The 71,694-nt window shown below is 43.7% G+C and overlaps 6 protein-coding genes across 6 annotated transcripts; 5 read left to right on the top strand and 1 right to left on the bottom strand.

Moving 5' to 3' along the window:
• The first annotated feature begins 27,981 nt into the window (after positions 1 to 27,981).
• LOC111597611 (cilia- and flagella-associated protein 45) lies at positions 27,982 to 29,601 on the top strand. Its single transcript, XM_023312409.2, has one exon. The coding sequence runs from the start codon at positions 27,982 to 27,984 to the stop codon at positions 29,599 to 29,601; it is 1,620 nt and encodes a 539-aa protein (XP_023168177.2).
• Positions 29,602 to 32,743: 3,142 nt separating this feature from the next.
• On the bottom strand, positions 32,744 to 35,402 carry LOC111597612 (putative phosphatidate phosphatase). The gene has a single exon (XM_023312410.2). It carries the CDS (start codon positions 34,616 to 34,618, stop codon positions 33,575 to 33,577), a length of 1,044 nt encoding a protein of 347 aa, XP_023168178.2. The 5' UTR covers positions 34,619 to 35,402; the 3' UTR covers positions 32,744 to 33,574.
• A 3,838-nt stretch (positions 35,403 to 39,240) lies between these two features.
• Positions 39,241 to 40,724, top strand: LOC111597613 (putative phosphatidate phosphatase). The gene has a single exon (XM_023312411.2). It carries the CDS (start codon positions 39,640 to 39,642, stop codon positions 40,663 to 40,665), a length of 1,026 nt encoding a protein of 341 aa, XP_023168179.2. The 5' UTR covers positions 39,241 to 39,639; the 3' UTR covers positions 40,666 to 40,724.
• Positions 40,725 to 41,420: 696 nt separating this feature from the next.
• Positions 41,421 to 42,676, top strand: LOC111597615 (putative phosphatidate phosphatase). The gene has a single exon (XM_023312414.2). The coding sequence runs from the start codon at positions 41,585 to 41,587 to the stop codon at positions 42,506 to 42,508; it is 924 nt and encodes a 307-aa protein (XP_023168182.1). The 5' UTR covers positions 41,421 to 41,584; the 3' UTR covers positions 42,509 to 42,676.
• A 1,774-nt stretch (positions 42,677 to 44,450) lies between these two features.
• LOC111597614 (putative phosphatidate phosphatase) lies at positions 44,451 to 46,047 on the top strand. The gene has a single exon (XM_023312413.2). The coding sequence runs from the start codon at positions 44,935 to 44,937 to the stop codon at positions 45,946 to 45,948; it is 1,014 nt and encodes a 337-aa protein (XP_023168181.2). The 5' UTR covers positions 44,451 to 44,934; the 3' UTR covers positions 45,949 to 46,047.
• A 2,511-nt stretch (positions 46,048 to 48,558) lies between these two features.
• LOC111597543 (putative phosphatidate phosphatase) lies at positions 48,559 to 65,095 on the top strand. Its single transcript, XM_030223812.1, has 2 exons — positions 48,559 to 49,490; positions 64,334 to 65,095. The coding sequence occupies exons 1-2, from the start codon at positions 48,639 to 48,641 to the stop codon at positions 64,406 to 64,408; spliced, it is 927 nt and encodes a 308-aa protein (XP_030079672.1). The 5' UTR covers positions 48,559 to 48,638; the 3' UTR covers positions 64,409 to 65,095.
• Positions 65,096 to 71,694: the final 6,599 nt, after the last annotated feature.

Raw genomic sequence — 71,694 nt, 5'->3', positions numbered from 1 at the left:
TTCAATTGCCAGGGTCGCCACCCCATGCGCATACCATTCCCAACTACCCATAACCGTTATGCGCATAATGGTCTAATTACTGCCTGTGTTCCCTGCTCTTTGTTAGAGTACAAATAAATCTGCTGTATTTTGTTGAAATTACCTATGGCTCCTCATCCTTGCTTGGTCTGATTAACATTTTAATATGCATTATCAAAACTTGCCAATCCCTTCATTTAACTGACACATACAGAAATATATATGTACATAAAATTTATGAGAACCGCGACATCTCAAACAGAAAGAAACAGTTCATAAGCATTTCCAACTCACAAGTCTTTTTCTAGAAAACAAAATATTTAAACTATAAAAAAAACTAACAAAGGCCTGGCTGGGCTAATTTTGGAATACTTGAAGTGTCAGCCCAAGGAAATCAATCAACAATTGACAACAGTTGACGAAACAGAGAACATAATAAAAGACAGCAACAACAACAAAGGCAACAATGCGGGGGCTGCCTCAATGTGCATTAGCGTTTAGGCAACTGCATGGGCATGGGCATGGGCATGGGCTTGGGCCTAAGCACTGCATCCCAGATAATGTTAATGTTAATGTTAATGTTAATCTTAATGCACAAAATTGTTGAGTAGATGACGCGGCGACAAACAAAACCCAATTTGGGAAGCGCCCCGGGGCTGGCTAGAGGAAAGCAGCTCCGGTTCAGGCAGCATCGTTAATCATAATCGAGGGGCCGAAAGGGTTTCGGTTTTTCCTCGATCAAACTAATTGTAAGGGAAATGCATTGAGGAAAATGTTGACGTCTTTGCCAAACAATTATTACTGAACGAACGGCTGCAGACTGCAGAGTCTGGCTGGGATCGACCTAGTGCTCTTCAAGTCTCTGCGCTAAGTGCCATTGGCTTCAGCGGGGACAGCACTGGAGAGCACAGCTGCTAAAACCATGCAGCGATTTTCCGATTTTCAATTTTCCACACAATTTGAAATGCATTCGACATGCCGCTGGATGTCTGCGCGGGTGGAGCAAGTGACTTAATTTCCTTTATTGCCGCCACTTAAATTGTTAATTGCAGCCGTGTGTTTAGTGGTCGGAGCGGGCAAACAATTCAACTGCGCATATTGCATTTCACATATGTAAATTAGTTTTTATTTCAGGAACATTTCAGTAGATAATGAAAGGCAATTTCCAAATCCAACAAACGAACGAACTCTAAATTAGTCTTTGAGCGGCAACCTGATATGTTTGTGTCTATAAGTTTGTTGCGGCACGTCAATTGGACAACAAAGAGGAAGAAGGTTTCAAAATAATACTGTGAAGGGTTTTGCAAAGATAAATCTTTCTCTTTGGTATAAATAATCTTTTACAGCTTAAATACTGAAGTCTAGAAAACAACTTTTTCTGCTGTTAAATAGATTTTTTATATAGAAAGATTAATAAACATCGCCTTGTTTAGCAAGCGGATCTCTAGAAGCCGTCTGTATAATTCCTCTGTAAATACTGATTTTCTCACAAATTAACCTATTTGTATGCCGTCTATTGTATCTTCAAACATCTCCTCTGAGCTACTCTATTCTCTCGACATATCTGCGAAGTTAATATATTCAATCAGTTTACTTTTTCATACCGAACGATCGATCAATGTGTCAACAAGGGCATTGTCATCTGCTAGCCAAACAATATGTACTTTTTGTATATATATATATATATATATATGTATATACAGAGGGAGAGAGAGAGAGTGACAAAGAGATGCAAGTGCAGTATGAGATATAAGCAAATTGAGGCTTGACCTCATTGAATATCGACTGCCACAAGAAATAGTAAGCGCAGGAGAGTCTTGAGTTTTTGATGTATGCCAGCTGTATTTGCTCCACTGTGCAGTTGCATAAAAATGTAAGAAAACAAAAAGTTCTGCCAAGGACTGTGACATAAAAAACCGCCGTCAGATGGAGGAGAGAGCGAAGAGTTGTTTGCTCTAAGGATAAGGCCTGCCCAACATATGTGCACTCTGAGTAGTTGGGACTCGAGACTGCGAGGGGCGGCAACAATGCAGTAGGATTTGAAGTGCGACGGGCCACAGCGGGCAACAGCGGGCACACAGGAAACTCGCATGCAAAAAGTGCACTTGAAAACTGCTCTTTAGTCGGGTCGGAGGTTAGGTTTATGTGGCATATAAATACAAGTATTTTTAAGCGCACATTTGGGAACTGCGTCCCGCCGCATATTTACACAACTGCAATAATATTTGTGTCGCCAGGCCACATTTTTAGCTTGACGACGGCCAAAAGACCAAGACGCTTGGGAGCAAGCGTTTTGCCTTTGCTCCCGAACGGACGAACTATTGAAATTGCCGTATGAGCTGCAAGCATTTCATCCCAACTTGCTCTATCTCCCGCTTTTTGTCAGGCACCGCAGCGAAAGTGATTTATGACTAAAAGAAATGCGGCGAGACTTTGTCTCCTATGCCGCAGTTGTTGTCTTTGTTTGTCTGCCTGCCCAGCTACTTAGCGCTGACTTTCCAGCACCAGCTCAGCTCCACGCCAGCCCAGTTCCAGCTCCCAATGGTGCATTTGAGTCTTGGCTCCTGATCCGAGTGTTGTTTGTGCCAAATGTGCAATAAATTAGTGTTTTGATTTTGTGCATTGCCGCAGAAGTTGGCGCCGTCGCCCTTCGCCTCTTCTATTCGCTAGCTCCCATCGAGATGTATGTCCTAAAACTTTTATCGTTTGCTGAGTTTTTAAGTTGCATTTCCTATTCATAGACAGAGCGCCAAACTTTTCCCAGTAAAACAGAGAAATAGAAAGAGCAAGATAAGGAGAAAGAGAGAGTGGAGTGTCTGAGACGCAGCTCTCATGCCGTCGTCCAACTTTCATGCTATGCAGTGGCATACGGAATCGCTTATTAAAGATCTGGCGAGCTGTGATCCCAGGAAAATCAGCAATAAACATTAGAAATTACGAGTTTAGTTCTCGGTGCGTTTACCATGCTCAATTTGAGCATTCTCCAAATGGCCATTGAGTATGGCCCGCTAACAGGCGTATCGATGCGAGGATCACATTCACGCAACTTGCTGAGGATTTGAAAGACCTCGCCAAGAGTCGAAGCGTTGGACTTGACTTGGTGGACACACCACGAAGTGTACATACCTGAAATGAGAAGAGAGAAAATTTCTGTTACAGTAAAAATCAAATATTTCATATAACAAATTCTGCTTCTTAAATATATTAATATCAATTTCTCTTTGCAAGATGAAGCAATGCATTGGGTATAGAAGAGACATAAGTTCCTCTGTCATTAACTACCAATCGCAGGCAGTTTCCTGCAATTGGGGTCATTTGGTTTTTTAAGTACTTTGCTGAGGAACGAATCGCAGAAAGCATTGATGTGACATGGCTGCCACAAGCTGCTGCACAGTCAGTCGACCTCCAGCAACCTCAGAGTCATCCTCGGCGCTCTATCGGGTACACACGACTGCGCATATTTAATTGCTCATTGCGCGTGATTCGCAGCTGCAGCTGGGCCAAGCCAAAGGGTAGAGAAGCCTCAACACTCCAGCTAGTCGACTACGGCACTTTGACAGTTGGCACAAATTGCCAAGAGCCGAGGCAACTTTCTTTCTTGCGATTGGAATTCTGTGAGTGTGAGTGCGCCTGCGCAGCGTCCTCTGTGTGATTGTCTTAGATTCTGTTTGTCGCCTACGCGGTGCATGCCTCATTTGCATTACTCTGGCGTCATGCAACATTTGTGTTGCTGCCAGTCGTTTATGTCCGTCTTCGATCGTTTGCTGCTGTGGCATGTTGTCGTTGTCATAAGCTGCGGCAGCTGTCAGTTGGTGTTTGTCGTTTGTCGTTTGTCTTTTGTCGCTTTGTGTTTGGCTTCCGTGCAGATGACTTCGGCTCATTCCATAGTGGGCCAAGTGAAGGAACTGCGCAGGTTATGGACTAGTTGTCATTTGCATATTGTAAGTTACTTTCTCATTCGTCTTAACGTGTCAATTCACTGGGAGTCGAAGTTCAGCTTTTCCTCTCGAGTCTCGAGTCGAAGTTCGATAAAATCATAATTGTTGCGTAAACATTTGGTCAGCTATAATTGCTTTAACAAAAATATTGTATTATATCTCTGCACGCAGTCGGACGCTGTAAAGCCGTCATTTACATAATTTTCTTACAAATCACGCACACGAAACGCGCTCGGTGGATCAACAAGGGTCGCTGCAGAGCTGACCAAAACAAAGGGAAATCCAGTTATTGATTCAGCCACAACACTGCCTTGGCCTTTCTGCCACATCATTGTGCAACATTATTTGAAGCCATCATGAGAGAACTTTTGTTTAGTTTACCTTTATGTTTCTCTCTTTTGGCATATCATCGCTGAAATCAGCTGAAAATGCATTTATGGGAGTCTGCAGCCATCAGCTGCGAGTTGATCTCCAAAATGGGGCAACAGCATCATTAAGCCTCCAGACTCCAGTGGAGCTGCGTATGTAAATTAGGCTTTGAGATTAGATTGAAGTAGCAAAGAGTTGAGATGCAATACTTGAGATGTCAATTGGTAGATAGACTTGGTGAGATATATAGACTCTGTTCCCAGCCAGAATAAAGTCTGTGCAGAGTGATTCAGTCAGCCTTTCGCTACCCATACATAAGCATTTAATAGTATTCATATATTGCTCTGTCTGCCGCGCTGCCCATTATTATCTGAAGCATTAACTGTTATGGCCTGGCCATCCACATTACCCTATCTAGTACAAATCCCAACAGTCATTGCCCATTAACATAACTTCATGAGGGACGATGGCATTGCCTACGTCCTCTCATCGTCGTCCACTCAAACGGCAGTCAACAAGTTCTAATAGGCGCACACAGGCACAGGCACAGGCACACGCACAGACGCCTCCCACACGTGGCGAGCTTACCTGACCCATCGTCCACAACCCACGCTCTTTTCCTGGCACTCCACAAAGCCCCTTCCTGGCCATCTACCCTTCGCCCCACGCGCTGCAACTGTGCATATTGCATTTATGCAATACGTGCCTTGTTATTGTTCTGTCTGTCTGGCTGGCTGACTGGTTTCTGCTCTCTGGGCTCTAGCTGCAGTCCAGCTACAACAGATCGAACAACAACAAGAGCCACACACCCACTGTCCGGTGGGCAGTGGAGCGCGCTTGCATATAATTTATATGCATTTGACAGTTTTGACTGATTTATCGATGCAGGAGCATGGCATACATAATGCGTGCAGCCAACTTTTCCAGTGAAATCAGGACTAGTCATGTACGCACACAGCCACACATTCAGCTTTACATATACGTTAATTTTGCATAAAACTTACGTGTTGTAGATACCTTTTTCAGATCCTAAATCAAGGATTGCAGCCGAGCGCTTGCTGTGAATCAATTTGCCGATTTGCCTCTTGTATAATAAATTACAAATAGCTTGCTCTATGCATCGATATGTTTTCTATATAGAATATAAGCCAGATCTTTTGGCTTCAATTGCCAAATATTACTTTTAGATATGCTTGAAATATCCGACCTTTTTAATCACTATCGATATTTTGTTGCGACAGTTTTGACTGCAATTTGCATAACTTGATTCGAAATTTGTTTTCAAAACTAAAATTATCAAATTAAATATCTGTTTATATCAAATTGTTGTTTCATTAAATCAAATTCAATTTCATTAGAATGTTCTAGAATGTTAGTCGAAGTCTCTAGTTGCTAGAGCAGCTGGAAAGTAATTAGTATTCAAGTAAAATATATTCTTCATCGAATAACTAAATATCCATGTATTTAAAGGGTAAATAGATGGCTACACATAACTACTACGAGCTGAGACAACGGATCACTTGAATGACAACATTCTTGAATTGCAACACAGATTAGTCTATAAAGATAAAGCCTTACTTCGAAGAGATGTTCTATTATTTCAATCAGGTAATCGTTAGATTTGAGCACTCTGCACTCGATGTACATCGAAAGGCAACCCAAGGCACCGGCATACAGCGGCATGCGTTAGTTTATGATGCAGTCTATGCTACCTGGTCTCAATGCTGTCAAATTGCAGAAATGCAACTGCAGCCAAGAGCAAAAACAATAGTCAAAAGAAAGTGAGTCGTGGTCGCTAGGAGCTGCAGAGATCGGTGCGAGGGACGTTGACGAGACAGAGCTCGACTTGGCTGGCTCGGTGGTCAGTGGCCCACACGAAAGCGTGTTTAAACAGATTTGATTATGTATATACAGACGTCTAATGTTGGCTGTGAATACTTTTTGGATCTGTGCTTCACTTCCATTTTCCATTTTCACTGCGGCTGTGATTGCCTTTGCCACGTTCTTGTTTTTATTTTTGTTGCTGCTTTTGTTTTTGTTTTTGTTTTTGCTCTGAAACGAGTTGCTTTACCGCAGTAATAAACAATCAAAACAAACACAAAGGCGACGTTTTATTGAGTACGGTTGGTTTGTCGTCTTTCACTACATGGCCAGACCGTGACTGGGCTGGGCTGGGCTGGACTGGACTGTGAGCGTGGGTGCGTGCTGGCTCTATTTATGGCGTCTGCTAAAACTTAGCAGCCGTAAGCCAAAATCCATTTCGGCGTCGTCGTCCTAATGGCAAAATGCCAAATATTAAAAATATCTAACGAAAAGAAACTTTGCGTGCATTTTTATTGAATTTCGATAATGAGAAATGAATGCAAACTGGCGACAGAGACTCTGATGGCGACTCCCAACGACTCATAACTCATGGCTGCAGCAGGAGCAGAGCCACGACAGAGCTGACTTCCATATTGCAAAAGTTTTTCAAGTTCATATTCCTCGTTGCGGGTGCGTAAGATGATTTACCTGCTGCTTGGCTGTCGAAACTTTTTGGCTTGCAAAGTTCAACGCTTAATCTCATTATACGGTGACTTTTGTTTTTGGACGTGTTCGCCACAGATATATAGCTCCGAGGCGCAGTGTAGGTGTTTGGATTGGGTATTATTATTTTGTGCACTGCGCAGTTGTCGCGCTCAAAACTTGAGACCATAAAGTTGTCTTGGCAGCCTGGCCGCAATCCAATTGCCGAAGTCCAAACGATTGGAAGTCTGCTGTCTGCGGCACTCGTTAGCCGGCAGAAGGTGCCATCCGCAAAGAAATGCTATGCATATGAAGCTAACACAGACTTCTCCGATTGGGAACGGGCATAGCCAGAAGCTTTGCGAAACCTTGACGCCTCGACTAATCTTATTACTGACTGAAGCTCTGCTTGCTCTTTCCCTAAGCTTTTTCTCATGCTCATTTGATCTCGACTTGCACACATAACTTTCGTTTTTATCTATTTCCTGGTTATCTAACTTCAAATATAATTTCCGCTAGCTCTGCAGATTACACAATTTATCACCTTAAAAGGTCGATCGATTTTAGAGAAATAGAAACACTTTTGTCTGCTAGTCTGTAGACTGTTGACTGCTCACTCAAAGATACCATAGCCCGTTGACTCTCGCACCTCGATCGGGTAAGTCCCACTGTCTGTTATGTCAGCTCCTAGTCAAGTCAAGCCACCCGACCAAGTTGTCAAACAGGGCATCGGCAGCCGCTATACGACAACAAACACGCACATAAAAGTGAAGAAAAGCTGTCAGCATTTCAGTAATACCCTGAGATTCACAGTCAGCCTCAGCTTTGTCCATGCAAATCCCTCGATTGACGCTTTGACTGCCAGAGGTGCAACAGCGCACTCAGCCATGTCAGTTCATTATAAAGACTTTGGTGTCATTTGTGGAAATTTGATGAGGCTTTGAAGCAGTTAATACTCAGCGCTGACTGTTGGAGAGACATAAAAACGATCATTTCGGCCGAACGCAGTGAGCGCAGCTTTACGATTGGAATTAAAAAATTATTCAGCGAAATCCATTGGAAATATTACAAAAGCAGCTTTTGTTGGATCTGTCTACTTGTGGCGTCTAATAAGCCATAAAATGGTGCTCTCTTTGAACGGGCTTTTGTCGATGAACGTAAATATTTGGATGTAGTTTTTTACCATTTCGTCTTTTAAGAGGAAAAGTCGTAAATTGAAGCTCTTTTGATGTGGTTATCATTGCCGTTTTTGTGGTAAATTTCAAGTCACTGAGTCATTCAATACTTTTTTAAAGAGCTCAATTTGCTGCGTATCGAATGGTTAATTATGTGACAAGGTATTCGTCTGCTCTCATTGGCCTTAAACTATCTTGTTTGTTCTATCTCCAATAACTTTGAGTAGTTTCACTGTGGATTGGGGACAAGTGTGCTCGAGTGTCCGCAGCAATATGCCCTGCCAGCCCACATGTGCCACATGCCATGGTAGTCTGCGGCTGTGTAAAGTTTTGGGGGGTAGCTGCAAGTTGGAGACGGCTGGGGGAAGCCTCAAATGCAATATTCAGCCTAAGCTGCCTGCTGCTCTGCTGTGCTGCACTTCACTTTGATTTATCAATAAAAGGCAAAGTTTATTTATGAATTTCCGATTTCAATTCAATGGCCCAGGCAGAGGCTCGCAGATACACACGAGGAAGACTCCACCACCCATACGACTTAAATTGTATGAATTACTTCGACAAGATACAAAAAGCAACGTTGTCCGCAGCAGCCCTCTGCGGGGCACTGGCTGCTGGCCCATTGGAAAAGAGGATCCACCGCATTGTGCTCTGGTTTGCCAACACTCGCTGCCCATTGCGCAATTGCAACTCAGACAAGGCGGGCGAGGAGCTGCAGGGAATGCATTGCTGCAACAGGTAGTGGATATTGGTAGCTCTCGCAGCGCTCGGGATGCAATGCCCTGCGGATACCCACTGCCTGCACTTGCCAATCGACGGGGGCATCTTCATTTTTTTCGTGCCACGACTTGTGCGGCGTCAATAATCATGATCAATAAATTCAGAGGCTGCTGCTGATGTTCGACTGCAATTTTTTGTGGTTTGCTTTGTGTTCTCTGCTCTGCTCGTGATCAGTTTGACCGCCGGCTCAGCGCTATGGGAAGATTTCGGAGCACATCAACAGAATTTCTCTGTTTCTCTTCATTTTGGTTGTCGTGTTGAGGCGACATTAGTTTTTATTTCTCTGGCACTCGCAGATTATCATTTCACTTTACTCTTATCTTCTACGTTTTTGAGGTTTTCAATTTGATTACTTGCCAAGTTATTATTAATAATTTAATAATTCAACAGCGCAAATTGGGTCAAAGACATTCAAGGTTGAGGATTTCACATGAAAGCAGTGCGCAATGAGAGAGCAGCTTTCAGATAGTTCTTTCCCAGAAGACAACGGCCAGTTCCGTTATGAACAACAGGAAATTGTTCATGAAAATGGAGGAAAGGCTATTTATAAACGCACTGCGATCTCAACAAACACTTACAGTAGAGATCTGTGAGACGAGCTGTGACTGGTGCCGGCGAGAGCTGAGTCGGGGCGGATCGAAATCGCCTGCGCCCATTCACCTTCAGCTAAAATAGCATGAGCTGTGAGGTGGCATAGGGGAAACTGAAGGTGGGCAGCCAACCACATGGGCAAGCAGCGTGTCTCTGAAGTATTCCAGCACTGTCCGAGGCCAGGCAATGTAGAGGCAGTAGACAAGGTTAAGCTATAAAGAATTCATTGTCTGCAGTTCAAAGATCGCAAATTGAAAAATTTATATACAAGTTGTACATCCAAGCGAGAAATTGAGAGAGAAAGAGCAGAACGGCAGAGTGAGAGAGGCAGAGAGAGAAGCAAACCGAGTAGGAAGTGCATGAGAATATTATTAATAAATTAAAGGCCGCAGATAAAGTCAAAGACTAACCACAAGTTTACACAAGTATTCCCGAAACAGGCTAAGACGCACGATGCATGTTGCACTTGATGAGATCTTTATTGGCGGTGAATCTGCACTTTAGTCATGCAACATGAAAAACATAAACCACATGCCTCAAACCAGCGACTCTTTCTGCTGTGGACGTTGCAGTCAAGTCTGAGCCAGTCTCCAGCCCGCAGTTGATTGCCAGACGGACATGGACATGGACTGTGATTAGATGGCTAGCATATAGGAAATGCATCGTGTGTGTAGCTGACCAAGGGATTAATGAACTTTTAACACTAAAAGACAACAGTAATTTATGCGAAATACTTACGAAGAATATGATCGTAAAAGTGGGTTCAGCTCAAGTTGCAACCTCTTCGAGTGCAGCGATCAATGTGCGGTGATTGCCAAAAACTGCGACTTCAAATGGCTTCCAAAAAACGCAGAGACAATAAAAATACAATTTTTTTGGAAACAGAATCCCTAACTTGGTTGCCAAAAGTCTAGACGGCCGACCCAGAGGACAGCTCCAGTCCAGACAATGGCACAAACAATGCCAGATACATGAGTAAACAAATGCCGAGCAAGGGATGGCCACAAAAACCAACTGAAATTGGTTGAGGTGCGCGCAAATATACCTGAGGGACTTGCCGAGCTTTCGGCTGACAGATCTTGTTCTAGAAGCGGTATGCAAATCGCATTGTTCTAGAAGTGAAGGTGAAATGAGTACAAGGCGACGAAACATTCCGCGACATGATTAAACATAAATTAACCGGCTTGTCCCAACAGCTTAAGATCATCAGCTTCGGCATTGGATTGGGTGGCTCAACGAAGGACTTCGGACTCCAAGCAGACCATTCAATGTTGTCCGCCTTAACGGAATTAACGCATGTCGCAATAATTTATATGAAAACAGCGAACAGCGAACAGCGAACAGAAAACCAAAACAAAACTACAATAAGCGATGACAGAAATCGAAAACGACGATGAGGATGGACCCACGAGGCGACTCACGGGCTAGGGGCGAGTAGTGGCGGGAGGACTCTGTTGGAGGCGTTGTCTTTCGATTTCATTTGTGGCTCTTGCTGTTGTGGATATTTAAATGGATTTCTGTTGTAGTTTTTCAGTTGTCTACAAGTCGAGCTTATGTTAACAGCGGCAATCAAGAGCTATTAAAAGCCTCGATATGTGTTATACATAACTCTGGAGGTAACTGCTAAATGAAGGTTATCGGGCCATAGATTTCAATGCGTGTGGCAGAGACAGAATCTGCCATTCCAATATACACTTGCCCAGCTCCCTCTGCCCCTCACGCCGCTAGGCACAAAAATAAACAAACCGACAAACGATAATGAGACATTTTATATTACAGCGACAAGTTGGAGTGGGGCTGCGGTGCCCCGCTCTCGGTATGAGTAATGAACCATTGAGAGCATTAAAAATAAAAACCAGAGCAGCGCCGGCCCGAGCCACGAGGGGACTCAGCCAAGGGCAGGCAGAGATTGTGGTTTCAATATCTCAAAGTACAAGTTAGGCATATAAATTTCCTTATTTTTATAACGCTCGCCGCTATGTCTTTTGGCATTGCCCAAGAGACCGCCGTGATTTTGTGTTTTTTATTAACTCTTTATGGATTCGCAAGAGGATCTCCTCGTGGCCGACGCCGACGCCGATGCTGGCGATTAAAACAATTTTACGACTTAATGAGCCACTCCAGCGAGGCATGTGGGTGCCACATTGCCCACTGGCTACATCTTGGCTCCAGCTGCAGTCCCAGGCACAGACTCAGCGCCAAGACAATAAAACGATGATAATGATGATGTGGCGCATAGAGGTGACAAAATTGCTGTACTGACAACTCCGGTACTCCGGTCATTTTGCATTTAGGCCCACTCAGACTGGTCTGGCGAAAGCTGGAGCTAAGAGCTGGAGCTGGAGCTGGAGCTGGAGATAAATGATAGCATCTTAGTAAAATAAAAATGTTTATGAGTGCCAGGAGCATTAGAGATTAGAGCGCGACTGGCAAGCGACTTTAATGTCTTTTGCCAGGCAATTGGCAAAAAGGCAAACAGATTCAAGTTACCAAAAGATTTCGGTCAACTCGACCTGGCAACTTAATATGATTTCTTTGCTCCCGCTTGACTTGTGGCGGACTTAAGCAAAATCACCTGCTTTTGTGCGGAAGTCAATTATAAAACATACTAAAGCTAGCTAGAACCAATTGGAAAATCCGTGTATATATCTGTCCATATTATATTGAAATTTTGATTTTGGGGCCGTGGGGACTCTGGTATTATATAGTGCTAGCAGCGTGGCAAATCAGGAAATACTATATCTGGGTTGTCAGGAACGCAGGCGTTGAAAGCATAATGTAAAGTAAGACAGCTCTACTCGAGAGTGCCCGACTAGAAGCTACCCTGCCTTGTGTATTGGAGCTAGCAGCGTTTGGCTCGAGAATGAGTATTATGCAGTTTCTAGCATCCGACTGCAATGATCTAACCTGTTTATATTTACATATATATAAGACAAGGTAATAAAGAGCACTCAGCTCTAAACGAACAAAAATCCAAATCGAAATAAATAGGGTAGACCCCTAAGCAGCTAAGCTATATTTATTTAAGCCAAATCATATCAATAAATATCAATCATTGCTATTTATTTATTTATTTTCATGACTTGGAATTTGATTCAATTTGTGAACCACAAAAAGATATTTTTTAAAAAACACTTTTGAAACATGAAGCCGCAATTGGAGAGTCCAATACTTATGATGGTTGAATTATATTAAAAAATTATTTAATTAATATTTTCATCTGCTAACAAATATTTGTATCAGATGAAATCGTTTGACATTTTGAAGTCGGCTCAAGCCCGGATTGCAGCTACGATATTCACAGACTAAAATAATGACAAATAACTTGAATTGGCCACATCTGGAAAGTAGTTCTTTTATACGCTATAAGCACGTATCTAATGTGACTAACTTTCGCTTCCAGTTTTAATTGTGTTTAGTTAAAAGTCTCTTTAAAGTAGGAATTTGACAATGTTGTCTGCATTTATTCGTAGACCTAAACGGCGTGGGCGTGATAGAAGCACTTACTGCCTCTGCCCACAACTATGGATGTAGTTGTTGGCGTAGCTGGCGCTGTAAGATGGTAGATGGAAAGAGAAGATGGAAGATGGAAGATGTGAGCTACGCGCTGTCAGATGCGAGCTGCTAGCTGTGGGGTATTGTAGTTGGTTGCGCTTGGTGCAAGTTTAGTTGCTTCAATCAAGTCAACGAAAATTTTCTCAAACTCAATTTAAATCAAATGCTTGGCGTCGCACACTCAACTACACACTCACACACACTCTCGCACTCTCGCACACACATGGGAGCGTAAAAAGCTTTCCAAAAGATGCCATGTTGGCTGTTTTTGGCTCTTTTGGCTGTTTCGTTTCGGTTGCTTCTCGGCTGTGCCGCCGCAGCAGTTTTCACTGTCTTTGAAGACTTTGATTGTCAATTTGCGATTGTCTCGAAATTGAAGCAAGCGACAGCAACAGCTCGACAACAGCTCCAGCCATTCCAACAACTGCAGCAGCAACAAGAACAAAACGACATTGGCAACATACAGCCAACAGTTCGTTGGTTCTGCCTCTGACTGTGAGTTCTGTCAGTTGGCTCGTCTATTTTTGAGGCGCTTTTATTTTACCATGAAACGATTGTTGTGTGGCTTGGTAATTGCTGCAAGGGCGAACGCCCGAAATGCCCAACTTTAAAATTGGTAACGCACATCACATCGCAGCCAAAAGAACTGAGAGAGGAGCAGCGGAGCAGGCGGGCCAGAGCAGGCGGAAGCCAGCATGATAGAAACATTGAGAGAAAAGGAACGAGCTCCCATGTGTCTGTGGCAGGACCAGAAGCGGAAACAAATTTGCGAGAGTTACAACTTGAGGCTCAAGTCAGAGAAATATAAAAACGGGTTACAGTTCTCGGCTGATTGACAGTCGAGCATGGCAATTGGCACTTGCATTATCTTGGCTATGGCCCGAATCGTGCTCTGCTAGGGTCGCAGCCAAATCAGATAAAACAAGTAAGAAAGCTCTAGTCGGGGTGCCCGACTAGGAGATACCCTGATCCCAGTCCTCTGAGTTTTTTTTAAATTTTCCGTAGTTTGTATCGAATATTCAAAAAAAAAAGAAAACAAATAAAAATCAACATTGCGAGACCAGGATTCGAACCCGTATTATTTGCGCAACGTGCACAAACTCTACCAACACCGCCACTTCATAACTAAAAAAAAAAATAGAACAGTAAAAAACATTTCATCTTCACTGGTCTCGAACCCGGCCCAAGCGGCACACGAGCGGCGCCTCTACCAACGCAGCCACTGCCCTTCTTACGCGAGACGTTGCAAATTTGAACATAAGTAGCAGCAATAATTCAGCACAATTCAATCGCAATTTCAATTCTTGGAATAGAAAAGAAAACACGCATTTGAATGTATGTGTGCACACGCATAGGAAAAATGCGTGCGCGTGGCGCTGCTGACATGTGCTTTTGCAAATTGGCCAAACGTTTTGTTTAATAACTTCTGTTTTACTTAATGGATTTTAATGAAATTTTCAGCATATGATCTACATATCCTATTGGCATGGTTGAGATGCAAACGCCTTTACATAATGGCCCTAGTTCCAACTAAACTTAAATTCTAAGAATATGGGGGAATTTGGAGCCGGTATCCAAAATCCAACAAAAATCAAAATTGCATAAAATATACATAAGACTAAATACAAAATTTGGAAGCTCTAGCTCTTAAGACGTTCGAGATATTATTTATTTACTGCATTTCAATAATGTTTTTATTCGATAACAATTAAATGTGAATAGTTATCGAATATTTGAAACAAACTTGACCTGCGCGTGCTATACACGGACCTACAAAAAAAATTTCAAGTCTCTAGCTCTTATAGATGCTGAGATCCACGCGTTCACACATACGGACAGACGGACAGACGGACAGACGGACAGACGGACAGACGGACAGACAGACAGACGGACAGGGCTCAATCGACTCGGCTTGTCGTCCTGATCAAGAATATATATACTTTATGGGGTCTGCCACGCCTCCTTCTGCCTGTTACATACATTTGCACAAAACCATTATACCCTGATTTCCCATTTTTAATGGGATCAGGGTATAAAAACGATAGAGTACAATGGGAACTCGTATCCTGCAGCTACAATTTGGCGGAGCCCTTATTCAATGCACCGATTAGCGATCAATTGACAAAGTAATTTAAATAAATTAAATACAAATTTAGCTGAGCAAATTGTTTGGGAAAGCTGCAGCGAAGCAATTGATCCAGCTGAGAGGAGAGTGGCCTGGAAGGGCGCAGGTCATTGGACACTTCGTACTCAACATTCCATCAGTTCACATATGGGTAACCAATCGCACATCCGTTCGCCATTAAATTGATGGCCGAAAACCAAAATTGCATTTCAAATACAGAAAAGTAGACAGCTACTTTACTGGCCATAAAAAGGCCGAGCGCTGCTTCAGCTCCCATTCGGGGAGGCAGCCGTCGGCCGCCAGCCGCCAGCCGCCAGCCGCCAGCCACCAGCCGCATTTAATCACACATTTTCCAATGAAACTGCAGCAAATTGTTTATTTAATTTTTAATGTGTGTAGTAGAGTAAATGCGAGAATGAGGCGAACTAGAAGCAGGAGGACAGCTCCGAAGGGGCACGTTTCGCGTCTCTTTGGGATGCGCGTTGCGCACTTCGCTTTATGGCCATTAGCGTATGATTTGTCTTAACAATTAAGCGCAGGCCAACTGCGGCTAGGCACAGCCAGCAGAGACTCTTTCTGCTGCTGTTCAGTTTTTATCTGCATCTTCAAGATGCACATGCTACATGTGTGCGCTGCAGTTGCTGTTGCTGTTGCTGCTTCGCTTGCGGCTGCCAAGCAGCCACTTCAAAAGAAAAATGTACATGTGCATCTTATGGTTTGCTCGATGTGCTATGCAGACATAGCCATAGCCATAGCCATGTTTATATGTTTTATTTCCACTCGTGCTTGTTGCTGTTGCTTTGGCTGTTGCTGCTCGGGTGTCTGGTGTTTTATGAGTTCGCCTAACTGATTGATGCGCCTATTAAACGATTTCTCATTCGCTCGAGGTCTACTTACGAATATGTCTGTGGTATGCGGCGTTGTTTTGACGTTAATTGGATTGCTGGCTAGGAGCTCTGAGCTTGGCCAAAATGAATAATGCCACACGAAAAGTGTGGGGAAAATAATTGAATAATCATTTACTGATTGCTTTCAAAATGATTGTGGGTGTTGTGAGAGCGACGAGAGCGATGAGGGAAACTCAGCCACAGATTAAATGATAAGCAGAACGAGGCGACTGCTCAATGATGACGACACAAAAAGAAAGCGAGAGAATTACTCAGAAATTATCAACTCGCTTCTGTTGTTTTCATCTATTCAAGATTCACAAAATATTTACCAATCTCTCTCCTACTGCATACCTGTGTCGGTCTACCTCAGGCCGTTTTCCTCATAACTTATTTATGATTTTAATATTTTTGGCAAATACAGCGACCTGGCTGCAACCTCAGCAAATTTCATTAGCAAAAACAGTCTAGTTTCGACTAGATAGTCTGTGGCTCCGTTGTTTATTTTTCATTAAAAAATACATTTTCATACAAAACCCAAATGACATCAAAGATTCATTTTTATCATGTCGAGACGAGAATGTCTGGCTAGGTCTGAGCAGGGCCTATGTCTGTCCTGGACTGTGGTGCATTGTGTTTTTGTGCTTTCCCCTCTCTGTCACACTTCCCTTTTCTCTTTCAACTTGGCTAACGGTTTGCGTAAAAGCCGTGCGACCCACCTACAGCCCAAGACTCGCCGCGACGAACAGCTGTCCCTGTCTTCATAGTGCTTAAATATTTATAAATTTAAATTCATGAGAAAGAGCAAAGCGCCTATCGCTTTACTGGAGTATTCCGACGGCCCGACATTCGGCCAAGTGGAACCAAGTCGCGCAATTCAGCAGAAATTGAGAAATGTCAAAAGGAAATGGCGTAATTTTGTAATTTGCAGTCGAGCAAAAAGCAAATGAATTAATCTCATAACTTGTGGGGCATTCCTCGCCACGGCGCTGTGCCATATGTGACATGTGCAAGAGGAGGCTCTGGCTCTGGCCATGGCTATAGCAATGGCTATGGCTGCACAGCAGTGTGCTTGGTGGAAGCCCGTCTCCTGCTCTGGCCGCCTCATCAAGCGGGCTTTTGATTTACGTGAAAAATCGCTTATGTGGAAATGTTTTTACATTAAATAAACAAAGGGCTCCACCAACAAGCACATCAAAATACTCCTGGGCCTGAACAAGCTCTACTGAATAGCAGATTTGGGACCCTGTTACGGATACGGATTTGACTGCACAATTTATTGAACGCATTTCTGTTGCTCAACCCGCCTTTGTTCCACGCACTTGCAGAAATTATACGCACACTTACGTATATATATATATATATATATATATATATATATCCTTGTTACACATTCATTCAGAATGAAAATTTATTGCATTTTTAAGGCGACATATTCGCGTATGCATGTTAAATGGGGATTAGGCCTTAGCTGGGCGGCTGCGAAATGGCATTAAAATCAGAAATGCCAGCGCGGAATAAGCATAAAAAATGGCTCATATAGTCAGCATGTCTGTGTACAGTAAAGCCCTAGTTTTTTCTATTAAGCGAAAGTTTTTATTCTATATTGAGTATATTTCGCTCTGTATTTTGCTCTCAATCATGTATAATGTATATGGCAAAAGCTACTCAGGCTCTTCCGTTTCACCTGACGCTCAGCCGTTTTTTGGAACTCAGTTTAATTTCCGTTTCAAATTGGGCCCACACGCCAAATAAACCGCACCCAATCATCGAGTTCCCATCGCCTGTGTCCAGCTGGCCAGCTCATTCACAAGTTGCTTCTTCGCTGAGTCAGCCCGCTCCAGCAGCTTTGGTTAATAATAATAAAAATCAACAAACGCCTCCTTTATGTGAAATTAATTGCTAATTTCAGGCCAGTTCAGCAAAAAATTGTGGCTCGTGAAGCGATCGATCGATGCGGTGTCATAAACCAGGCTTTAAAGATCATAAACAAAGCGGGAGGCAACGACATGAAGTGGCTTAGGCGGCTGCAAGATTTTATGTTGCTCATTTTTGATATTAAAAATAAAAACATAAAGAAATTGAAAGACACAAATAAAAGGAATCCAAATAATCCAGAAACCATGGCACGCCAGCGTGTGGAATATTCTGGGAATATTTCCTCAAATAACAACTTGACAGTTTGCGGCTGGGCAAAATTAATTGGTATTTAAAGGCGTGTTTCGGATTCTGGGCGCTGACTTTTGTTCAGATCTTGATGTGTGCGTGCTACAATTTATGTTTGCACTCAGTTCAGATTCAAAGACCATTATTTGACAGAGGCTTGCGAAGAGATTAAACGAATTTCGCATAACATTTAGCATAGCAGATGAAGAAGGTTGGCAAGACATAGAATTGAATCGGCCCGAAGCTGAGTTTATCCTTATTTGTTAGCTTAGCTTTGACAGTTTAAAATACAGCAGAAATTCGCTTAGGCACTATATTAATAATAAGTTTAAGAATAAACATTTGATTTCACTTTTATTTGAAATGAAACTTGTATGGCTGACAAATCTTCTATGGGCAATCGGTATTTAGTTTTCTACTTCAATTTAAATTCTGTTCTTTAAGTGCTCAGAGTGAAGCTTGATAATTTCCCCAAAAGCTTCGAGAATCATAACATAACAAGGATATAATCCAATCTAGCCAACAGTATCTTTCAGTCGAGCACCCTCAGCTAAAGATGCGTCTTCGTTTCATTTAGTCTTCTTTCAGTCGTACGCAGTTTATGAGTGAGATGAATTATGTGGCTGTGCCACGCAAAATCTCAAAAGGATCATTAATAAATATTTCACTCGCTGACTGCTTAGGTCTTCAGTCAAACTCAAAGGCCTAATGCACACATACAGACAGCAGCGGAGCTTAGCATGTTTGCGCCATCCCAGGCCTGGCTATGCTAGCTCCGTCTATCGCGGTTTTTTGTGCCTCCTGGCCTTCGCCCTGTCAGTTACGAGGCTGAGCCTGGACCAGTGACGGGCTCGGCGGATCCGAAGCCCAAGAAAGTCTAAGGCCTTGCGACGCATCTCGCATCTCGCAAATAGCATGCAAAAATTCACTTCCACGCGCTGGGTAATCCGCAATTTAATGACTTATTTTCTCAGCTTGCCTTTTGGCAGTCGGCAGTCGACAGTCGACAGTCGCTGTTCGCGATTACCTGACATCTTGGAGGAGCAGCACATGTGCTGGGATCTGAGCTCTACGTCGGGGTGCCACCTTCATCTTGTATGAGATGGCAATGGCACGTAGACAAAACCCTAGAGTTAAAATGACTAAGAGCTTGCCAGCTTGGAAGATTCATCCCACTACATAAATTGTCATTTATTATTTTTAACAGCAATAAATAAATATTTTGGTCTCCTTTATACGCATGAACTCATTTGAATTTTATTGTGAAGCAACTCAGAGAATGAGCCCTTCTAAATGCGATATCTGCACTGCAGTTATCTTCAAATATTGACTCTGTTTCCAAATGAAATTAAAGACTTGCAAATGCAAAGTGCATTATCACCCTCGCCATGAACTGAATAAACTTTCGCTGCAAGGGTTGCAAGGTAGGGTAAGAGCCAAATGGCGCTGCAGTGTCGACTATTAAAATATTTTACAAATTAACCCTTTGGCCAGACGGTTGCTAGTTAATTTATGTATGTGTCTGCATAGCTTGCATTGACTGCAGCGCGCCTGCAAATATGCAACAGCAAGAGGAACAGCCAGAACGGTTTACCATTTGTCTGTTTCTCCAGTTTGGAGTGCAGCGCGCTGTTTGGCTGTTTGGCTGTTTGCTGATTAATTGCAAATTGCAAGGGTGTCTGCCTGGCAAACCACATTAAAAGGCACAAAGGTCACGAAAGGACCGATGACAGCGTTGCTGCCCAGCCCGAGCCATCGATTGCAGCTGCAGTTCGTGCGTATTCCTAGTTTATTATTTTCGCTTCTACCCGTCATTTATGCAAAGTGGCGCGCAAGGACCTGCCACAGTACACACAGAACATGCCCGCACGCCCCCAATTCTTAGCCTGCTACCCAATCTAGACCCCTGCAGCGCAGCTTTGCACCTTTGATGTGCGCGCTCCACGTCGGCAAGGACTTTGGCAGCAACAGCAGCAACGGCAGCAGTAGCAGCAGTAGCACTTTCATCATTTGGCTTTTGCCATTTGCACCCCGGCGCCACTTTTGACCACTTCAGGCAATACCAAAGGGGTTTCCACTTGACCATTTGTCGCTGTTCCTGCTACCGTTTACACTGCCGGACCTCTCTCCGTCCACTCCTGGGCACTCAACGTCCGTGCGACTCTCTGGACTCGCTTCAGGTCACTCAGTCAGGGCTTTGGCAGCTGTTAAGTGTTGTGTTTTGACTACTGTCTCTACCTGTCTCCCACTCCCTGCCTCTCTCTCTCTCTATCTCTCTCTTTCTCTGTTGCACTTTCTCTCTTTTTCTGCCTCTTTGGCTTTATTTAACTTTAGCTTTTAGCTTGTTTGTCGTCCGCCTTTTGTGCGAACAGATTGCTATTTGGTCTGCTTCTGTTGACTGATTAACCATGCGACTTTAAAAATTGACAATTACTAAAAAATGGTCTAGCATACTTCTGGTACCTTATGGGAGCACCTGCAGTGGGTCTTTCAGCGGAAGTGGTATGCGCTCCTGTCTGATATTCAGGTAACAAATGGGACCCGATTCCATTTTGTAGACTGTCAGTAACCAAACTTAGTTAAAAGCAATCTCAGTCAGGGTAAGTAGTAGGCAAATGCATTCATTAATAAATTATCGAGACACACAAAACCTCAAACTTAAACAGCAGCCACACACACACACACACACAGAGACAGAAAGCGCAATGATGCAGAGGCTGGGCGGGGAGGCTACAAACCAACGCAGCCACCGACAACATCAACAACAACAACAATTACAACAGCAGCAAGCATCAGACAGTCCTGGTACGGCAAAGCACGACGGCGATATCATTACATATACGTAAAACTTCCGCCTTAGAAATTCAATTAAACTAATAAATTTTCCATTATCCTTATCGGTGGCAGCGTTGCCGATGAAGCTGAGTTGGTGTGCGGTGCCTCTGGCATGTGGCGTTTAAAGTGGCCTGGCAGGAGACTGAGTACAAGCCAAACAATAGGACACCCGAGCGCAGACCGGGGACACATGTGTAAAAATATCAGCATCAACAAATATCGACAATTTGCATAAATTAAAACTTTAAGTCAGGCGACGACACAGGGAATACAGAATACACCACTCATTTCGACGTCCACTCTGGGCACCCAAAACTATGGGATCGAAAGGGACTTCAAGCTGGAAAAGACAAATCAACAAGAATAAAAGAATATATAGAATCACATATATAGCTTTCAAGCTATACCTGTTCATGATAAGTTAATGAGTTTATTTAGATCAAATTATTTTTAAAATTATTATTCTTTTTTTTAAATATATTTTATCACTTGCTCTGATGTAAGGCAATTCCATCTTTAAATGATGTTTGTCTTTTTCTACTAATTTCTTTAAGGTGTTCAATTTTGAGAACACTTTGAGATACATTCAAAATTTTTTGTAACTGTGGGAATGAAAAATGAGTTGTTCTGCAGTTAAGTTAAGTTTAGAAGTTAAGTTTCATTTGCCTCAGAGCTGAATGAAGCTTAAAATATTTGTTGTCTAATTTTTGATCAAAAATCAGTTTGATTATATTTGGATTGATGTATTAATTGTGAAACTTTTCCTTTAAGACTTTTATGTCGAGATTATAATATAAATTGTGAAAGTTTTCCTTCAAAACTTGAGAGTTAACTGCTGATATCTTAACGCACTTTGCACTCTTTTGATATTAATAAAAATATAATTAAATTACACTTTTTACTTTCATTGATTAGTTTATCGAATGTATGAACATGGAATATATATAATTATTCTTAACATGAAGCATTTTGCATTTCAAAAGGTATTCGCAATACTAACAAATAAATTCTCAGTTATTTTGTGGCCAGTAACGTATCTGGTGCTTACAGATGCCTAATTAAACTTTTATTGTGAAACCTAAAACAAGCTTGTCAATTCAGCACAGAGGATTAATTTTAACAAAAAAATAAATTTTTTAAAAACAGGTTTCATTAAATCCCTTTCCCCTGGGATAATGTAGACCGTCATGTAAAAAAATTGTAAACAAGTAAGATTTCCTCAAGCAATTGGAATACAATTTGTAATTTACAATTGGCATTTTTAGTTTTCTAATTCTAAATAATAAATCGATGCCTAATAAACTTGAAAGTTAACAAACTACACCTCGAAGCAGTTTAAGTTTAAATGAATTTTCAGCTTCGTCCAACTTTTTAAATTCCCAGATCTTGTAGGTTTATCGATTGACGTGTTTACATATTGGGAAATTGGCAGTCGTAGCTTGGCTACTGTTGAGTTAAAAGTTAAAGCAGGGCAGGACAGGGCGAACCATCATCGAATGGAACTGCAGATGGGATGTGGCGGGCGAGGTATTAAAGTGACACGAGGTGTGGTTAGGCAAAAGTTGTCATACAAAATTAAAGCATGTTGTGTAAGCGCGTTGTCCATTTAACTCTGAGCACATTAAATGGGCTTCCGTTGGCCTCCGCTGCGGACGCAAAATTTACATAGCCCCGGCAAGGGAACCGGTGGAGGCAGTGTAGGAGACGGGCTACTCCAAGTAAATACGACGGGTAAATGCTTCAGCTCCGGTTTTTGCATGTGGGGCGCCGCAGCAGCTGATTTCTTTGTCAGGACACACATAGTCCATAGTCCTTGCTGGTGCTGCGGTGGGAGCACAAACACGTAAATTAATCTGACAAGTGATACTTCTGGCCTCGGGCGGTCTGGCTCCTCCTCGGTCTTCGGCACACTCGAGCCAACGTGAGAGCTGGGGACGTCAAAATGTCGCTGTGCAGGACAGCAGCCATGTGGCAAGCATAAAAGTCCTTTGGACAGCACAAACACACAAGCACATATCGCACAGGACGCAAAGCCCCGGACGCAGGACAATGGGCTGAATGCTCTCCGGGCTGACTTTTTACTCGACTGCCAGTTGATGAGACGCTGACGTCGACGTCCGCAACAACAACAGCAACAACAGCTACAACGACAACGACAACGACAAAACGGGTGCACAACGTCCCCCGGTTGAGAGCTAGTCCTGGCCCTAGGACCCTCCAGTGGGCGTCCACTTTTATTTACATGTATTGCAGTTATTTTGTATGTAATTTATTTCTCAACAGCCTGACGGCTGGACAGCAGCGCTCCAAGTGCGTGGAAGCCTCAGCAACCAGCAACGATCTACCAGTAGTCAGCAACTACCGCAGCGCACTGCATTCCCCTCCTCATCAATGGTGTTTGTTTTTTGGGCTCTCTACTTGGAAGCTTTATGCGTTGCTTGCTTCGCTCATTTTTTTGAAGCTTACAGTTCGCAAAGTGCAATCTGCAGCGTTCTTAACGTTGTTACCTCGGACGAGGTTCGGTTTTAATGGTTAGGCAGCCCAGCGAGTGGCCCAAGTCTGAAAAAGCCGCTCAAAGCCCTCGGCACAAAGAAAATTCAATGATTTTTCATTGAATTTTTAAGGCAGCATAATTTGATCAGATCCATCTGGTCGACAAGGCATATTTTACTTATCTAAAATTTATAGATATATTAAGGTTGTCTTTTATCTTTGAACTCAGCTAGCAAATGTACTAAAAATTTTAACTTAGCTGTGAAGAACATTAACAGTAGAACTGAGAATCTGAGAGTTGGTTTATTTCACTAATAGAGTTTGATCCTACACCAAAATTTAGTATGTGAAAGTGAAAGAAATTAGCAAAACTGCGTGGCTTCATCGCCAATCTATAAAACTTCTGTTTATTCGAACGAGACACACACTGAATGAATCAAATTGCTTTGTCAGGAATAATATAACAGAAAAGAGCTTTTAGCAATTCAAGCAGCCAACAGCTTCTATATGCTTTGCTCTCTCTGAGGCTCTGACTAATATTCGCTTAAGCAAGCTTACTCACACTTGCCGGCATTCCAGACACAACTCATAGACAATTCTTTTATATATTTTGGCTGTTATGCGATTAATATTTACCATTGTCTCGATGGGCAGCACTGCATTGATGCGTTTAGCTTAGTCGATTAAAAACATTTTCAAATTTGCATAAACAGTTTCGCCAGCGCATTAGCTGCTTGGCAGCGCAGTTCGTTTACATGGGCATGTGGTAAACAGAAATTGATTAAAACATCACGTAATCGCAATCGAAGTCGCAGTGGCTGTAGCTGCCGAAGCCAGCGCTTAGCGGCGCCAACATCAAGTCGCAGCTGAAATGTTGCACGTACGCGTGCGGCTTTCAAACAACAGTCCGCTCATATGAATATATATTTCAATCAATTCTTGTCGATTTCTGCGAATTTGCAGTTGATTCATTCAATGGGGCAATGCCGAGAATTATAATTGTGCACATTAGGGGGTCCCAGGTTCAATTGTAGATCGTCTATTTAACGTCGCGAACGTAACGAATGACAAATTGAACGGCGATGATGATGATGGTGATGATGATTCACCCACTCAAGCGGGTCAGCAATCCACTAACCTGACCAGCATCTTATCAACATCGCCATAAATAAACCAAACGGAATCCGCGTATGCGAATCCGTGGAACAACAGCCAGTGCCAGCCGTAGAGTCACAGCAGACACCGTAATTTTTGGCTGCAGTCTTCATAAATTTCATTTTTACATGCAGAAGATGTCAGTGCCCTGGCCGGGGCCCAGTCGGCTGGCCAGCCAAATATGGTTAATGACTTGTTTGTGTGTTGGATTAAATATAAATTATATTTTTTGTGGCACGGCCGAGATCGGAGCAAAGGGCACGGGCAGCGAGCAGGCAAATGCAAAATGAAATAACAAGAACAAGTTTCGTAATGCAGCATGATAAAAATTTTATTCCAATGAAATTTGCTTGCATGCCCAGACCGAAAAGAGCAAAGCAAAGCAAATTAAAACAGTGCAGAGATTGTAAAACACGTGAAGTAAACACAGGGCAATATTGTGGACGATGCTTCAAGTGGTTATTTTAACAACAATTTGATTGATAAATCGCAATGTATGTCAATGTATGTCGCCTTAATTGATATCAAATAGAAATCAAAGCTCGTTCTGGACGGATTTTGATTTATTGATGAAAAATGAATGCTGCTCTAAAGCAAATGAACTAATCAAAAACATGAGTGCCAAAATTGCAGCTATTATCGGGCTGAAGTTCTGTGTGTCGTTTGGGTCAATTAATCAAGGGATTTGCGCCACACACAAAAGTGTTTTCAAAACATTTTGGCCCTTAACATATAACCTGCAATGTATCAAAAGGCCAAAAAAAGGAAAGAGCAGGAAACGGGCCGCACATAAAAAAATTAATTTACAATGAGAATATGTGGAAATTTATGTAGGCAGCCCTCAAAAAAAGGCGCCACTTGCAATAAAAAATTGACCAGCACATTAGTTCAATGGTGCGTATGAGTAATATGTGTGTGGAGAGTAGGAAGCAGCAGCTGGAATGCTGCTTACGAAATATGTTTCGAAATAAATAAAAATATGCGTGAGAGCATAGCCGCAGTAAAAATGATGAGCTCTTAGTCCTGTGAGCAGCAGCAGCCGACGAAGACAGGAAACTGCATGAAATTGCGCAAGTTGTCGGGGCAGAGCGGGGCAAACAAGGGGCATGAAGGGGTAAGAGTTGCTGGCGAACCAGGCGAACTTGAAAGCTGCCGACGATCAATAATTTCCTCACAAAGTTATGCAAAGCTGTCAGCCAGGACGGACCGAAATCCCTGCACATGTTTATGAAAATGTAAGCGAACGAAACATCGAAAATCTGCAGCCGGAAATCGAATGTCTGTCAGTGAGAAATTTATATAAATAACAGCGGAGAGTTAGTAAGTAGCCCGGCGCCATTTCAACTTCAATCCTCGTTGCGAGCTCCTCTCTGCGCCCTCCTGCGAGTCGAGGGCTGTCCGTGATACCGCCCAGGCCGACATAATTTATGCAAATAAGTCGGCACACGCATGTCTGGCAACGGCACAAACACCCCTCTAGCGGCTCGCCAATGAATCATATGGCTAAAGGAATTTGACAGCTACTGCAGATTCTAGAGAGTAGCTTTAGTAATAGGCCCGTTGGGCACTGTCACGTTTGTCTACGTGGCGTATGGGTAATGCATCCAGGCACTCGGCACTCGGCACTCGGCACTCGGCACTCGACACTCGACACTGACGATTCGAGAGTGGAAATATCAAAAGTTTTGTGCTTAAGTCTGTCAAATTCAGCAGTCGCCTGTATCGGGGCAGTAGGTGCTGTCTCTTCTGCATTTGGTTTAAGTTTCAGCTATTGTCTGGATGCAAACTTGGCTGTCAGCTGCTCCCTCAAGACGTATCTTTGCTTTTCACCTGCTACCAAGAGCGAAATAACGATAACGAGATAGCAGTTCTACTTAACCTTAATTAACCCAGTAGCATAAATATTTGCAACTTAGGCGTCTAAGCGCTGATACGGCATGCTGATAAGCACACTCTAGTGAGGACTTCCAGCCAAGGCACCCAGCTCCCAGCCAGGCGCCGATCAATAACATTTTGCATATAATCAAGCAGCCCATGTGCGAAGCAGCCATGCATGACCTCTCTGCTTGGGAGGCACGCTGTTAAGCCAACAACTTGACTGTCATTACACTTGGCAGAGGCCCTTGGCGAGGGCCACACAAAAAAGCGTTCATTTACTCAATCGTGCACTCGAAAATGTCAATTTACATTTGCGGCGAGCACTGTCCACCCCAACGGGAGCGTTTGCCTCGAAAAATGGTAAATGGGCCATGGGCTAACTGATGCTGCTCCGATGCGGCTTGGGAGCCGGCTTAAGTTGACTTTAACGCCTGAATGCATCTGTGAAAAACTCGGAAAACGATTCGGGATGCTCACATAGTGAAAGTTTTCGTTCCGAAAACTTTTTATTAAAGTCAGCAAAAATCTATGGGATCTCATTCGGTTTTAAATTTCCTCACCCACTCGACCGCATCTTTCTTTCCCATCTCTGGCTCTGTCTCCCGCTCCTTCTATCTGTTTTTATTTCTCTCTGCATGTGTTTGACAATGTGGGCGTGGCAGTTGGCCCGTCTGTTGCTCTGGTCAAGTTAATTTGTATGTGTGGCCATAAACTTTGCCAGCTTAGACTTGCAACACGCCCAACTGGCAAGGCTGCCCGACCAGGCAGCGGTGGCTCCTCGCTTTCGGACATCCTCTTTTGATATCTCAAATGTTCAGTTGCCAAGTCCGATTCCCCGCTCACTACTCCCAACTGGTCTCCGATTCCAATGGCCACAATGTGTGAATTTTGTTGGCTTATTGCTTTTGTTTGCCGCATAATTGCTGACTTCTTTCTCACACAGTTTGTGTGTAGTCTGAGCGTCTGGTAGACGTTTTGTCCTTGAGCATTGCGCATAATTCATATGACCGAAGCGGCTGAAGTTTATGCTTCGATGCATAGCTGATGCGCATGTCGAGGGATGCTTGCTGAAATGCTTGGTCAGTGGTTAAACTAGATAACAAGCGCAACAGCAGGCAGGATGGCGGAATGGTATCAGAGCATTGGAGGCTTCCCGGCAATCCAGCGCTTCCCAGCTAATGTGGCTAATGGTTTTCATATTGCGTCATAGGTGCGCAGCAGAAAATCAATTTCTTTTCAATTGCCAACTCCTGCTCCATGCGTGGCATTTCCTAAACGGTTTCTATATCTACCCCAGGCGCTAACAGTTTCGCGCCTAGTGTACTGGCGCGGTTACCTGCCCGCTGTCAAGGTGACCCTCGCTTGCTGCATAACAACAAACAACAAACTAATAGACGCATAGCAACTGGGCAGGTAGTTTCTGTTGAGTTTTACCACATTTGCTGACACTGAAACTGATTGCGTCGCATTGAAAGCAGTCAGCAGACTTCTATCTTCGAGCAGATCTCCTAACAATGCCTTGCCTATCAGCCTGCAATGTCCGATTTGTGAGCGCTGATGCGCAGCTTAAGCAGAAGTGCCAGGAGTTGAGGGCGCGAGCCCAGACCGCCGCGTATCGTCCACCCATTGGAGGATATAGACCATTGACATCTCGCACTGCACTCCAAGGCTGCTTTCAGAGAGCAAATGACCAGTTTGCGGCCTTTGATCAAAAGCAACTCAAGCGCAACGAGCGCGAAAGAAGGCGTAATCAGGGCGCTAAGGAGCTTGTTCTACGGACCGCCGATTTGAATCGTCTGAAAGAGAAGTGCAAGTTTGCTAGCATTCATGACAAACTGCAGTCGCTAGAACAGAGTGAGACGGAGCATCGAAAGCAGCTGCAACTGGTGAAGGAGACGAAGCAGCGCTTCAAGCAGATCGACGATGCTCGTAAGGCGCAAGCCGACGGCAGCAAGAATATCAGCAACGTCGACGAGGCTTTGGAGGAGCAAAATACTGTGCTCAGTCGAGCTATACTGGCTAAGCAGGAACAGGAGGAGGAGGTGAAGCAAGTCAATCGCATGATTCTCGACGCCAAGTGCAAGGCAGTTAGAGAGGCCCAAATCCAAGAGAAGCAACTAATGGCTAGAGCCCTCCGCGAAGACGACGAGCGCCTGGCCAAAATGGTAAACGAGCGAGCGAAGGAGGCGCTCAATGCGGACGACGAGCGCGAGCGCCTCGAAATCGAAAAGCGCGCAAAGTATGCACAGGAAATTCGTCAACAACTGAGTGAGCGCGAAAACAAACGCTTCCTGGAGGCCCAGCGGGTGGCTGACGAGGCCAAGCATCTGCGCAAGGCGAGCGAGCTGCTGCGGGAAGAGGAGGAGCGCCAGCGGAGCTTTGTGCAACTGCGAAAGGTGCGCTTCCGCGAGGAATTGCAGCGTATTCGAGACATGTCGAATGTTTTCAAGACTATGCTCAGCGAGCAGGAGCGACTGGCGGACCTGCGTGTGGCTGCCTACATGCGCGAAAAACAGGAGAAGGAGCGCCAGCTCAAGGACATGCAGAAAGCAATGAAGAAGCAGTTCGAGAGAAGACAGCAGCGCATCTTCACAATAGCCACGGAGGCCCAAGAAACACGTCAAACTAACGAGGAGCTTAAGTACCTCAAGGAACGCAATCGAGTGGAGCGTGAGTATCGCCAGCGGGAGAAGCAGATGGCAATGGCTAAGCGCGAGGCCGAGCGCGATTTGCTCCAGAGTCGCGCCCTGCAGGCGCAGGAAATGAAGCAGCGCCTGGCCCAAGAGATTGCCCAAGCCGAGGAAGACTTCAACAAACTGTTGACACGCATGCGAGACGAGGAGGAGAAGCAAAAAAGACTAGACCTCGAGCGCGAGCAGCGCACTCAAGCGTATCGGAGGGATCTGAAGCAGCAAATGACAGACAGGAAGGAAGAACGACGTCGCCTAACGGACATCGAGCATGAACGCATGCAGAAGTGGATGGACCAGGAACGCCAACGAGATGCCAACATCATGCAGGTGATCAGCTCCAAAATTGCATCCATGCGCGACAACTGCCTGCCCGAGAAGTACCTGCAGGATGTGGAAAAGCAGCTCAAGAAGATCCAAAGCAGTCGCAATCGCATTCGCTAAGCTACGAAGCTGGCCGCCAGCTCATGAAATAATTCTTTCATTGCATAGCTTTGGGCGAACGCTTCCACTGATCGCTGGAATTCGGATATCGAACAACTCCTATAACTATGCAATCCTAACTTTCAAATTAAATATAAGTTAAGTTATTGTAAGCTGACCTTGCATCCGAATGAGGCGTGTTTAAATTATAGCTCTATAGAGATGTAATAGAAAAATTAATTTGAATAAATATTAAATTGAATCTAATGCCCACTAATCACAGCTAATATATTATATTTACATTTATATATATTATAAAATATTATATTTAAGCATAGAGCATTTGCAATAAATATTTTCATTTTTAAAAATATATTTTTATGTTTTATTGAGTCTTTGCTACAAGATTAATTTTCTGTGTAATTGATACAACTTTAAACAGCAGATTTTGTGAATTAATACATTTCTAAGCCTGGTAACAGCTGTGTGCCCTGATCTGCACATATATACGAGTTTATACTGAAACTGAATGTTCTCTTCGTGGGCAATTTTTGTTTCGTTGCGCCGTCAGACGATGCGAGGCGCACATGTGGAAAGCTCTCAAAATGGTAGCCCCGCCTGAAAATATACTACACAACTTTGGATACCCGCAAGCCGCAGCTCAAATTAGTGGTGCTGAAATCAAAGACATTGACGATAACCATGACATTGTTGCGTGCGACACAGTTAAGCACACTGAGATCCCGGCAAGACATGCCCATTCCCACGCGCCTCCCGCTAATTTCTTAACATGTGGGTGTTTAGTTTGCCATTCTCTCAATGCATTCAATGGCTCCCGGAGGCGAAGACACGCACACGCACACGCACACACACGCACACACACCCACACACAACAATTACCAGAGCTACAGATGCCAAGAACTACTCCGCATTCCCCATCTCCCATCTGTGAATGAGTGGTAGCAACTTTTGGTTACAATAAAATTTTATTATGCCAGACACATACGTGGCCACACACACACGCACACGCACACACAGGCAGAGGGGCAAACAAAGCAGCCACCGATGCTGAAAGTTGAAGATGGCTCCTCCACTGCCTGACGACGATGAAGTCTTGTGCATGGTTCAATTATCGTATTTCATGATTCGTTAAATTTTCGCATACGCCAAAAAATACGCAAGACATTGCTAGACCCATCGCCCGCCTCTCGGCCCGCCCAGCCACACAGCTGCTGTGCTGGCGGGCAAAGAAAATCCAAACTGAAAAACAGGTTTTCCCCTAGCAACCATTGTGATGTCTACCTACAATGAAGCTGACGCTGGAGACGGGCTGGAAAACTGGCAGACGAGCTGGCTATTCCCCTCCCGCCGTTCCGCTCCACTCTTCACTCTCCACTCTGCTCTATTCGCATGTGGCAGTAATAATTCCAATGACAATAAACGTTGTCGTATTTACAAGTACCAACACACTCCCACCCACACACACACACTCGCACGCTGACATGAATTGATGAGAAAAGTTTTTGAGGAAATGTCAATAGAGTAGCAGAGACAAACTGTGCGTCGCTGTAAGAAGAGGGCTGTCGACTACAGTGGGGAAAAGTGCGCCAAATACACAATAAATCCTGTGCACAGCGCAGAAGAGAAGATGGCAGATATATTAACAAATTCACGATTCGATTTGCAGTTGTGCTAAGGTAATTAAATACTGAGGCCTACCTCGTGCCCAGTTGCACTCAAAAGTCCTTCAGCAGCGATCAGATTTTTGATTAACTTTCATTTTTATGGACTTTTGCTTGGAAATGGAAATACTTGAAAATAAAGTAAATACCTTTAGCTGCTGTACTTGCCTCTGCTGCTTTGATTTGTTGTTGAGTTTCGCCCACTGTTCGACATATTTGCCATTTATAAATATCATGAGTGGCAAAAGGTAAAAAGGCAAGAAAACAGATATTGTACGAGTAATTGGAAAAAGGGAGGAAAATTGCAGCAGCTGCAACGCAGTGCACTCAATACCTTCGTGGACCATACTCAGACCATATTCAAAATTTATCTGCCAGATTGCACTCGATTGTTTTGTATTCGGCGCGAGGGGAAGGCGATTTTTGTGCTTGAAAATAAATTGCTTGGCTTTGGCTTTGCGTGTTATTTGTGAAGCTTTTCTCCATGGCTCCATTTCGGGCTCATATTTTGTGTGCACCGCCAAACCACAATAGTCTTTTGTAGTTCAAAGCGGCGGTTATCTCGTAATGTATCTGAATATGTATCTATATTTGCGTGTTTTAGCTGAGTGTGTTTCTAGGTGACTAGGAAATGCGCCTCAATTGCATACAAGTCGAACATCAATCGCTGGCAAAAATCAATATAAATTGGCTAATTCTGATGACTGTGCCAGGGGCAGACAGTTGTGCCAAAATGAATTAGTGGGCAGACAAATAGAGGGCCAGGAAATTGTTTCAATTGAAAACTTTGTATATGTAGCAATGTGAAATCAAATGAACTTCTTGGCTTCCCATTCAGGCTCCGAGCCGAATTATTGTTTACTCCAAAGTTAATGTTACTGGCGCCAAGCTGTAGGACTGCTCCGATCACAACAGAAGCTCTGTTTGCTTTGGTTTACTTATCAAACGAAACACGTTTTCTAATTCTCTTTTTATCTGCGGGAGTTCGTCCGAAACACCTAGCTGTCGACTTAGTAGTCACACATAGTTCCTTATACTATGTGCACTGGCAAGTTCTTATCAAGCGATTAGATACGGAACTCCTCCAGTGCGCCTAGAAGAGCTCGTCGTGTGTCGACAGCGCATATTATGACTACAATTACATATTGGCTCTATCGACAACAGCTATCATAACTGCGTGTGCTTTTTGTCTTATCTGTCTTTTTGTCTTTATCTCACTCGAGCGCTGAAGAATTTGCAAGATAGTGTTTCATTGGCAAATGCTGGCGTGAACCCTAATACAACTAATTGGAGCCACTTGCAGGCAGGAACAGTGCAGAGCAATGACTTTTGTGGATCGCATACTGAAAAGTAAACAAACCTTATTTACAGTAATTAATTTATTTATAGGAAACGACAAACAAACACTAAACATAATTAACATAGAACAAATCAATACGAATAAATCTGTTCATAAATCATTAGACTTGATTACTTATAAGTCTTAAACATAAGCTACAGCTACAACAGAGTCGGCGACGTTACTTTCTGCTTAAAGAGAGTATATTAGTTTCTTGCGTGCGAAGTTGTTGCTCATAGACCCTGAACGAGTATTACGCAGTTGCTTGGACTGCAACGACTTTACTTTGTACAATATTGAAGTGCCTTATCGACTGTGCGGCTATCGCAAGGCATTCAAAACTATTCGATGCCGGCGGCAGATGTAGACGTCGGCGTCGACGCTGCTGCCTGAAGATTGTATCAGCTGATTGGACAGTCGCACGCTGCAGTTGGCCGTCTGCCCACTTCAAAGCGGCAGCTGCGACATGACTGCGGCATTGTTTACAAACAAACAAGCTGCAGCCGAAAAGCAGCCGCCAACTGCAGAAGGAGTTACTGCGGACCCACTATATCTCTGATGCGGACTACTTTACATTGAGTGTGATTGCGGAATGCCGAGAAAGCGTGCTGGATTACTAAGGAGTCGCCGAGGCGAGTGTGCAACACGCAAACTGCTGAACATCTGTGATTATCCTTTGAAGGGAATAAATTTGCTTGGCCCCGGCGCGTTTAGGCCCACTGTGCGAGTGCAGCGTTGCCAGACTGCCCCATGGCCGTTGCCGTTGCCGTTGCCGTTGCCGTTGCACAACGTCGCTGGCTCACGTCGGATTTCGTAAATCATTTAACGTAAAGTGGTATGTGCATATCAGGTAAACAGTGTGCCGCGCGCTTATCACATTTTCGTTTGCTTCGATTTCTAATGGAAAAATAGTCGAAATTGCTTCGACTTATGGGTCCCAATCTGACGATAAGTCTCGGCCGGATCTGTCGGCTTAGACAGCATTTGGCAAGCTCAACGGCAGCCCTGCTGCACTAGGCGGCGGCGTTTCGGCACGTGATGTGGGCGGCTTGTAGCTATCGCTGCCGTCGTCATCGCAGTCGTCGTCGACTTTGTCTGCATCGTCGATATCGGGCTCAGAGCGATCATCGACGTCGTTGGGTCCATAGTCCAGCGACGTTCTTGTGGCGGAGGCCGCGACCGCAGCGGCTGCTAAAAAGTGCACCTTGGTCGAAGTCGTCGAATTGTTATTCTCGGCCAGCAGCTGATGGTGTAGATGGTGGTGCCGATGGTGGCAGCCACTGCAGTTGCTCGGCGCGCACATGTAGCCCAGTGTAACGGGACTACTAACGCGGGGCCGCACATGCAGCAGATCGCCCACATAAATAGCCGTGATCGTCGCGTAGACAACGCCCAGAAAGCCGCCCGCCAGCACGTCCGACCAGTGGTGCCAGTAGTCGGCGACGCGGCTCAGCGAGACGTACCAGGCGGCCATGAGCAGCAGGAACTGGAGTATGTGGCGCATGACGCGCACGCTGCCACGCCCCTGCCACACACTGTGCACATAGAAGGCCAGCAGGCACATGGAGTAGAAGCTGAGGCTGCTGTGCGCGCTGGGAAAGCTCACGTGGAGCTCGCGTATCTGCTGCGCGGAGAGATTCCGATTGCTGCAGTAGAACTGCTGCACGTACACATCCGCATTGTGGGCATCCGCGCAGCTGGATCCGTCATTCAGCCGCGGCTGGCAGGCATGGTAGAAATGCGGACGCAGTCGGCCCACCACGTGCTTGGCCAGCTCTGTGGTCAGGAAGGTGGCGATGAAGCCAAAGCTGAACGTCGCCTGCGAGCGCCACAGATTGCGCAGGTATTTCCGCATGCGCAAATGCCTGCATCGGCGCATTATCTCCACCACGCTGATGAAGAGCATCGGCAGCAGCAGCATCATGACCAACAGCATGGGCACTGTAATGGTGCACTCGTGGTAAGGGTACCGAAGGGACAGGTCCGAGCAGAAGAAGCCGCGCTTAAACGTGCGCATGATTGCGAGGCAGTTAAAAGTCGATTCGGAGATGATTTGAAAGCGATTCGGAGATGATTCGGAGCTAGGACGGACTAACGATGCAGCTGTTGTCTATTTGTCAACTGATCAGAGTTACTTCCGAGTTCACTTCAACACCTGCTGCTGGCCTAAGCAATGAATTGCCATTGTTCACAAACAGCGCAAATTGTTTATTGGCTTCCTTATCGCCTAGGCATTCAGTGATCTTTACAATCGTCCCACTTCATAGCATCAGCTTTATCAACAAAATGCTCACAATATCGACTCGCTTGTTCATTCACTTTTTGGCACTTGGCGTTCACAAATTGTGTATTTTTTATTTTCGTAGATCTATCAATTCGGGGAGCTTTCGAAACAGGCGGCGCGATTTACAGAGCTCGTGTCTCAGGAAATTTTCCTCAGTTTCTGAGGAGCACACTTAATAGCTCGTTGCAATTGCTGTTCGAAGTAATCACGCGCGCTTTTTTCGGACTCGAAAATGAAATCAATTAACTCTATTGAGCAGAAAGCAGAACTGTCAGGTATCCGTCTCTGGCAGTTGGCAAGCTGCTAGCCAGCTGTTTGGTTGCTTGGCTGTTTGCCTGTGGGCTGTGGGCTGTGGGTTTCCTGGGCAACAATCTCGTTGGCCGCGTTCACTTCGTGCTCTAGTCGGAGCTGCGCGTCGACGCTGACGTTGTGTTTGGCCGACCAAATCTGACTGTGACTGTGACTGTGACTGCGACAGCGGCGATCGTGCTGTCGAGCTGCTCTGCCTGGTGCTCAGTCGCGCTGCGCCCACAAACCCACCACAGCGTTGGGTGTTTCGCATTGATATTGTATTTCAATGCTATGTTTTTCTTATCAATTTAGCTATGCCGGCGGCGGCAGAGTCGTCAGCGCTTTCGACTGGGCCTGGGACCAGTGCACTCGTATTTCTTGGCTTCGGTGTTGACGCTAATGAGGAAACTGTTGAATTGTTTCAAGGTTTACTTTTGCACAGTTTGCTTAGGCCTGTTTGCCAGAGACTTGGCATTTGCGCATAATGAAAGAGTTGCATTTACCCGACGAATACCTATGGAAAGAAGGAGTGCCTTCGCTGAAGCTGGAGCTATGACTGAGGCAGCGGCGACATGCCATGCCGACTTCCATACCCTGCCTTCCATCCCAGCAGTAGGTCATTGCAACGTGACTAAGTTAGCTGCTGGGCTCTGCTCGGATCGCTTGCTGCGTGTCTTTATAGCGATTGTTGATGTAGGTCGTAGCACGGGCCTCTCGCGTAAGCCACGAGCTGCGCGCGGAAACGGAGAAGTCGACGTCGACGACGACGACTTCGGCGGCGAGACTCACTCCAACTGCTGCTGGGACTGGCATGTTACAAATGCTGCAAATGCTGCCCATAAACTGCAGAAACTTTATGGCCACTTTGTAGCTTTACAGCGAACATAGCTTCTTTATGGCAATTTTCAACTGCTCAATTTACATAGAAATCGTCGCATTTGTGACCATTTGCTGTTAATTTATGTTAATTTCAGTAAAAGGCTGACTCGGACTTGATCCTCCATAAGAGACACGTGAATGTATTGAACGATCGTACTTCATCTCAATAGTCTTAAAGCTACATTTAAACAATAATATTCGCTTATCAACCTTTCTATATGTACCCACGTACATTCTTAACTTTTGTATACACTTATGTCCTGAGTCACATCTGAATCCCTCTCTCTCTCTCTCTGTTCAATTTATAGCCTTGTTCTAAAATTCAACTGAAAGCATCGATTGTTGCATTCAAAGTGCAATCACGATTTTATCATTCTTAAATTTGCACCGTGGCAAACTTAAATTGAATAAATTATTTACAACTAAAAAAGGGCCAAGTCGTTGTAACTTATACTCAGCACTTGTTTATTTTTGCACTCATTGAAAGCCGATAGTATTGGATTAAGAACAGCGATACCACACGGCCACATCGCAATAAAATACGCCCCACTTCCATAGCCGGGTAATCCGCAAGCCGCAGATCCACAGCCCACAGCTGTATCAGTGGCAGACCGCAGCACGCGCCACAAAAAGCGATCGATGCTGACCTGGGGGAGAGAGACGACAGCGAGGGAGGCGCAGAAATACCACGAAAATTACAAATTGGATCAGCGAATTTGCAATGTCGGCGCAGTAACGCAAACAAATAACAAATAAATATTAATTCAAATTAATTTTTTACACAATTTATCAAACACGCTGAGGCAGCGATTACCCAACTCTGTCTGGGCTGTACGCCCCAGCAGAGTATGCAAAATTGAATTACAATATTCTGGCTGAAAGCAAACACATTTAACGGGCTGAATGCAGATCTACAGTCGACTGGATTTCCGACCTTGTTTCTGTTTGCTCATCAATTTATAAATCACTTCGCTTAGGGCGAAGAGCATTTTGCCTTGTGCATTTCCGTCCTTCAGTCTATTTGAAACACGCTATTATATATATTATATATATTTATCATGTAACTGTAAATATATATTCGTGCTTACAAAGTCCAGATGTATCTATCCATATCATCATCATGATCTCTCCTCTGCTGATAGACCTAAAGGCATAGTCCACCCACAGGCAAGGCGAACGCCCTCTAAAGCTCCCCCTTTTAAATGATAAATGAATTTGCCGCTTCTAGTGGGATAATAGGCATTAAGCACGTGGGGGACGTGCAAGGCATGTCGCACATTCCATTGCTCTCCAGGTTCAACAGGTGTGGCTGATTAGCGAAAGGTGTAAAAAATGCGATAACGATCGCGTATGCAATCGCTTTTGTGAACCGCCCAACTGAGGCTCAGCTGCCGCCCACTTGGCCCCGCAAGGCGATAAGTGGCAATTGTGTGCATCGTGACAATATTTCGTTGTTACTTTTCTGGGGGCTAATTGTAATTTTGCGGCTTGTTTACTTGTGTACAGTTATTGTTGACGTAGCTGACTCCCGCCAGCAGCAGCTGTCGCCTGTCCAACAGCCACTCTCAGCCTCGAATGTCTGTACATGAAGCGTGCTGAAACTGAAATTATCAGTAAACGTGCGAATCGATTCGATAAGCGAAGAAGTGAAACGAAACTCGCATTAACCCGACAAATAGGAGTCATTAAACAAGGTATGAAAACCAACATATTTTAGCTAGATATTGTTCCATATATATTATGTCATACACCCGCAAAGTAAACATAAAAGTAGCTCAAGAATTAACACTCTTCGGGCAGAGCAATTGAAAAGTTGAACTCAAAATCAATTGATTTTAATTCCATGCACGTGCAATGCACCCAGGAGAACGGGAGCTCAGCCCAGTTATGAAAATATCGTCAGCTGCCTAGAATGCGCATTTTGTATAATCCGTAAACAATTAGTCATTAAAAGAAAAGGAAGTTGCATAAATGCAAAAACGATGATTAATTCGAGAAACGGAAGCAATAATAACTATTTTTAAATAACAATTTATAAACAGCAAATCAACAACGTTTTCTTTTACTCCCCACCACAAATTCTTCGAAAATTATATTCGCGAAAAATAAACCCACAAAAGTCTAAAATACCTAATCCCAACATAGCTCGTAATAATAATCAGCTTAAACAATAAACAGCAAAGCCGATTTGCACAAGCTCAATTAGCCAAATCACTTAATTAACACTCAAATATGAAAATGTTAAATAAAGTAAATATATGAAGACTATATGTATATATAAATATATATATATTTATGTTTAAACTTCAATTTAACAAGTTAACGAGCTGCAGACGCCGACATTTGCGAATTAAGCTAGTCGAGAGCCGAAAAGGCGGGAATTTTTATAAATCGGAACCCGTTTGTCGCCTAAAGCTCTGCTTCATTGAGCTTTCAGAGCTGAGCTTGCGAGCGTCATTGAGCTTAAAGCGTCATAATGTGCCAACAGCTGAGCAGCAATCCGAAGCATGCGAGTGACGTCAGAGGCTTTGGATGTGGTGCACAGGTGCGGATTAACACGCTGTGCAATGACCCACACTGACGCAAAGCCCACTAGTCGTGACTCATGGCAAAACTCCAAGAGAGAAATTCCCAAGCCATACTCATTTGCGAATCAGTCCAAGCAGCAATTAGCCTCCGTCCCGGCTGCAACGTTGTAACACATCAGTGGCTAGCGGCTTGGAGTATCGCGATGCGGTTCCACTTCATATCCACTCGCGAATTATGCACACGCATCAAAAGTGAAGTTGCAGCAAAAGAGAACCACCAAGGGGCAGGACCTCCCCCCAAACTTCGCTGCATATATTTATGCATGTGTATACATATAGGTATCTGGCAAACAAGTTTTCTTTGGAGCAGAGCTGAATAATTTCTTTGGCCGTAAGTGAAACCAGTTTCTCCATATCGATGCTTTGTGGGGACCCGTTCGAAAGAAATTCGATGGCATTTGGTTCGAGTGGATCTCTAACTGATTTGCATAACGATTCCTAGACTCCCGTCGAGGTGCGATTTTTGGGCTGGCCTACTTCCTGGCAGCCCCGTGGGCCATGGCGTTGTGGTCCAATTAAAAATCAGTGTAAGCCGAAGCCTTCATTTGTATATAAGTTAAATAAAAACAATATAATTTTTAATTATTTATAGCTTGTTGACGGGCTCGCTTGCCCGTTACCAGGCAACAACTGGTAAGCCAGGGAACTCCGGGGCTAGTGGGTGCGAATGTAGCACGCGTAGAGCGTAGAGTGTAGAGCGGTAGCAATACGAGCATTTGAGTACTTGCAATCTCATGTGACTGACAGACCGCAAAGAGCTGCCACAGCACCAGCTGTCATTCAGAACAGACAGACACACACAGAGAAAGAGAGCGAGAGAAAGAGAGCGAGCGAGCGAGCGAGCGAGAGAGAGGGAGAGGAGAAAATCACGGCCAAGTTGGGCCCAGAGCCAGACAAGATATTCAAGCAGCGCAGCTCGGTTAGTTAAGCGCGGTTTGGCATTCGGTTGAGACCTCTGCTATTAACGCATCTTCACTTCGGAGTCGCTCGATCGCCATGTCCAAGTACACAAAGCTGGTCCGCGGCATCTGCGATCTACTGCTGTGGGTAGCCCTCATGGGCGGAATTCTGGCGCTGATCAAGCTGGTGAAGCCCTTCAAGCGCGGCTTTTTCTGTGGCGATGAGTCACTGGGCTATCCGCTGAAGGAGAACACGATTGGGGCGGCATTGCTCATAGGCGTGGCAGTGGCTGTGCCCACGTGCGTGATCATCGTAGTGGAGCTATTCAAGCAGCTGCCCAGTCGGGAGGCGGGCGCACGCGAGAGGCGCGATGGCTGTCGGCTGGTGCATCGGATGGCGCAGCTGTACAAGCAGGCTGGATACTATCTGTTTGGCCTGGCCATGCTGACGTTCTCCACGCTACTCACCAAGCTGTGCATTGGACGTCTGCGACCACATTTCTATGCCGTTTGCCAGCCGCTGCTGCCCGACGGCTCCACCTGCCACGATGCACTGAACGAGGGACGCTACATCGATAGCTACACTTGCAGCAACCCCAACATGACAGACTTTCACTTCGATCAGCTGAACCAGTCGTTTCCCAGTGCTCACGCAAGCATCATGATTTACTCAATGCTCTACCTGGCCATCTACCTGCAGGCGGCGCTCAGCACCCGCATCTCCAAGCTGCTGAAGCACCTGCTGCAGTTTCTGTTCGTGATGTTCGGCTGGTATGTGTCGCTGACCAGGATAACCGACTACTGGCATCACTGGTCGGACGTTTTGGCTGGCGCGCTGTTCGGCGTCCTGTTCGCCTGGCTGACCAGCCTGTACGTGGCCGATCTGTTCGCATTCAAGCGCTGGAATCGCACTGGCTACTCGGCCAACACGCTGAAGAAGAGCCAGGTGTCGCCCAAGAGCTCCACCAAGTCGCAGTCCAATGCCGCCGCAGTTGCAGTTGCTGCTAGTGTCGTGCCACCTGCACTGCCTGCCTACACCTTTGGCACCCTGCCCTACCTAGCGGCTCATCCGGCTCAAGCGCAATATGCCCAGACATACCACAACTATGGATACGTGCCCTGATCTGGTGGCAGCAGCAGCTTCGATAGTGAGGCAAGCGCCAGCAGCAGTAGAGCAAATCTCGCACAAATCTTTGTTTTGTTTTTCATATTTTAGCATAATAAACACTCGATATTAATAATATAATGTATAGGAATGTTTCACTTAAAAGAAAGTTGATAAATGACTCAAACGAACTGGGCAATGAGCTGCTGATCGATTGGCGCCCTCGAGTCAATTTAGAAAGCTCTGCCATCGATCGGAGATATCTGCAAAGATCTAGCGAAGCTCTTACTCAGAGTCAGCTAAGTGGAACGCCTCACCGATCGCTGCACGCATAGCTAATCTCCCTGGGCAACTGAAGGATTTCAACCGAAATACGCTTTGCGAATGAGCAGCTGAAACTCCAGACTTTCATGACTATTCGATTTCCATTTAAAGCTCTGAGTCGGTGACTTCCTTCGTTGTGTCTTAGAATGCTCTGTATAGGTTTACAGTTAGTTTAGCTGTTCTTGGGCAGATTGAATTCAACATATGGCTGAATGGCGCGAGTTTCCAGAAGAGCCACAACTTCTCGGGAGTAGCAAAAAGTCAACAAAGCACATTTCAATAGCCCAAATTAGATATTGCCAAGTAGACGCCAGCCAGTTAAGAGACGAGGAATAAATTAATAAAGATTTGCATACTTGAGCAATCGATAAGCAGCATGGGAATGCGACAGCTCGACTCGGACTTTGGCTGTGCATTGTTACCAAGTTTCCGAGCGAACAGCCCAACACAAAGAACGTGGCGAGCTAAGTGGCTGGGGGCTTTGAAACAAGTTTCGCATGGTGGCAGCTAGCGCGGCCCTCGTAACTTCCATAGACATGTAAATTAGCCACGAGCCCAGCTGCAAGACCCACCGGCCTCACCATCCAAGCAGCACCATCCAAGTAGTGTCAAAATGTGCGGCAATCCTAACACGCGACTGCTCTCGCGGCTTATCATCGACTTTCTGCTGCTCCTGGCTGTCTACTGCGTCGCTTTGGTGGTGCTGCCTCAGCAGCTGGCGACAGCTCAACGCGGCTTCCATTGCAGTGATGCCAGCCTGCGCTATCCGTACCATCAGCCTCGGCTGACCAAGGCGCACCTGACCCTGGCAGTGGTGGCGCTGCCAGCGGCGTTCATTTTGGTCGTGGAGATGCTGCGGGCTGCTCTTCTGCCCAGCTCGGCGGAATTGAAGCAGCGTTTCGTGTTCGTCGGTGCTCGCATTCCCAGCTTCATCAGCGAGTGCTACAAAGTCATCGGCGTCTACCTGTTCGGCTTGGGCCTGTCGCTCCTAGTTATAAGAGTGAGCAAGTCTTCCACTGGCCGACTGCGGCCGCACTTCTTCGATGTGTGTCAGCCCAGCTGGGGAGCTGCTGAAGAGGCCATGGAAAGCTGCGCCTCGCAACCCATAAGCAATGCTACTCGCTACATTGAGCACTTCAGCTGCACCGAGTTCGCTGCCTCACTGGAGCTGCTCGCACAGGTGCGTCACTCATTCCCCAGCGGCTTTGTGACCACCACTAGCTACGCCATGGTCTTTCTGATCTACTACATGCAAGCTCGACTCTTTGCGCCCTGGCTGAGAGTGTTGCGTGCTACGCTCCAGTTGGCCTGCGCAACAATGGCTCTGCTGGTGTGTGTGGAGCGCCTCTCCACCTACCAAAATCATCTGTCGGATGTGGCTGCCGGCCTAGCTGTGGGCTTCCTTCTAGCCTCATTCATGGCCATCTTTGTGTCCCACCTGTTCAGACAAGTGAGAGTGAAGCGTCGTCAGTGGCCTCGAAATGAACAGATATACGGCTATGCAGGCTACTATAATCGCGCCACATATGGTTATTGAACGATAAGCAAAAACAATTATTCAATATCTGTAAACAAAAGCAGTCTTTGATGTAGCTCAGCTAAGTAATCAAACCATAGCTAAGTTCTAAACCAATAAAACCTTTCAACGACAAGCTTACGATCCACACAGCAAGTGATCACAATCCACAATAAACTTTACACTCAGCACACCAAAGCCTCGTTCTCTCTCTCTCTCTCTTATTGTTTCTCTCAGCGACGAATAAGTGAAAGAAACAGCAACAAGTGGGCAAAAGCGATTTGTTTACAAAGTGAACAAGAAAGAGCGCTCGCATTTGTTTTCAATCAGTTGCGATCGTAAAGCGACGCTTGGAAGTCTAACTCGGATCAATTCAGTAGCAGCGATCGTAAAGCCAATAAAACGCCGTTAAGTTCAATATCGCGGTTAATGTGCGGTGAGCTACTGTGAGCAATAAATAGAAATGAAAGCTACTAATAGCAGCTATGAAATATGCATTAACAAAGAAATACGAGTGAGTAGAGCTTCTATTAATAAATGGCATGCCTACAAGGCTTAAATTGATTTTAGCTTTAAAGCTTTTACGTCCTTTCGCCATGTTTTGCACTTATTTTGAAGCATGCTGAAAATAAAAAACAAATAATAATAATAATAATGCATTTAACGACGGAGTTCAAAGTGCATTTTAAAATGCCAGCAGTTGACCCGCACAAACAGAGGCAAAATAAGCGCCAGTTGCTGCATTCGAGCTACGCTTACATATGCTAAAAAACAAAATAAAAAAACAAAAAGTGAAGCATACAGAGACGAGAGCCTTAATTCAATCAAATGTCGCTTATTCATTCAATTAAAGGTCGCGCCATTTGACGTCCCACAACGACTACAAATACGAAATACGAATACGAATACGAATACGAATATGAGTGCGAGTAGCCACTTGGCGGGTAGGTGGAGTCGCTGCATATTTCAGAGTATGCTTTTTATGCTAGTAAACGAAGGGAAGTAGGGTATATTGCTGCTCGAGTCTGTTTGACACTGTCTGAAGTAAAATTCTTATCTGGCAAACGATCAAAGCTGCAATTAGTTAAAGTCAAAAACTGAAAATAAATTTGAGTGGTATCCACGCTGAAGTGAACGAGCATGATGTACTCGATTGTAAGAGTAAATCAAATACAGTTAGCTTCTTAGTAAATTTAGCCAAAAGCTGTGTGTGATCGAGTAAGCGACGATCGGCCTGTATTCTAAAAATTATAAGATGACTATGTCTGAACAAATTCAGTTGACAAATTAATTGGAGTGTGAACGAGTATTACGCAGTCTGCTGCATGCGACTATAAAACTCAAATGGTGTTTTTAATACAATTAACTGTTCAACTTTGTGCATGTAAAGTGCATGTCGCATATGCTTTGGGGACAGCACTCAACTCCATTGGCCAGACGGCGTCTACGAGCGCAGGGTTCAGCCAGAGATCAAAGCGCACAATGAGAGCCATTCTTGTTCTTGGAGATGCAGCGGCAACAGATTAGCGTGTTCGCATTGCACTCTTAGCTGCCGCCTTATAGACGATAAAGCGAATCTGCAATCGAGTGCGTGCGACTCGCCCATTTTATGCATCATTTGCCCGGAACAATAGGCGGCCACTTAGCGAGCCATGAGTGAATCACTCTCGAGGCAGCTTTGACCCCGAGATATGCTGCTCATGGCAGGTGAGAGCGATAAACGCAGCAGAGAACCCATTGTTTACCAACCGAATTTATCATTCAAATAAGCTGAGCATCAATGAATTGGCACAAAAACCGCTCCGAGTGACGAATCTGGCGCGGCAGCCTTTAGTGAGCGACTGCGCTATCTGGAACACGCTTTTAGTTATCTTATCAAAATGATCTTGAACGGCTTTTTGCTTGCGCTTATCAAGTGCCACAAAATTGCTACACTGCGCGAAAGGCCGCAACGTTGCGAAATTGGCATTTGCGCTACTCTTGAATAATTCTAGCTTGCTTTATTCCGGCCTAATTTATCGATGCCGTTTTTCCTTACAGTGCACACCCGCCGACTGCGAACACAAGGCGAATTGCTTGTTGTCTAATCTAGAGCTAAGCAAACTACTATAGCTACTCGGGTACATAGCTTTGATCTAACGTAAAATACAACTGTGGCGCAGTGCGAGAGCGAGAGCGGCACAGTGAAGGAGGGGCCTTCCAAAACAATGTGAGAGGAGTTCCGTCGTGCATGAAATGATCGTTAAATTAAAAGAACGTTACCCACTCGAGGCCAGATCAGTCAGCCGCTGACAACGAACCCGCAACGACGCCAACGAATTCGTCGGGTATAAAAAATAAAAACCAACGAACCCAAAGTTAATTAGACAGCATAAAATTTGAAATATTAACTAATTAAAAACGCATTGAGACCGGCGGCGACCCAGTGACTAGCGAGAAGCGGTAAAATGCGGGACGGCGACAACGAAAATAGCACAGCCCCCGTCGGCCGGACGGACAGGGAAGTGCGACGAGCCTCTGCCGCACAGCGCCAAACACTGCGACGCTTCCTCATCGAACTACTCATCATTGTGGTGCTGACGATACCCATCTATATCTGCGAGTTCGCCGTGGAGCCAGTGCGGCGCGGCTTCTTCTGCGACGACGAGAGCATACGATACCCGTTCCAGGACAACACTGTGACGCCCGTGATGCTGGGAGTACTGGCGGGCGGCCTGCCCTTCCTCACCTTTGTTATAGTCGAGTATGTCAGCTCCATGCGTGCCGGCGAGCTCTCATCCACGGTGGAGCTGCTGGGCTGGCACTTGTCGGCCTGGTATGTGGAGCTGGGCCGGCAGCTAACCTATTTTGGGTTCGGCCTGCTACTGACCTTTGACGCCACCGAGGTGGGCAAGTACACGATTGGACGGCTGCGGCCACACTTCATGGCTGTGTGCCAGCCGCAGCTCAACGACGGCAGCCTGTGCAGCGATCTCATCAATCTGCATCGCTATGTAGAGGACTACGAGTGCGCCGGAGAGGGCTTCACCGTTGCGGATATCCGGCAGGCGCGCCTCAGCTTTCCCAGCGGACACTCGAGCATCGGCTTCTACTCGCTGCTTTACACGGCCCTCTATCTGCAGCGCAAGTTGACCTGGCGCAGCTCCAAGTTGATGCGCTACTTTCTGCAATTCGTCCTCATAATGCTGGCGTGGTACACCGCGCTGAGCCGCGTCATGGACAGCTGGCATCATTGGTCCGATGTGCTGACCGGCTCGCTGCTGGGCATCGTGGGAGCCCTGCTAACTGCCCACTACATTGCCAAGCTGTTCAGGTCCCCCTCCTTCCAAGATGTCAGCCTAGGCGGCACACTGCGCCGCGAGGACACCTCGGCCACGCTACAGGAGGTCTGCCCCAGCACTCCTCCTCCATACTGTGTGAATAACAGCTACAACGACGATCAGTATTGCACCAAAGTATAGGCGGATCGCCGATCGCCGATCGCCGATCGCAAAGCGGAAACTTGTAATTAAACATTCCAAATCAAATAAAGTACGGCGTAACTGAAAATATTTGAGAAACAGAGTTGAAACTTACATGCTAGAGCACCCAAGTAGCTTATAACCCTTACGTATTTTGTAGTATTATACATAACCCATAAGTCTTTCGTAGTCCATTACCAAATCGTTCCAATGCATTTGTAAAGATTTCACTCATTCCATGTACTTCTAGAACTAAGCCTCATGCAATTGTCTACATGTTGTTCATGTTATTTTTGTAATAAACCACATAAATATGATAAATACATTATATAAATATACGAGTTGTGGGGAGCAGCCTACCCAACATATATTTTGCAGTCAGCTGCAGAGTTTACAGTTTCCTGAACAATTGTTTAACTAATATTATCGTATACTTATGTGTTTATTATGCTTATAGATATGTGTAATAAAGTGTACCTCTTAAAAATAAATATGAAGTTAATAAGTTGAGTAATTCCTTATGTCGACTTTCATCGTTAATAATCATATACTGACGTGTATATATAATGATATACTTATATAAAATATATAATAAATTATAATATAAAATATATATAAAATATATAATAAATATATATATATAATAATAATAAATATATATATATATATATATATATATATATATATATATATATACATATATATATTTATGTATATATGACAGCATCTCTCTTAAATATTAAGGCTTAAAGTTTTTATGGTGGCATAAATACAAAAGGTACCAATGATGATGATGAGTAACATTCAAAGCTCACGCTTCGTTGAACTGAGTCAAATTTCAATTTGAATTCCTGCATGTTCTGCGTATTCATAAACTCCAAAATTCCCTTTGTTCCACGCTTACCCATATTTTTAATCAATTTATCTACAAATTGCACCAAAATAGCATAATTGTTTTATTGTTGTTTTTAAAAAGAACTTGTTATCTGTGTGATTCACAAGATAAACATAGAAATTTGTATTCACTCTAGCTGTATCAAGGGCTAGCGTACTAAGCAACTTCTTTGCGGCTGTTTAATGTGCAGAGTGATCTTTCTGAATCCGGGGGTAAATTTATTACAGGGTATTACATGCGCGCCTTCTTTCTGTGGCAAATGTTTTAGCTGCGTCATCCGCACGGCACACGAATGAAGAGAATGGCATAGATAGTAAACTTTATTTTGGTTCGGTCTTTCTTTGAATGATCGTGGGAATTCGTGTGGCTCAAGTTGAGCGCAAGCTTTGTTCATCTCAAATTTCGGCATTGTGACTCAAGTGGTTCTGATAATTCCAATTGGACTCTAATAAAATTGTATATGGAGCTTTCGAACTGCAGTATTAGAGCAACGATCAGACTGAAAGCTTTGCCCGAAAGCTCATTTGTGTTGCCAATCGCTTGTTGGGAATAATATTTTGATTATAGCATTAAAAAATTCCGAGCTAAAAAAATAAGTTCGTGCGACATATTTGAACTTTGAAGGCCAGACAAATGGCAGTATTGAAAACATTGCAAAGTAAGTAGAAGAATCCCCAACACGTGCACGAGTGTAAGGGATGCTTATCTGTCAAGGCCAATAAACTTGTAGAATCTGACGCGAGCATAGAGGCACTGATTACCCGAAAACCATATTTGTAGTTATAGTAATCAGATCATATTGAAGACTAAATACTCTGAATGTCTCAATTGCGCTACTGGAACCAAGCCAAGAATATTTCCAATTTATTTGGTCAGAGATAAATCTAAAATTATAATTAAATAATTTATCTGAAAGGTGCAAGTGCAAGCAGTTACTTTTTAACTGAGCTAAATGGATTTACCTATCATTTAGTAAGACTTTTTATCCATCGATTGGCTAAAACACAGATCACAAGACTTCATTCTATGCGGTTTATTCCACTTGAAGTTCTTGTTTAAACTAAAATCCCAAACCATGTTAATGTTTGTAGGGCAAAGCTCTCAGGTGATGTGTTGCAATCAGTAAAGGTTCACGTCTAAAATCTACATGAAATTATTCATACATGGCCGATTCACTGCCAAATGTCAATTGGTTTATATATGTATGTTCACTTGACAATAGCTGAATCATAGCTTATATTGCTTGCTATTCTTGAATGGCAATCTTAAAGGTCATAAAAACAGGCCGATTCTTTTAAATAGAATAAATTCTAGGGTGTCTGACAGGTTTTTCACTGTGAATACAAAGGAGATAATAAAAGCGTAACGGTGATATACCATCAGAGGTGCAATATAAATATTGAATCTTGTACAGTAGGGACTAGAACATACATTTTAGGAGCTACTGTCTAAAAGGCTATACTAGAAGAATAGAATTTCGGAGCTTTCCTCTGAGCTGACTACGTCGGAGATGCAGCTGACTTGGGAACAGAAACAAAGCTGACATTTCAATGAGATGCGCTCACATTCACAGGATGAGGCTACGTCCATAGTACTAATAGTAGGTAAGAGTATTCATAATTTGCTAACTTTGAGCAATCAAGTTTCTGTTGGTTTATTTATATAAATTGAATTCAGAGATTGAGTCGACAAAGAGGCTCGACTTTATTATATTGAAATCTTAGTCTGTGCTTCAACGCCGCGGCTGAGTGCTCGATGCGATCAGTGACGCGCGAGACATCTAACCGAGCGAATCATGAGTTTCGACCTACAGATCAATGGGCTATTCCCCAATCGAGGACAGTTTCGCCTCCTGCTGGACGTGGCGCTGCTGTCTTTGATGATCTTGCTGAGCACATATTTCAAAGAGCTCTGGCTGCCAACAACACAGCGTGGATTCTTCTGCGACGATGAGTCACTTATGTATCCCTACCGAGAGAACACTGTGTCGTCCTCCATGCTCCATTGGATCAGTATCTATTTGCCTATGATGGCTCTGCTGGCCCTAGAGACTAGTCGAAGCTGGCTGGGCTGCCGGCAGTATTGGCGTGTGTACAACACCCTGCGCTGGTTCATAATGGGCTGCGCTGCGGAATCTCTGCTCAAGGATATGGGCAAGAATGTTATTGGAAGATTGCGGCCCCATTTCTTTGAGGTCTGTCGGCCGCAGCTGCCCGATGGCGGCTACTGCTCGGATGCAGCTCATCGGCAAGGTGGCGTCTACCATACAGTTTACGGCTGCAACGCGGATCTCTCGGGTGCCACTGAAGAGATGCTGCTGGACATACACGTGTCCTTTCCCAGTGGCCACTCCAGCAAGGCCTTCTATGGGCTGGTCTTCATGGCACTCCACTTACAGCGCATCCGCTGGCCACTGCCTGGCAGCTTACTGCGCCCCGTCTGCCAACTGTTCTGCATCTGCCTTGCCTCATTTGTCGGCCTGAGCCGTGTCATGGATTACAAACACCACTGGTCGGATGTTGCGGCTGGATCGCTGTTGGGCGCCGCCATTGCCTTTGCGGCTGTCCGTGCGGCAGGGCTGGACGAAAAACTGCATCTAGAAAGCAGCAAAGGGCAACATGCAAATTCATTGCCCAGCAAAACAGCTGCTGCCACTACTTCCACTGCTGATGGAGCGTCTGATGAAGTGGACCCCGGAGCGAAACAGCTGCCGCATGATTTGTGTCAAGTTACGTGCCATAGCTCTAATTAGTTTTAGTTGCGTTCTAACCCTAGCTTGTTAAGATAACTGACAGTAAAGATGGACAATTAAAAGTGTAATTTGTTGTTTTCTTTTTATAAGATGCAATTCGAGGCATCTCCCTAATCCAGCGCACACAACGGGGTTAGTTGATAAGACGCAACGCCAGTCGCCTGTAGCTTTAATAATAGACGGCGCAGATTAAGTCGACTGTCGCATTTCTGTTTCGCTTTCAGTATTTACTTTAACATCCACATACGACTTTGCCTGCATGATTCGCATATTTTAGCATAACAACACTAGAGGACTGTGTAAATATTTTGCGATGTGACGTCAGTGAGCAGTAGCTGGAAGTCGCTGAGACTTCTAACTAATAATATAATGTTCTGGGGACTTTTTTGAAGGTGAGCTTACCAAGCGCAAATCCGAAAATTGTTTACATACCTGAAAAGATTAAAAACAAAAACAATTAATAAATAGCTTCTATCTAAAGACTCTCTGACTGTAAAAGTGGCATAGGTAGAAGTATTGAGATGGGCAGACGAAGAACATAGAAATGCTTGTTTTTGGGTAAAGCTAATATGTTTTCAAATCAGCATCTCAGTATTCTAAGAAGTTAAGTTGAATAATTAAACATTTAATGTTCGAGTTATGGGTAAGTAGAAATGGCGAGTGCGATGCCAATAGTCTTAAGCCACAGATAATTCAGTGGGAGGCACTTGTCGCCCCAAGCAAATTGATTGCAATTAGTGTTGGTTGGCAAATTCCAGAAGCCAGGACCCATTGAAAGCCGCAGACGCAGACGAGTCGCGACGTTGACAACGGTGCAACAATTAGCGACTCTTTTAGTTTCATTAGAAACAAATTTTCAAATGACTTAATCCCAGTCAACGCCATTAGCCCGCCCTTTGTAGCCGGTCCACTCCAGCAGGCAAGGTGGAGAAGCAAAATCGCAAAGAGAAATAAATAAATTTCAGCAGCAGGCGCATAAATTGGCATAACCGAGGGATTCAGCAGCCCAATCCGAGAAGCTGATGATGATGCGCAACACCTGAGCCTCGGATTCAGCATGGGCGTTCGAGTCTCGGACGATTAAGGACTACCCTCATCAGGAGACGGAAGTTCTTGCCAGCCATTTTCACTTGTGGCCCGCTTAATTGGCTCATTTATTTTGATGGCAAAGAATATGTTGGCAAAGTGTGGTTTTTTTATTCGCCTGGGCCGGGCTCGCATTTACCTGGCTTGCTGCTGCCTCTGGTTTTATTATGATTAATTATGGCACAAGCGCACAATTACAGACACATATACACCAGCACGGAGATACACAAACTGACCCTGCGCTCCGGTTTCTTGCCAAGTTTCGTAACTGTGTCAAGTTGTTGTTGTTGTTGTTGTTGTTGTTGTCTGGCTCCAGATTCGAATGATAAATTTCTATGCAATTTATTTTAATCTGCTGCGACAGAGGCTCCCCTCTAGCGTCGAAACTATCTTTGCAGCTAGTTTCCATGCGTTAATTAAATGGAAAATATTTGCACATAACAGCAAACTGAGGCGGAAGCCAGAAGGCGGAAAGCGGCTCCCTCTAAAGTTCTTCTGCCATCCAATAAAGTGACCTATATTTTGCATTAGCGAAACTTTTGTTTTCCTCACCGCAAAAACAACAAACAGAAACAGAGAAGAGCTGGGCTATGATGAAGCCTCTGAATAAAGAAGCAGCAGCCATAAAGAATGGTGCTGAATTAGTTTTTAAAGACGGGTTTCATTACAGCTGGCAAAGCTCTTCGTTCTGCGTGTTCCAACTTTTAAGCTATCCTTCGTTTTTAAGAGGTATTTCTTGCTTTCTACAAAATATTGCAACTAAAGATGATCTTTGGAAATGTTTATTCTACGGCTCAACTGCTATGCTTTGCTGCATCTGATAGACTCTGAAACATTCTCTTAAGACTTCCAGTTTTATATACAAACTAGTTTCAAGGCCTGCCAGCGCTACAGACATTTGTTCGATATCATTGCATATTTCAACCTCACAACCCGTTTGTCTGCCCATTCATTTACTCATCTCCTTCGCTCCATTACTTGCTTTAAGCTCTTGCAGGAGTGTCAGTAGCATCGGGACCACCAATCTGTAGCTCGCTTAACTCATGCTAGAGATTCTTGAACCCACCTGCCACAAACGCTACAAAGCGGCGACTCTGTAATCACAGTCAGGTGTGATAATGCGGTATGCGGACAGCAGCCTGTGTCCAGTTGAGCCAGTTTGCCAGTCTGTCATTTCGAGCATCGCCATCACAGACTGCCGCATATATGCTCCTCTTTGCTATTTAAGGGCATTTCTACCACGCTGGAGCTTTAAACTCAAAACTTGTTTTGTGCCATTTTCAGAGGCGACTCTAGCACTTTTGTCACGCATTCTGTATTGGCGTAACACAAATGCTGTCAACTATATGACTTTTTCCATCTGATATTTCATAAATATAAAATGCTTACTTATAATATCAACAAAGGTGCATTAAGACTATCGCATAAGTCCGTGAAACATCCTTCGCTTAAAGGCTTTTGGAAAGGGTATCTTAGCGGTGCCATTGCTTTCTGTTCTCATTGTTGTTAATGCTGTCTTCGTCATCGTCGCACCGAGCGCTTCATATTTCTGCGGCTGCCAGTTTGTCCATTGAATTTCGATGTCCCTAGCAACTTTTGCACTTGGTATTTGCCATCAGCAGTCGGCAGTCGGCAGTCGGCAGTCGGTAGTCGACAGCCGGCAGTCCGCAGTTGTTAGTTCTCTCTCTCGTTCTCAGTAATCTGCGCCCTCATTGGCTTCATGTGTGTAAAGACAATTTGATAATCGCAGTATGCAGCATAGCTGCATAGTTTGAGTTAATGAAGCTTGTGTGCTATGTATGCATCCTTGCGTGCCACCTCCGTGTCCTTGCGAAATGTGCTCTGGCAGACCAGACACGACTAGACCACACACACTCCTCGCCACACCTAGAGAGCTCCCTCCTGGTCGTTGTGTTGTTTGTTAGAAAACAAGCAGAGCGTTTTGCTTGCCAATTAATAATTTGTTTGCCGCCTGGTTGACTTAAGGAGAGGCGAGAGACTGAGAGAGGGACAGAGATAAAGAGAGAAAGAAGGAGAACATCAAAGGGAGAGAGAGGAAACTACCTCGACTGCGCCTGACAGCCTGAGGAGGTGCTTTTAGAGCAGCATCGACTGTGGGCACAGGTGTTGGTTCAAATCGGTTTAATTTCATGACAATTTCCGTGGCGTTAGTTTAATTTGTAAAGTTTCGTCAATTGAAAGTTCGGATTGTATTAGCAACATTATGTTGTTCAGATTGTATTGTATAAGATGCGTTCCATAGCAAGATTGACTCAATAACAACTTAAGCGACGCACACACCGCTTGGCTTATCCTCCATTCATTTTCAATTTGTTTAAATTAATTTTAAAGCAAGCTCTACTTGACAGATTACAGTGCATTTATCAGTTGCTGTCTGGTCTGCCGCTGCAACGCGAGACTCTGCGCTCATGCTGTTAACTAATTTAATTTTTATCGACTGACAAGACGAGCGAGTTCAATGTGACAATACGGTAGCTCAACGGCAACGACAACAATGACACCGACTATAATAATGGACGACGGCGCTGACCCCCCCGTAGACATCGGCATGGCCGATGCAATCAGAAGGCGACAGCGGGATGTCGGCGATCTTACAGTTGGAGCAGCCAAGAGGAAAACAAAGTCGGATTGCAATTTCTGCTGTCCAACGGACCTTTGTAGTGTGGCCGCACGATATTCGAAGTCGCTTTGCGCCCTGCTGTCCAGAAATCACACGCAGCCTCGACACGTGACGTCGACAGCAAAAGCGTCAGCCATTTTGCGTTTTGTGTCGCTGCCACCATCATTATTAATACGGCCGGAATGGCACGGGACGCGCTGGACCGACCCGGACAGCAGATCCGGGTGTGCCATAACGATGTGAGCGACATTTGCTTCTGCACTAACTTCCGCTGCGTGGCGTTCGTGCTGTGATTTTTTGCGCTGCCTCCTGCCTTGCAGCCATTCGCTTTGGCTTGGCTCTCGGACAATTTTGATTGCTCTCCAGCGCACCAACTCACCAGCTCGCCAGTCGGAGCAGCTCCTGTCCGGGCAGTCAAAACAGGTGTGGCCGTCAACTGGCAATCAACTTTCATTTAGCAGCATCATTTGTCACGCTTGTTTATTGCCCGGTTACGTGTTGATCAGACTTAATGGCTGTTATTGTCGCCTGCTCCTCCCAATATAGCAGACAGATAGACAGCAGACTCAAAGGCACTGCAGTATGCACAGAATGGATCGTTGCATTTATTGGAATCCAAGAAAATCAATGGAAACTTTTTCTCAGCTCTGGCAGACGGCTCTGCCGAAGAGTAAAAAATCAATCGTGGACCTTTCAGAGACACAAATCGTGTTGCGCTTCTAGCACATAATCAGACCCAATTACGGTGTAGTAGTCGCTGAATTATTTTGGACTCAGGGGCAGTGGCAACGGCGAAAGATCTGCGACAGAATGAAGCGAAATTCAAACGCTGCTGCCGTGTTGATTATGAATATTTCAACGCAGTCTGCCGAAAGCCAAGCCTGATGATAACCCACGTCATGATGATGATGATTATGTTGATGACGTTGACCGCATACGCCGCGAATGTGCAATAAATTTGTATGACCGGCCCTGAATTCGGGAGGGCAGCGCCATGAGCAGCATATGAATTTACATTTTGGCAATTTCCAGTTTTCGCAGTCTCTTCCGTGCCTCGCACTCACCTCACGCCTCAGTTCAATTGGTCGGCTACATTTGCCTATCGTCGATTGCAAATCTTCATTGGAGTGCAGCGCGTAAATTCCGTTACCACGTCGCTTTATTCGGACCGTGGGTCCTTGCGTACGTTCGCAGGGCTAGGATGTATTTTGGCTCGCTTCATTCTGCCAGCAAATGCAATTTCCTAATTTCTCACTGGGGAAATGCTGTTAAGACCCAGTCCACATGTCCGACTGCCCAGCTGATTGAGCCAGCTGGTGTTCTGCTGGTATTGGCCAATGGGGGGCATGGTAGATGAAGGAGTCGAAAGTCGACGGTGCAGCTCTCGCTTCCAAATTAATGACCCGGCGCCGCAGACGAGGAGCACAAAAAACCGCAGACAAAGGAGCATAAATGCATAAAGTGGGCGGAGAATGGCAAAAATTGCTGCAATCGCAGTTAACCGCGTCATCCAGGAATTCCTTCTCCATACTTATTCGGCCCTTGTGCGCCTGAGCTTAGGCAACGCAAATTGGCTTATGCATGAGCTGCCCAAGCGGACAGAAAAACAGACATACTCGAAAGGCTTCCAACGAACGCCTGCATATAAGGAAATTTGCGCGAAGGGAGTCAATATGATGGAAACACCAGCTCGGATGCATCCCACTCCCTTGCAACAGGTCAGACTGCAGTCAAGAGTGCGGGATAAGTAAATTGTTAGCAAAGTCTTTGATTAGCTTAGCCCAGCTGCAGCTCGAGGGGTTGCTCGTAATGCATTTCAAAAACCACACGAGCGGAATTTATGTACATCCGCTGGCCAGTTGCAGCAGAACCCACTGGTCACTAAAGTATTTTGCAGTCGCCATTTAAAGTGCGCTAAAATTAAGCTAAAGTTTAAAACACTTGCTACAAAGTATGTGCACTAGTGCTAAATATATTACAATCATGAGCTACTTCAGTATGCCATCCTTTCAATCACGCACACTCCTCATATATAAACAGTAGCGAACAGCATTTTGAAAAGAGATTATTGAGTGAGAGGCTAATGGTGGCATTGTTTTTTATGTGATGATGGAATCATAAAGGCAGCTCAACAACTGAAGTCCGTACTAAATGGAAGATTAGACACATTGTGTTAGAGGTTATACTAGATCTATGAAGGACATTCAAATATTAGATGCATAAAGTCCAGTGGTAAAACGATTTACATTGAATTTCTACTAAGTTAGCGAGCATCAATATTTCAAAATTAATGTTTGTAATGAATTCCTAGAAATTGTGTAAATATCGTCGGCCGTAAAAGTGAAGTAGATACATAGAATCCTATGAAAATGAACATTTTTAATTATTACCAATTTTTAAAAGTTCAGTATAAGTTAAAGAATATCTAAACAAACAAAAAAAGTTTTTTTTTCATTGTAAAATTATTTTTGCCATTTCATCACAACTAAAGTTTACTGCAGTGTTGCCGACATGCGTGGAACAGCAATATGTGCTTCGTAAGCAAGAAGGGGTAAGGTGATAATTCGGTATCTTAGCAATATATCTTAAGTATCCTTATCTGTGCAATTCAAGCCTTAGATCCATCCTGCTTACTCACAACTCAAAATGAAAATGGCTCTAGATAAAGTCTGTGTTACGCACAGTCTCTGATAAGCTGTTATTCCTTTGACCCCAGTGTGACCAAGGAAAATCAATAATTGGATACACGCAAGCAAAAATAAGCTAGTAGGGAATGCCAGTCAAGAAAAGGAGCTCAGAGCCAAGCTGCTGACATGAATCTTCCTACTTAGCAAGAAACATTTTCGCGAAGTGACTTCTTTGAAGCGAGTCTAAAATATATACAATTTGAAGGTCTTTGGTAAAACGCGATAAATTGTGAAATTTCCTTTGTCGATTGCATATATTTGTGGTAAGCCCAGTCTACCCTTTATGGGCCATTGTCAATGTATACAGGGTATCCGTTTGGCTTACCAGCGAAATTGGATTTGTAGACCCATTCTGATGGGTCCCATATGGCTCGGGGAGGGCAAATAGCCAGATAATATGACATAAATGATTGGTTGAGGGCTGCGTTGTGTAAAAGTAAAAGCTTCGATTGTTTTTAGTCGCAATGGGAGATTAGGGCTGTCAGGAGCAGCAAAGGCTGCTGCTGCTTCTGCTGCTGCTGCAAGCAACGATGATGACGACATAAAAGTGCGGTTCTTAAATATTATGGAATGCCAATCTTAAATGTTATGGAGAGCTTGCTCCATAACACGACGAGAGCGAAGGGGTAAAAGCATCATCATCAGTTTTAACGGCGCTTCAGACCAGTGGTCGTCCTGAGCTTGATCGCAAAAATCGCGCACATGACTTCAAGCGAATGACAGCAATTAACGCAGTCAATGAAGTCGAGGCTATTGTTTGCCACTGTCCGACTCACCCTGCCTCGTCTGCGCGGCTATTAAAGCCGCCTTCATCGCCTTCGCCGCTGGTGTCGCACCTCCCACAATCGCAGTGCATGTCAGGGCCACCATCGCTCTGGCACATAAAAACAGGCTAGCTGAACCAGTATTGCCTGGCTGGTTTCGACCGTCTGCTTGGTTTAGAACAAAGCTGCCGTTATCTGACGTTGCTGTTTGCGCCGACTAAAAGGTCTAAAACAAACAAAATGGCCAACAGGCCAGACCGGGACCACTAAATCTGTTATTTATATGGCATCAGCGGGTTATCATGCCGACCAGCTCAGAGCAGGATGCGTTTGTTTGCATACCTAAACATAATTTTCGCTGAAATTCTGCTAAAGCCACCTTGAAAGTTATAGATAATCGATCGAGAAGCACTTTCAAAACATAGAAAGCCCATCAGACATTGACCTTACTATAACTAGTAATAGAAATGTAAGCACCTTAATCATTTTGATAAGTTGAGAGAAAATATTGATATTAATGCATGGGCTGCTAAGACTGTATGAAATCACATTGCAGATTATGTCATATCAGAATCTATGTATATTTATGCATAAGGCCCGCTAGCTTAGACTGCCTTGGTATAGTTTTTGCTTTCAGTTGGCTGAATGCAGCTTGAATAAGGAGCCTGCTTGCATCGACAAACACGCAACGTATTAGAAAGAAAGCAAAAAAGGCAAACATTTTGGATACATTTTTGGAAATGTTAATGTGCATTTGCACGGCAGCTACTGGTGGACGCGTGGAATATTATGCATGCGACCTCAGCCCACACGTCGTATGTGCGATACAAGCCCCCAGAGCATTTCGGGCGGTAGAGCGCAAACGTGGGGCAAAAGCAACTTTTGCAAAATTCGACGTCGGACGTGTCGGGGGCACATTTCAAATTGCACACACAAGCAGACGACCACGAAGCACATGCAGCTAGGCCATCATTTAAATGCAAAAAAGCGATAACGACTGGGTAATGATGAAGTGGAGCATCCAGCACCCAAATGCCCGCTGGCCACTGTCACATAGCAGACGCCCGACAAAATTGGTTACGCTATTGGGTCAACAGCTGCCGACGTTTTGGATTACCAAACATGGGGTGGGCGCCACGAATGCCATGTTGACTGCCCAGCAGCCCCGACAGCACCAACATATTGGCCCCAGTGATGGCACAATTAGAGCCAACGACTTTTGTCTGGCCAGTGCGGGCAACTGTTTTGCGACAGCGTGTGAAAATGAGCTGCCGTTGATGAGTGGCCTGCGAATGCGATTACTGTTACAGTTCGCCTTCAAGTTACAGTTGACCGCCCATTCGCAGGTGAAATGCATCACTAGAAATTAAATTGGCCGTTTCGACAGCATTCAATTTCAGGACAGGCGAATGTTTAAGTCGCGTCTGTTAATGGCTTCGCTTTAAAGGCGTCTAAGTTTATAACGAGTGAACTACTATATAAGAGATTAATTAGATATGTATATATGCATTGGTATATAGAAACTTGAAATAAGATAACTGTGGGAAATCACTAAGAATGACGTATAAATTAAAAATCCTCACAGGAGAGTGTGTGAAATGCTTTTCTTATGATCCTCAGGTATATCTATTATCAGTACTATTAATTCAGGTTGGACATGTCATAATTGTTAAAGAGATTAATCAACTATTTGAGGTTGAATTGGAATAATCACTTTCAAAAAATTATACAACTAAAATTACGCTGTTCGTCATCCTTGGCAGATTTTCCGTTGCGAACATTCGACTCAAGCGCGTTCTCAGCTGACTTCATATTTTACAAAGGAGCTGTTTCTAAATAATATTTTTTAATTTGTAGGGAACGGAAAGAAGTTTGCAATGTGCAATATTCAAAGTTATCAAAGGAGCCCTAACATATTTTAGCAGACGAACACTCCCAACTTGAGCACTCTTTGCTAATGTTATAATATCACTGACTTTGTTTAGCTGAGCTCTGGTTCAAGACTGATCTGTTTGTATGCATACAAGTTATATTAAATAGAGATAATTTAGCTTAATTTATTTTAAACATGTTAAGCTCTAGAGTTCAAACAAATGTTGAAGTATAGAAGGCCATTGGAATGGAGAAACCCCACACTGTAGAAAATCTACCACAATATACATATGTAGACATAGGCACATGCGAAGCATGTTCAGGTTGATCTATCATTCAGTCAAGAAATTGCAAACTGCACGTGCCACGAGAAATGAAGAAATATTGCACTAACAGCCCAAAGCATTCATTATTTTTTATATTCCACCAGCAGAAGCGCCAGAGTCAAAACTGGGCGCAGTTTATAGCATAGGGTCATGGTGCTAAGCACATGCTCACATCCTGGCTGCACTGACACTCAAAGAATCCCGCTCTCTAGAACGAAATTCAAAGATGTTAGTGAAGTGCCTGTGCAATCACCAGCGTCAGCAGCCGCTGGAGCAGCACGCGCTCCTGCCAAATAAAAACGGACAAGCGAGCAGCGCTTTGAGGAGTCTTACCTCGGCCTCGGGCTCGGCCTTTCTGGATGCTGCCCATTATTTGGCAAGGCAATAAAGTTTGCCAAGCGGGCGGCACTGACTCTTGCCAAGGATGCAATGGCACTGCATCGCATATAAAATACGTTGCTTTAAAAAAAAAGAATTTACAGGAGTGCTGCAGTGGGGAGTGCTTGGCTAGAGGGTACCCTATGCGGACTCGGCTTCGTAAGCAGTTAAGGATTTCATAGATATGACATATAGTATGAAAAAGAATAGTAGCTAATCAATGCATCAATCGATACTTATCGATATTATATTAGGCGTAGATTAGGGTTCATATTCACTTTGCCTGCATTCTTGATTAAAAATAGCTTTTATCGGGTAGTCCTATACGTCTTCTACAGCTACATACATTACTCTGAAACCCTTCCACCTCTCATCTTATCCATTTTTGGGTAAAAGGATACACTTCTTCCAAGAAGACAAGATGTGGCAGACTACAGTGATCAATATATAGATAATTGCACCAAAACAATGCACAATAGGAAAGAAAATTTGGTAGCTGATTAATCTTAACTGATAGGAGAAAATATAAAACTAACAGGTCTAAAGCAAATAAAGAAGTTTCGCCAGTCTGTCTATCTAAAACCTTGAAGCCAGCCAATATCTAAATGAAAATAGAGCCTTGTGAGCACATATATTAAAGTATCTATAAAGAGTATTCCCTAGTTAGACACTTCCGACTATAAGTTTCCTTTTCAGTTGACTATGTGCTTCAACAAATTAGTACGATATACATACAGGGTATGTGCTAGTTGAGCAATTGTAAAGTTTATTTTGACTGTTTTGTGGAACATCAAAAAATTGTGGCTGGTGCCATGGCATCGGCAAACGCTGCATACTCAATTCCCATAAAATAAAGCACAAATTACTAAAATAAAAAAAAGGATTCAGGCAGCCTTTCTGCCTGTGCAGCAGGACCCATTCCTCTGGTCGTCTTTCTGTTAATTGTGCGATTCTTTGCTTTGCTGCGCTTGCAGTTTGGCCCCGGCGACTCTGTTACCCATTGGCTTTTTTATGGCAGTTGTGTTCTCTGTTCGGTTGCTTTGTTTTATTTGGCTGAGTCTCGTCCTGTCCCGCTGAACACACACACACACACACACACCCGCTCACACAGGCACACTTGTATAGATGTAATTGCTAAAGGATTTCGTGCGGATTTATTGTTGCATAGTTTGTGCTTTGGGTTTGTTGTTTTAGCCCTTGAAAAGTTGTGTACGTACATTGATAGGAATTTGATTTGTCAGTTGGTTAATTTATGACAGGGATTGCTGAGATTTATGCTGGATTGCATCAGTTGATTGTGTGAAAAGGAATGAAAACGAATAAAGCAATGTGGCGCAAAAAAGAAAAAGTAAAGACTTAAAAAGCAGCTAAAAGAAAAGATAAACGATGACAACAAATTGCAAACAGATCAACAATGTTAAGTGCGTATTCCATGGATCCAGTGCAGACTTTCGCACTTGGCCTCTGCCTCCCTTTGAAAGTGCTAGTTCCCAAAAATCTGGTCCAGTCAAATGGCACTTGCAGCTTTTGGCAGGACTTGCTGCTGGATAGTTTCTTTTCGTGGGCAAATAAACTGTTAAAAATGCTGAGTATGCACGATTTTATGAGAGAAGCCGAAGGGGAAAGTGGCGGGAGGGAGCTGAAAAAACCTGCGAAAAACTGGCAACAAATGAAACAACTGACGCCAAAACAATAAATGGCTCCAAATACTACACAGCAGCAGTAGCAGAAGCTATCGACGAACACAACAACTACAGAGGAACAACCGAACAGCAGAAGTGCCAAATGGCCATCGAAAAAGAAAAAACTGGGAGGCTGGAGCCGAAGGAAGAGCAGCGGCCATTTCATACTTAAAGCAAGGGAAAAGCGCGCACATGTGGCAAAGGGGGCAACCAAACGAAAATCGACGAAAATCCTTTAGCATGTTGTTACAAGTGGCCAGGACGCAGTCACCGCTCAGCCCTCGCGCTGTTCGCTTCACTCCAATCCGTGCCACCAAAAACCCAAATAGTGCCACTTTTGGCTGCCTCTTCATCCGTTTGCCATACGTTGCCATTCGCTTGCTGATTCAGCAAGCAGCAATTGCCACGTAGCAGGGCTCCAAGTCCTTGTCTTGGCTCCGTCTGCTCCACTCTCTTGTACGTTTTTTATCCTCGGTCTGTTTGTTTTATTTTGGCGCATATCTGCAGATATTTTTGCAACACTTCATAAACCATAAAAGCACAGCCAGCGAATGTGGTGTAAAATGCAGCCAAATTTAATTTGCAACTCATAATTTCCGTTTAACGCGCTTCAGGCAGCAGCTGCACAAATTGTTTCTTTTTCCTCTTCCGTCCAAAGAGCATTCTCTCTCTCTCCGTCTGCATCTGCTGACAGGCAATGTGCAAGCTTCGAGTGCATTTCTGCTCTACATGAAATAGACTTTTGCTTGAATTAACAAAACTATTTCTTAGATCTTAGTCTACAGTTCGTTGGGGGATTATCTGGATTATTATAAAAACAATAATTCTAAGCATTAAATGTTATTTATAGGAATAATTACTCTGAACAAAATGCGCACTACGAGGCTCAATAGTAGCCCAAAAGTCAGCAGTCGTATAGGACTAAGAATATTTATTGCCTTACGCTATAGGCGCATGGAAGATGTGTTTCATATATGCATATCAAAGAAAAATCAACAATAGTAAACAATAGTAAATATCTTGTAAGAAAAGCTTTTACTTAACATATGTTCGTCTATAGGTAGCGCCTCTAACGCTTAGCTCAAGTCGTGCCATATTTCAGTATGAAAACTTGCTTTGAGTCTAGAATTGTAAAAGCACGGAACAAAAACTCTTTCTTAGGAATCTTTACATTACAATTGGATTTGGCCACAATAAAAATTCTATTCGAAAACAAAATAACTTTGCAAAATGTGTCACATTATTATATAAAAAGTATTTGAGAAGCAAACATAAAAAAACAAAGAAATTCTTGGATATTTTCTATACAGTTCTGTTTCTCATATTGTTCTTATGAGTAGTCGATAGACTCGGTGACGTCGTTGCCTGCTTCCAGTTGTCTAAATAGGTAAATTAGTAGAAGACGTGTGCTGAGAATTGCCTACCTATATTAACTACTATTACAATGCATATTTGTTAAATAAACTTAATAAGTTTATTTTTATAATTGTCATTTATAAATTGGCTTAAAGTGTATTAGAATTTCATTGGCCCAAAAATTAAACAGATTCTAGTTATATTCACTTTGTGCTTGCATTGTGACACCTTTGATTAATGGCTTTTATCATTGGGCTGTTGGTGTTGGTTCTCTCGGCTAGCTTATGCTATGCTGAGAATTTAAGCCATATACAGCTTAGAGACAATCAGTTATGATAGGAAACGCAAGCATTATCGATGAAAGTATTAAAGGCAGTATACTCAAGAACATTCAAAGAGTTGAGATCTTAAATTTGAGGCATCATAGCCAGAGATTGGATCGCAATAGATGTCTCCTGCTGCAGTGCAGCCAAGCAAGTGAGAATCAATTATGGATCAGCTCAGCGCAAACAACCCACACACCATTTTCGAGTTTCTATCCTGCTTGCATCCTGCCATCGATAAGTATTTTAAACATTATATTATTCTAATAAAAACTTCCTTTTTGAAGAGCTCACAACAATTGGTGTCTATGGCATTGCACAAGACGTTTGCACTCCTCTGGCTGGATGCAGCATAGAGCGAGCAACTATACAAAACTATTTGAAGAAGAAGTGCATTGAGATTGGCTACGGAAAGCGGTTCCAACTGGAGATGCTGTGCGCCCAGTAGACTCGGCATTGCCTTGGTAATGCATAAACTATCAAAATGTCTGCTAAACGAATGCGCTATACGATATACGGGAATAATGCCATACACAGCTAGGGTAGAGTCCGTAATGGCAGGAAACACCTAAATTGTCAATGAGCTTATTAAGAGCTATATGTTCAAGAATATTCTAAAAGAGTACAAAAACTTCTTTTGATCCGTGGCAATTCACAATTACAATTTTGGCAAGTTGAACCATAGAAAGTGGATTTAAGTCGGCGCCAGGTCAAATCTAATTAACACTAATCAAGGGCCAGCTTCGACAGGAAGTGAAGTTGCCAGTTGAATGCGATTCATTTTGCAGAGCTTCCCGGCTTCGAGAACAGATTCTCCGATGTCCAAGCGAATGCGCGGATGTCACAAGTGTCGGGCAAACATTTCATTAGGGCCAAATTTAGTGTTTTCTTTTCACAGCAGCTGCTAATGAGAAATTTGTGTCTGCGCGAATCCTTTTCAAGGTGCCAAGCGCCAGGCCAGTTCCGTCGTACGCCACTCCCAATTGAGCGTTGCATGGAGAGCGGAAACAGCACGAAAATTAATTAAATTTACCCCAAAAAAAAATATAAAAAATAAAATAGGAATCTGATAAAAAGCTACTTTTCTCATGTCGAAGTGATAATACCCTTGCAGAGCCGTTGCTCTTCTTTAACTATATAAAAACACGTCATATTGTGAAACTGTTTTATATCCGGCTCGGGGTTAAAAAAGATATCCTTCAATATTTTAAATACACGAACAATTTCTAACCTTTTTAAAATTTTATTTGATTGTAAACTGATTTCTTATGAACTAAAAGCAGTGCATAGAAATAGATTCGGGAATAGAAACTGTCCGACTGACAGTTCCTATAAACTTTAAATTTTGGGAAGCCAGACTTTATTATTCTTGAAGAGAATACGCGAAATTATAATGCCCCTGCTGCAACCGGATAAGTAGCACAAAATACAAGCCAAGTAAGTCGGACTATCTGGCGAACAAATGTCCTTCTAATGAACACTGATTTTGCTTGTTGCCAAACGGCAAACAGCAAATGGCAAATGGCAAGCGGCCCAAATGCAGAGTCTTTGTCTGCCTGGCCGTCAGATATTAAAAAATATATAAATCATAAACAGATGACGCTTTTTTGTGACGCTTTTTAGGCTGCTGCTGCTGCTGCTGCCGTTGGCATTGCCATCGCTGTTGCTATTACTACTTTGCGTATTATTTATTCATAATTTCTTTTTATTGTGTTTTATTGTCAGGACAAAAACAGGAACTGCCATAGACTCGCCAAGTTGTTCGTCATTTGTCGCGTCACACGCACAACGTGGCGTATACGTCACGTGCAGGTTCGCAGGGTGCCAAGGCAGGGCTTTGTGAGCCCCTCCCTCTGCCTTCCCATTGAATGCTTTTTTACGCCTGCCTAGCTCAGCGCAATCAGTTGACACTTCCCTGAGCATGTCGCCATTTATCCAACAGTGCTCGCCGCCCTCTGCTTATTTTGCAAATTTGTATTTCTTGTACAACTGTCACTGAGACACAGACGGGGCAGATAGATGCGCAGCTGCACCAACAAAAATAACAGCAACAACAACAGCAATACTTCGGAGGCGGGGACAGTAAAAAGAAACATCCATGTCTCGTTTGGCCGGTTTCTTCTCCTCTCCAACTTCTACTTCCACATCCACTTTGACGGTGCCTGCGACTGTGTCTGCGCCTGTGTCTCCACCCGCCCATGGCCATCGCCACACATGCTTCGCTCCGTTTCTCGGTTGGCTGGTTGCCCCACCAAGGCAGTTGTCATCAGCATCAGCAACTTGGAGCACCCACTGCTGATCGAGGGGGGACCTGGCATTAACTTGGCAGTGCTGCAATCATTGTCATTATCATATGCGTCATGATTTTTGGTTCTGTCTGTCAAAATCAGTCTGGGCGCCGCGTAGCCAGCCAACCAGACATGTCGTCTGTAATGGCTCCAAGTCGCTGATGACATTTGTCAACGATTGCCATTGCATAACCTAATAAAAAGTATCTCCAAATAACAGTGGAAACAACTCAGAGTCCTTTTATTTGAAAGGACGCGCACCAAGACCAAAGCTTCATTTTCATACGGATTTTTGCTTTTAATTTGAAAACAATATTTCAAGAAAATTTTATTTGAAAGGACGCGCACCAAGACCAAAGCTTCATTTTCATACGGTTTTTTTTTTTTTAATTTGAAAACAATATTTCAAGAAAATTTGTAAGAATTACATTTGATTATATATGCTGTACTTCCTTTGACTAAACTTATATATCATTTGGCTTTCGATTATTAAGAACTAAAATACATTATTGAAAGGAATACGCTTAGGTTGCATATGCATTGATATATGGCATGACCTGAACGATTTTAACAATTTAATTTGTAGAGGAAAATTTTTAAACAAAACTAAACTATAAAAAGTTTTTTAATTAATATTAATTATACAAAGAAATTTAAGAATTAAGACTGATTAATATTATAAAATATGGAAGGAGCCCTTTTTATAAGTACTTGAAATGAAGTTTACAATTATATTATCATCAAAAAATTCATATAAAGATCATAGTCTTTTCTCTACCGCTCGGTCTGCCTTTAATTCTATCTCACGTGCTCTACATTATTCTCTCTACCTCCATCTATGTGTTCCTCTCTCTTTCTCCTGTCTCAATTTCCAAGTTGACAGTTTTGTTCTCGAAATCAATCAATCAATCGAAATACTGCCGGTTGTACTTCATTTGAGAGAGAGTTTTGCATGTATGTGAAGTACATTATCTGTAGAAGTAAATACGTCTATGAACTACGCCTTAATCTAAGAGGCAATCAGCTTTTTAATTGTAAGTGAGAAAACACTATCCGCGCCATGTCATGTCACTCGAATAGAAGGCAGAAAATTCGCATGAAAGGCACACAGAAGCATTTCTATGTTAATTTTTCTGCGACGTTACATACTGGGCTGGGGGATGTGGATATGGCAGCATTTCACGGTACTTAGTCCGTATGTTGCAAAGGTGTTCGGGGTGCTTGAATCGGTTGTAAGGGCGCATGAATTATGTGCGACGTGTACGAAAAATTACGCTTGAAAATTGCAATGATGAAATAGAGAGAAGAAAAGAAATTTATTGTGCGAGAGGAGGGCGAGGTGCAGGCTTAAAACCCCTTTTTGTCTGGCGGATTAAACACGCTTTTGAAACTTATAATGACATTTTTTCAGTTTGGCGAATGCAAGGGGTGCTTCAAGATGCCGGAGGTGGGGTGGGTCATGATAAGCAGCCTAATTTTCGACGAGTGCTGTTCAAAGTTTCTGCGCATTTCAGCGTAGAAAATGCAATAAATTAAGCAAAATACTCGAGTCACCTTGAGCCTTGAGTCCTGATCCTTGAGCCGCGTTCCAACTTAATGGCTGCTGGGTTAGAAGTCAGACCCTGAAGGGATGCCAGCGTATTTTGTGCGACAGCAGGCGTCGCCTCGAAAGTTTATTTCTGCTCCTTTATTCTTCTTATTTTTTTTATTTGACTGAGCGCGTGATTAAATGTAAAATTGGATTTTTATTATTTGTTTGCAAAATATCCTTCGTTGTTGTCCTTCGCTGTCTTTTGGCAAGTTTTCAAATTTAATCGGCAGGCAGCGGCAGCAGCAGCAGCTCGGACCGGTAAGGGGGAAACGCACGTCAGCATCCCAGTCAAGTTCGCATATTTTGCGCAATTTTTTAAGGGGTTCGCCCTGTAAAACCTTTATAATACGATTTCGCCACTCACTCCACTTGCAATCCGCAGATAATTCTCCTGTAGTGCGTCAGCTGTTGAGCATGCGCTTGGCATTTCTAATGAGTCGGATTCGAGGAGTGGGTCTCTGAGCTCTGTCGAGCTCTGTGTTTTAGAAAGTTATTATAAAAGCTAACTTACTGTAAATAACTCATTTATAAGTTTATCTACCGAAACAGGCACCCAACATATACATTTCACAATTAGCCCGAAATACATTTATTCTTTCAGCAATTGTTACTGCTATTTACCAACAACGTAACACACACACACACAAACACCAGCCAAAAGCCGCCAGCTAATTGACACTAATTGCAAACAGTACGAACAACAATTGCCAGCTCTGCTCTGCTCGGGTCTGTTGTTATTTCTGGCTTATGCCACTGCCTGATTATCGGGCCAGCAACAATTACAGAAAGCACAGACAGCAAATGAATAGCTGAAAATCATTTGGTGCGAGTAATTGCAATAAAGTCGTCAATAGAAATAGTGCGAGGGAGTGAGAGAGTGAGTCTAACTGACAGACAGATTGTGACTGATTATGAGCCAAATGAATGTGCAATGGGTGCATCCGAAACGAAATCCCAGCGTAGAACAGCTGGCCACAACAGCCGCAGACAGGACTTTCAAAAGTTACTCAAAGTCTAGCGCAGATGCAATTTACCGAAATTGCTTATCAATGACTCAAAGTGGGTTGCTCTCAGCTTTTTTAATTGCGCATCTAATCGCTGATTCAAATCAATTTGCTGACTTATGCAAATTTGAATTGCTGATTTTTCATTTCGATTATAGCCAACATGCTTCAAGTGTTTAACTAGTGAGGCAGTTAATTGAAAGTGTTGCTGCGCCATGCGAAATTGTATTAAAAATGTATATGTCTATGGCAGTGATTAGGAGTGCTGCGCCTGTATGCCCTCAATGGCTGTTGCTGCATTAAATTGTCAAATGTCTGGAAGTAATTTCCAGAGGCAGTCCCTAAACAATTGGCGTGCCAAATCTCTCTAAGCTCCTGCAATAGCATGCTTGTAATGCTCGCCATGTGCCTCGGCGGCGGCGCCCAGCAATCAAAATGCCATTGCTGCCTGGCCTGGCTGCTGAGTCCCTGGGCTGCTGCTGACGACAACAACTGAAGCCATAATCAAATTCTGTCACATTTAAAGCACTTTCGACACATTTTAAAATCAAATTTTATGGCCAGAAAACGTTTGGCAATAAAGCCAAGCCCGATGTGTATGTGAGTTAAGCTTAGGCGATGCGATGCGATGCGATGCGATGTGTGATTTGATGTGATGATAATAATAGGCAAAAATTTGGCAACAATTTGCGTTCAGGGAGCGATGAAGACAATCGCAGCGCCACAGGCTGCCTGAGAATCGCACGAAGAACAAAAACAACAAGCAAGCATATATATGTATCTAAATATATATGTGTGCATATGTATATATAAGTATGTTTCAGGAAATCCGAACATAAAAGAGCCTCCATCCCGACATATAAGTATTATCTGGTCGTGTTGCTGTCGAGTGTACTTAAATCCAATTGACAATTTGAAATTAAAATGCCGAAAAGTACAGCACATGACCGCAAAAACAAAAACGAGATGCAATGGACAGATGCAGATGCAGCTGCAGTTGCAATTGCATGCAGCAACAGCAACAGCTACAGCTACAGCTACATATGCACATGCTGTTTCAGATACAGATATATGGATAAATAGAACGCAACGCTGCGCATTGCTGGCGCAGCACATTTCAGTGGACATGGGAAAAGGTGTATGTGGTTGTGCGTGTGTGTGTGTGTGTGTGTGTAGGTTGGACTGTGTATATGCCAGGAATAGAAATTGCAATGTCAGCAATTGGCAGCAAGGCAAAATCTAAATAAACATTGTCACAAAATGCAAGCAACTTACCAGACCCAGTTCAGCCTCCCACTCCAGGCGACTGGGCGCGCAGCGAAAGGGTTTGGCCTGCCCAACAGTGCGAGCGTCGCCTTCGCTGCAAATGCTTGTCAATAAAATTGCCAACAGATCCGAGTGGATTGGGCGTGGGTGTGGGCAAGGGACATGCGAATGGGCTGCCGAGTGTGCATAGCCAATAGGTAGTTAGACGGAATACAGAGCAGACAAATGCAGTTTTGCATCTGCCTGCCGTGCTGCGATACAGATAAAGATACATTCCCAGATAGATGGAAAGATACAGATACATCCTGTTGCTTGACACGGAGTTGGTTTGCTCACGTTTATGCCAATGCCTGGCACTTGGGACTTTTGTCGTTTGCTTTATAAATAAATGCATTTTCATTTGCATGACACGCCCAAGCCCACACCCACACATGAAGTCCTGGCTGCCCCTCGCCCACTGATTTGTCAGCTTCACGCTACACATTCAGCCATCGCATCTGCTCCGCAACTCTTGTTCAAATTTCCATTAGAGCTTCCGGCATTTGTTTGCCCTTGCCGTGTTTTGCCTCCTGTCCAGCTCCACAGCTTTGATAACTTGCACATTAGTCGGCAACACCTTCTGTTCGGCTGCAATATACCTGCAGGACTTAATTTAAAAAAAAAACTCACCAATGTAGCATTAGAAATCCTGTGTAGCTCGAACAGGCAACATGTGTGTTGATTACAAAAGTTGCCTTTTGCATTAGTTTTGCAATTGTTTAAGGACTAAAGTGTACCTTCATCGTATTCTTATAATCATTAGATTACAACCAGGTGACAGCATTGCAAATGTATACTGGGGTGCAAAAAGGGATAAGGATGAACAACAGCTTTTGTTAATCTCTAGCTCTTGACTCGTGAAAGTCCAGTAAAAATAGAGACAGTCGATTGTCGGCTGAAGCTGACTGTGGGAGAAGATGCCATTCGCTGCATTATCACTTTCTCATCCGTTATCAGTAACCTTTCACACGTGAATGGTTGTTCATTTTGGTTGTACATTTTGGTGCTTATGACTGTTATAATTTGGATAGTGTAACATCTATGGATACATCTGCAAATGCTTTTTATTTATCAATACGCCTTACATCAAAAACGTGATTGAAAATGCCCAAATATAAACAAGCTACAGAATTCACATACAGCATCACTGAACTGAGTGAAGGAAGAATTGACTTTCCTGCAATTGCATGCCAAAACGACATGTGTAAGGGTATTTTCTAGTCGGATACTCTACACAGGAGCACTTATCTTTGACACAAAGGAGCACTTGTGCGATGAGTGCATTCAACGACTTTTTACAGTTACTATTTATAGTTCATTTTTCATCCCTTTTTCGTTGCCATTGTTGTTGTTGGTGTTTCATGCAATAATTTTAACAATTAAAGTGGATAAAAAACGTAGCATGAAAAGGGAGCTGGGTGGTATGCGAGGGGAAGGCATGCCCATGCACGACCAATAACCCTTCACTTAACCATTTCTATATATATAAATGTGTGTAAGTGTGTGTTTGTGTGTGTGCAACAAGCCAGCAACAATCACAACAGCGACAAAAACAACAACAATAACAACAACAGTGGCATTAAAAAGTCACCTTTGTTGCCAGGGGACATGCACCACATTCACGTCGTGCGCCCCGACTGTCCTTTTCAAATTGTCATTCTTCTTGTTTTATGCCCTGTAGTTCTTGCTGCTGCTGTTGCTGCTGCTGCTGCTCTATTGTAGTTGCCAAACTAATTGTACGCAACAAAAAGCACAACAAATATTTTCTGTGTAAAACATTTGAAAAATTCCCGTAAGGGGCAATTGCACTTGGTGACAACAACAACAACAACAACAACATGAAATGTGAGTGCTTGGCTGAAAATGAATGTGAAATGAGCAGGACGCAGGACAGAGCACGAAGAACTTGGAATGAGCCGTCCCTTAAAAGGGGAGTTGCAGTTTCGTTATTATTGTTTTATACCCTGTACTCATTATGCTAAAAGGGTATGCTCTATAAGCTGCATCTAAGAGAATCTCTTGCTCATAGTCTAACTATTCTGAGGCTTCATTTGATATCTTTATGATTATTTTATACAGTTTCTTGCAATAGTTCCTTTTTAATGTAAGCTTAACAATGTAGCTTAGTTATATAATATAGTTGTTTAAGATTTAAATATTACTACAAAATTTTCATTTTAAGATTTCTTTTAAAGAATACATATAATTTTCAACGATTCTGATTGAGTTTGTTGTCTTCCCTGACACGCTGACCATCAAGTCATGGCTTGTTCGCCTATGCATAGAGAGAGTTTTGTAGAATATTAAATACTCAAGCCAAAAGTGAACTTTATTGTTTATAAGCGGATTGTGAAATTCTTTCAAATATTGTTTCACCAAAGTGCAAGACTTTATAAGAAAAAGAAAGGTTCTTGATGTGCTTTACATTTAATATTATTATGCTGTATTCCATCAACAATGTTTTAAGCAGCAGCTCTGCAAAATTCAGAAATGTTTGTCTTCATCGATATTAAATAAATTTCGGCTGCTTGAATTTTAATATAGGGTATTTTCAATTCAGGAATGTTTCAGCAGCCTCACTTTCTGTTATTGAAGTTGTTCTACAATGGCTATAAATTAAGCAGCATAAATAAATATATATTATATATATACATAAATATATATATATATATATAAACATACATATATACATGTATATATATATATGTATATATATGTGTGTGTGTATTTTTTATTTTCTGTGTGTGCTGACTATTCCTTTTTCCCTAACTTGTAGCACAGCCCTGTTCGAATGTG

This window comes from Drosophila hydei, unplaced genomic scaffold (genome assembly GCF_003285905.1).
Source record: "Drosophila hydei strain 15085-1641.00,03,60 unplaced genomic scaffold, DhydRS2 tig00000001-arrow-pilon, whole genome shotgun sequence".
NCBI classification, from domain to species: domain Eukaryota; kingdom Metazoa; phylum Arthropoda; class Insecta; order Diptera; family Drosophilidae; genus Drosophila; species Drosophila hydei.
Note: the sequence above shows the minus strand (reverse complement) of the source record. Positions and strands in the feature narration are given on the sequence as shown.

Excerpts from the sequence above, each read along its gene's own strand:
- LOC111597614 (XM_023312413.2), top strand. The coding sequence starts at position 44,935 with ATGCGGGACGGCGACAACGAAAATAGCACAGCCCCCGTCGGCCGGACG.
- LOC111597613 (XM_023312411.2), top strand. The coding sequence starts at position 39,640 with ATGTCCAAGTACACAAAGCTGGTCCGCGGCATCTGCGATCTACTGCTG.
- LOC111597611 (XM_023312409.2), top strand. The coding sequence starts at position 27,982 with ATGCCTTGCCTATCAGCCTGCAATGTCCGATTTGTGAGCGCTGATGCG.
- LOC111597615 (XM_023312414.2), top strand. The coding sequence starts at position 41,585 with ATGTGCGGCAATCCTAACACGCGACTGCTCTCGCGGCTTATCATCGAC.
- LOC111597543 (XM_030223812.1), top strand. The coding sequence starts at position 48,639 with ATGAGTTTCGACCTACAGATCAATGGGCTATTCCCCAATCGAGGACAG. Across the intron at positions 49,491-64,333 it reads CATTGCCCAGCAAAACAGCT|GCTGCTGCTGCTGCTGCTGC; the intron begins GCTGCCACTACT and ends GACGCTTTTTAG.
- LOC111597612 (XM_023312410.2), bottom strand. The coding sequence starts at position 34,618 with ATGCGCACGTTTAAGCGCGGCTTCTTCTGCTCGGACCTGTCCCTTCGG.